Genomic DNA, 72,089 nt, shown 5'->3' with positions numbered 1-72,089 from the left:
CCTGGCATTAGACATGGCACCCACTTGCAAGTGTACAAATAAACGACACTGTTTCAGATTTTTGGTCTCGGACTGAAATTATTGAAGTGAGTGAGCTTTTGTTTCTCACCACACCAACCCTCTGAAGAGTAACCCATCCAGATCAATTCCTCTACGTTTACCCCTGACTAATGTACCTAACACTATGGGTAATTTAGCATGGCCAATTCACCCGACACATCTTTGGATTGTGGGAGGAAACCGGAGCACCTGGAGGAAACCCACGCAGACAGGAGGAGAATGTGCAAACTCCACACAGACAGTTGCCCAAGGCTGGAATGAAACCCAGGTCCCTGGCGCCGTGAGGCAGCAGTGCTAACCACTGAGCCACCGTGCTGCCCAGAAAATAAACATGAAAGAGCAGTCTTTCTATCATTTTTTTCTCCTACCAGGGCTGCTCTGGTAACAGAGGTCCACTCTTCTGTTTGTAAAGTTGCTGACCTGCTCTCCCATGTTATTTGAGAAACTTCACTCCATCTCCTGCTCTTTATGAAGTTACTGTATCTGTTGTCTCCTGTACTGTTTCAAAGATACAGTATCCTCCTCTGTCTTGCTTATTCCACTTCACAATGATCTGAACTGGCTCATACTCCTCCCAGAGAGTTTGAGTACGTTGGGCTTGTACTCATTGGAGTTTAGAAGAATGAGACATGACATTATTGAAGCATGAAAAATCGACAAAGCAGATGCTGAGGAGTTATTTCTCTTTGAGGAGAAAGTGAGGACTGCAGATGCTGGAGATCAGAGCTGAAAATGTGTTGCTGGAAAAGCGCAGCAGGTCAGGCAGCATCCAGGGAACAGGAGAATCGACGTTTCGGGCATAAGCCCTTCTTCAGGAATGAGGAAAGTTTGTCCAGCAGGCTAAGATAAAAGGTAGGGAGGAGGGACTTGGGGGAGGGGCGTCGGAAATGTGATAGGTGGAAAGAGGTCAAGGTGAGGGTGATAGGTCAGACTGGGGTGGGGGCGGAGAGGTCAGGAAGAAGGTTGCAGGTTAGGAAGGCGGTGCTGAATTCGATGGATTTGACTGAGACAAGGTGGGGGGAGGGGAAATGAGGAAACTGGTGAAATCCGAGTTCATCCCTTGTGGTTGGAGGGTTCCTAGGCGGAAGATGAGGCGCTCTTCCTCCAACCGTCGTGTTGTTGTGGTCTGGCGATGGAGGAGTCCAAAGACCTGCATATCCTTGGTGGAGTGGGAGGGGGAGTTGAAGTGTTGAGCCACAGGGTGGTTGGGTTGGTTGGTCCGGGTGTCCCAGAGGTGTTCTCTGAAACGCTCCGCAAGTAGCCGGCCTGTCTCCCCAATATAGAGGAGGCCACATCGGGTGCAGAGGATGCAATAGGTGATGTGTGTGGAGGTGCAGGTGAATCTGTGGCGGATATGGAAGTTTCCTTTAGGGCCTTGGAGGGAGGTGAGGGGGGAGGTGTGGGCACAAGTCTTGCACCTCCTGCGGTTGCAGAGAAAGGTGCCGGGAGTGGCGGTTGGGTTGGTGGGGGGTGTGGATCTGACGAGGGAGTCACGGAGGGAGTGGTCTTTACGGAATGCTGATAGGGGAGGGGAGGGAAATATATCCTTGGTGGTGGGGTCCGTTTGGAGGTGGCGGAAATGACGGCGGATGATGCGCTGTACATGGAGATTGGTGGGGTGGTAGGTGAGGACCAGTGGGGTTCTGTCCTGGTGGCGGTTGGAAGGGCGGGGCTCAAGGGAAAGTGGAAGAGATGCGGTGGAGGGCATCGTCGACCACGTCGCATGTACAGCGCATCATCCGCCGTCATTTCCGCCACCTCCAAACGGACCCCACCTTAAAGGAAACATCCATATCCGCCACAGATTCACCTGCACCTCCACACACATCATCTATTGCATCCTCTGCACCCGATGTGGCCTCCTCTATATTGGGGAGAGAGGCCGGCTACTTGCGGAGCGTTTCAGAGAACACCTCTGGGACACCCGGACCAACCAACCCAACCACCCTGTGGCTCAACACTTCAACTCCCCCCCCCACTCCACCAAGGATATGCAGGTCTTTGGACTCCTCCATCGCCAGACCACAACAACACGACGGTTTGAGGAAGAGCGCCTCATCTTCCACCTAGGAACCCTCCAACCACAAGGGATGAACTCGGATTTCACCAGTTTCCTCATTTCCCCTCCCCCACCTTGTCTCAGTCAAATCCATCGAATTCAGCACCGCCTTCCTAACCTGCAACCTTCTTCCTGACCTCTCCGCCCCCACCCCAGTCTGACCTATCACCCTCACCTTGACCTCTTTCCACCTATCACATTTCCGACGCCCCTCCCCCAAGTCCCTCCTCCCTACCTTTTATCTTAGCCTGCTGGACAAACTTTCCTCATTCCTGAAGAAGGGCTTATGCCCGAAACGTCGATTCTCCTGTTCCCTGGATGCTGCCTGACCTGCTGCGCTTTTCCAGCAACACATTTTCAGTTATTTCTCTTTGTCTAGGATCTTAGTGCAAAATCTCAGAGTAAGACAAATGAGGACAAATGTTTTTCTCTCAGGGGGCAGTTAATGTGGAATTCTTTACCACAGAGTGCAGAATGGACAGGAGTGGACAGAAAGGCTTATTTGTGCTCCTAATCTTTATGGATAGACTATTGGCTAATAAATAGATGAAGAGTTGGGATAAGGTCCAATTGTGCTTCTCCTTATATCATCAGGACCTAACCTTTTACACATGATTTAGATTAAGTTATTTTATAATACAAGCTCAAAAAGCAAAACAAGCACTCAAACTTAGCATCCAAGTCTGAATTTTTAGCCCTTACCTACGGGTGCATTGGTAGGGCCCTTCTCCGAAATCTGATTGTATTGTGATAATTGCTGAATTGGTCCTGTCATCTCTTTAAATCACAGAGAAAATAATATAAAATTGAGGGACTATGGACATAGAGCAAACATTTGCATAGAAACAGGACATTATTTAGGCCACTGTTGGAATATTGCGTGCACTTCTGGTCTCCTTCCTATCGGAAAGATGTTGTGAAACCTGAAAGGGTTCAGAAATGATTTACAAGGATGTTGCCAGAGTTGGAGGATTTGAGCTATAGGGAGAGGCTGAACAGGCTGGGGCTGTTTTCTCCAGAGCGTCGGAGGCTGAGGGGTGACCTTATAGAGGTTTACAAAATTATGAGGGGCAGGATAGGACAAATAAACAAAGTCTTTTCCCTGGGATCGGGGAGTCCAAAACTAGAGGGCATAGGTTTAGGGTGAGAGGGGAAAGATATAAAAGAGACTTAAGGGGCAACTTTTTCACGCAGAGGGTGGTACGTGTATAGAATGAGCTGCCAGATGTGGTGGAAGCTGGTACATTTTAGAGGCATTTGGATGGGTATATGAATAGGAAGGGTTTGGAGGGATATGGGCCGGGTGCTGGCAGGTGGGACTAGATTGGGTTGGGATATCTGATCAGCATGGACAGGTTGGACCGAAGGGTCTGTTTCCATGCTGTACATCTCTATGACTCTATGACTGTTTAATATTTCCAGAATATCGTGAAGTATTTTCCAGCTACCTAATTGAGTTATGTGCTTTTTTTAGTACATCAAAACACGTTTCAACAAATATAAAATTAGTTAATAATTGGTAGCAAGAAGACTGTTGGTTAAGATTGAGAAAATACACTAATATTTTTAGGCTCTGCCATAAGCTCTTATGTCCAAATTAGCAAATAGCCAGGACTTAGTTTAACATCCCATCAGAAGAAGAAAAGCACATCTAGTGTTGCAAGATCAATTATTTTGCTGCAACATCAGTCAAGACTATGCACTCGAGTTCACTGTCCCCCTCTAATTTTCTGATTTGGAGATGGCAATGAAACCGAATAAACCAAGATATTGTCAAAGGTTCACCACAATCTGAAGCAGATAGATGTTGCATTGAACTCATCTAGTGGAAACATTATTTTTCCACAATTTCCTCCTTTCTTCTGTTACAGCTGATGATTCATGCTGAGGCCTGAGTCAGTAACCTTGTGATGATTGACCCTATTATCAGCAAACTGATCAAATACAAAGAAAATTGTAGCCAATCCAACTCTGCTTTCTCAGAATTCTCAATTAACATAACCAATCATGTGGTCATTACAATTGTGGAATTTTGCTGCACAAAAATGGCTACTCACATTACAATGGTGACTATTTTACATCAGTACTCGATTGGTTGCAAATAAGGCAGAAGAGGAAAATTCTTCCCACAAGCTAGTGGTACAAGGACAGGGGAGCACAAATTAAAGATTTTGGACAAGAGATGCAGGGAAAATTGAAGGAACACCTTTTTTTGCGTAGTAAGTAGTATTGACCAGAAGCTCCCAAGCTGGAAGTGGAAACAATCAATGGTTACAAAAGCATGTTGGTTTACAGGAAATAAACTTGCAGGGATGCAGGTATTGAGCAGGGGAGTGTGACTGACTAGAATACTCTGCAGGGAGCCAGACTGGACAAAATGTGCTGAAAGGTCTCCTCATACTGCCTTTGCTGTTTGAATTCATGTATCGTTGGAGATTGGAGTGCGTCTGGGAAAATTAACAAACAGTGAAATTCACAACTGATCTTGGAGGAGCTGTTGGGCAAAGTTCACAGAACAAAATCAGTTAAGTTCATTGTTTTAAGTGGACTACAGAAAGTCTGCAGTAGTGAGTAGAGTGGGTTCTTTCTTGATTATATGTTTTTGGAGATATGTCTCTTGATTAAACTTAAAATATAAGCCATAATTATTAATTTAACCTGGGAAAGTGTTTGTTGAGGAATAAGACGGTGATATTTTCTGGGTCTGTAGATTGAGAAGGAGCAAAAATGGCCTTTAGTTGAGTGATATGTGCTCAATGTCAGATGTCGGAGTTTAAAGAGAGTGTAAGGGTTACTGCGGATTATATCTGCCATAAAAGCTGTTGGTTGTGAATCTTATCAGATTGAGTGGATCGGTTGGAGAGACAGTTAGAAGCAATGAGGAATTCGCAACAGCAACAGTATGTGATGGATGGCAGTTATAGGAAGGGGGGAAAGTCTCAGATACAGTCACATGGATGGGTTAATGCCAAGAAAGGAAAGAGAGGTAGGCAACTAATGCAGGAGTCTTTTGTGGCTATACTCATTTCAAACAGGTATGCTGTTTTGGAAAATGTAGGGGGTGATGGATTCTCAGGGGAGCATAGCACAAACAGCCAGGTTTCTGGTATTGAGACTGGCTCTAATGCAATGAAGGGTACGTCGGGTTCCAAGAGATCAATTGTGTTAGGGGATTCTCTAATCTGAGGTACATACAGACTTCTCTGTGGCCATCAGTGAAAAAACAGAATGGTGTGTTGCTTCCCTAGTGCCAGGATCAAGGATGTTCTCAGAGAGAGTGCAGAATGTTCTCACGGGGGAGAGGGGCCAGCAAGAGGTCATTGTTCACAATGGAACCAACGATATAGGAAGGGAAAAGGTTGAGATTCTGAAGGGAAAATACAGAGAGTTAGGCAGGAATTTAAAAAGGAGGTCCTCGAGAGTAGTAATATCTGGATTACTTTTGGTGCTACGAGCTAGTGAGGGCAGGAATAGGAGGATAGAGCAGATGAATGTATGGCTGAGGAGCTGGTGTATGGGAGAAGGATTCACATTTTTGGATCATTGGAATCTCTTTTGGGATAGAAGTGACCTGTACAAGAAGGATGGATTGCACCTAAATTGGAAGGGGACTAATATACTGGCAGGGAAATTTACTGGAATTGCTCAGGAGGATTTAAACCAGTAAGGTGGGGTGAGTGGGACTCAGTGAGATAGTGAGGAAAGAGATCAATCTGAGACTGGTACAGTTGAGAACAGAAGCGAGTCAAATAGTCAGGCCAGGCAGGGACAAGGTAGGACTAATAAATTAAACTGCATTTATTTCAACGCAAGGGGCCTAACAGGGAAGGCAGATGAACTCAGGGCATGGTTAGGAACATGGGACTGGGATATCATAGCAATCACGGAAACATGGCTCAGGGATGGGCAGGACTGGGTAGCTTAATGTTCCAGGATACAAATGCTACAGGAAGGATAGAAAGGGAGGCAAGAGACGGGGGGGGGGGGCGTTCTTGATATGGGATAGTGTTACAGCTGTGCTGAGGGAGGATACTCCTGGAAATACATCCAGGGAAGTTATTTGGGTGGAACTGAGAAATAAGAAAGGGATGATCACCTTATTGGGATTGTATTATACACCTCCTAATAGTCAGAGGGAAATTGAGAAACAAACTTGTAAGGAGATCTCAGCTATCTGTAAGAATAATAGGGTGGTTATGGTAGGGGATATTAACTTTTCAAACAGACTGGGACTGCGATAGCGTTAAGGGTTTCGATGGAGAGGAATATGTTAAGTGTGTACAAGAAAATTTTCTGATTCAGTATATGGATGTACCTACCAGAAAAGGTGCAAAACTTGACCTACTCTTGGGAAATAAGGCAGGGCAGATGACTGAGGTGTCAGTGGAGGAGCACTTTGGGGCCACTATTAGATTTAAAATAGTGATGGAAAAGGATAGACCAGATCTAAAAGTTGAAGTTCTAAATTGGAGAAAGCCAGTTTTGACAGTATTAGGCAAGAACTTTCGAAAGCTGATTGGAGGCAGATGTTCGCAGGTAAAGGGACGGCTGGAAAATGGGAAGCCTTCAGAGATGAGATAACAAGAATCCAGAGAAACTATATTCCTGTTAGGTATAGGAAATGCTGGATGACTAAAGAAATTGGGGGCTTGGTTAAGAAAAAGAAGGAAGTATATGTCAGGTATAGACAGGATAGATCGAGTGAATCCTTAGAAGAGTATAAAGGCAGTAGGAGTATACTTAAGAGGGAAATCAGGAGGGCAAAAAGGGGACATGAGATAGCTTTGGCAAATAGAATTAAGGAGAATCCAAAGGGTTTTTACAAATATATTAAGGACAAAAGGGTAACTAGGGAGAGAATAGGGCCCCTCAAAAATCAGCTAGGCGGCCTTTGTGTGGAGCCACAGAAAATGGGGGAGATACTAAATGAGTATTTTGCATCAGTATTAACTGTGGAAAAGAATATGGAAGATATAGACTGTCGGGAAATAGATGGTGACATCTTGCAAAATGTCCAGATTACAGAGGACGAAGTGCTGGATGTCTTGAAACAGGTAAAGGTGGATAAATCCCCAGGACCTGATCAGGTGTACCCAAGAACTCTGTGGGAAGCTAGAGAAGTGATTGCTGGGCCTCTTGCTGAGATATTTGTATCATCGATAATCACAGGTGAGGCGCTGGAAGACTGGAGGTTGGCTAACGTGGTGTCACTGTTTAAGAAGGATGGTAAGGACAAGCCAGGGAACTACAGACCAGTGCGCCTGACGTCGTTGGTGGGCAAGTTGTTGGAGGGAATCCTGAGGGACAGGATGTACATGTATTTGGAAAGGCAAGAACTGATTAGGGATACTCAACATGGCTTTGTGCGGGGGAATCATGTCTCACAAACATGATTGAGTTTTTTGAAGAAGTAACAAAGAGGATTGATGAGGGCAGAGCGGTTCGACAAGGTTCCCCATAGGAGACTGGTTAGCAAGGTGAGATCACATGGAATACAGGGAGAACTAGCCATTTGGATACAGAACTGGCTCAAAGGTAGAAGACAGAGGGCGGTGGTGGAGGGTTTTTTTCAGACTGGAAACCTGTGACCAGTGGAGTGCCACAAGGATGGTGGCACAAGGTGCCACCTTGTGCCACCAGTGGAGAACGCACAAGGTGCTGGGTTCTCTACTTTTTGTCATTTACATAAATGATTTGGATGCGAGTATCCAATATCTGAACTAAACTCCATCTGCCACTTCTCAGCCCATTGGCCCATCTGGTCAAGATCTTGTTGTAATCTGAGGTAACCCTCTTCACTGTCCACTACAACTCGTGAAACTTGAAAGTGTTCAGAAAAGATTTACAAGGATGTTGCCCAGGTTGAAGGATTTGAGCTACAGGGAGAGGCTGAACAGGCTGGGGCTGTTTTCCCTGGAGGGTCAGAGGCTGAGGGGTGACCTTATAGAGGTTTACAAAATTATGAGGGGCATGGATAGGCTAAATAGACAAAGTCAACTCCCTGGGGCTGGGGAGTCCAGAACTAGAGGGCATAGGTTTAGGATGAGAGAGGAAAGATATAAAAGAGCCCTAAGGGGAAACTTTTTCACACAGAGGGTGGTATGGGAATGGAATGAGCTGCCAGAGGAAGTGGTGGAGGCTGGTACAATTGCAACATTCAAAGTTTGTGAGAAGATTTGTAGCTCGGGTGCTCGTTGTTGTGGTTCTGTTCGCCGAGCTGGGAATTTGTGTTGCAGACGTTTCGTCCCCTGTCTAGGTGACATCCTCAGTGCTTGGGAGCCTCCTGTGAAGCGCTTCTGTGATGTTTCCTCCAGCATTTATAGTGGTTTGAATCTGTCACTTCCGGTTGTCAGTTCCAGCTGTCCGTTGCAGTGGTCGGTATATTGGGTCCAGGTCGATGTGCTTATTGATTGAATCTGTGGATGAGTGCCATGCCTCTAGGAATTCCCTGGCTGTTCTCTGTTTGGCTTGTCCTATGATAGTAGTGTTGTCCCAGTCGAATTCATGTTGCTTGTCATCTGCGTGTGTGGCTACTAAGGATAGCTGGTCGTGTCGTTTCATGGCTAGTTGGTGTTCATGGATGCGGATTGTTAGCTGTCTTCCTGTTTGTCCTATGTCGTGTTTTGTGCAGTCCTTGCATGGTCCTAATGTACAAAATCCCATGCAAGGACTGCACAAAACACTACATAGAACAAACAGGAAGACAGCTAACGATCCGCATCCATGAACACCAACTAGCCACGAAACGACACAACCAGCTATCCTTAGTAGCCACACGCGCAGATGACAAGCAACATGAATTCGACTGGGACAATGCTACTATTATAGGACAAGCCAAACAGAGAACAGCCAGGGAATTCCTAGAGGCATGGCCCTCATCCACAGATTCAATCAATAAGCACATTGACCTGGACCCAATATACCGACCACTGCAACGGACAGCTGGAACTGACAACCGGAAGCGGCAGATTCAAACCACCATAAATGCCGGAGGAAACATCACAGAAGCGCTTCACAGGAGGCTCCCAAGCACTGAGGATGTCACCTAGACAGGGGACGAAACGTCTGCAACACGAATTCCCAGCTCGGCGAACAGAACCACAACACAATTGCAACATTTAAGAGGAATTTGAATGGCTTTATGAATAGGAAGGGTTTAGAGGGATATGGGCCGAGTGCTGGCAGGTGGGACTAGATTGGGTTGGGATATCTGGTCGGCATGGACGGGTTGGACCGAAGTGTCTGTTTCCGAAGGGTCTGACTCTCTGACTTTACTTAACATAAAAGTGCTGAATGACATCTAATTATTCCGGAAGGTGCTCTATGAACATATCTTTATATTCCACTAGGTGTCATTGGAGAGCAATTTTATTCAATAATTCTGGTTGCACTGTTAATGACTGAGGTTCATCTGAGGTTCTATCTGAATCACTAGAATATGTTTAATTTTCCATACCTCCTTAGCTCTCTATTTTCCACATAAATATTTGTCATAGTGTTCCCATTTACCTTGCAAAGAGTTGAGTTGATTCTATCTACTCTACAAATCAATTTTATTGCACCTCTGCTTTAACTTAGAGTCGTAGAAATGTACAGCACACAAATAAACCTTTCAGTTCAACTCATCCAGATCAACCAGATATCCTAAATTAATCAAGACCTATTTGTCAGCATTTGGCCCATATCTCTCTAAACCCTTCCTATTGATGTACCCATGAAGGTGCTTTTTAAATGTTGTAATTTTACCAGCCTCCACCACACCCTCTGGCAGTTCATTCCATACACGCACCACTCTCTGCATGAAAAAGTTGCCCTTCAGGTCTCTCTTAAAATTTTTCCCTTTTATCTTCAACCTATGTCCTCTAGTTTTGAATTCTCCCACCCAGGGAAAAAGACCTTGTCTGTTCGTACTGTCCATGTCATTTTATAAACCTGTATTAGGGAACCCCTCAGCCTCCAATGCTCCAGAGAAAATAACTCCAGTCTATTCAGCCTCTCTCTGTAGCTCAAACCCTCCAATCCTGGCAATATTCTTTGTGCACCCTTTCAAATTTAACAACATTTTTCCTATAGCAGGGAGACCAGAATTGAGTGTACTATTCCAAAGGTGACCTAACTATTGTCCTGTACAGCCGCAACATGACCTCCCAACTCCTATACTCAAAGCACTGACCAATAAAGGTTTAAGTGTACCGAATGCCTTCTTCACTACCCTGTCTACCTGTGACTCCACCTTCAACTTAATGTCTCTCTTACTGTTCCCCTCCTATTCTCTGTCCACAACCAGCCCCTTATGCTCAAAAATATTGCAAATAGTTCCCTATAATCATGGATTGTTTTCCTCTCATTGAAGACCAAATGTCCTTCTACAAATCCTTTCAAGCTACTACCTTTTCAACCTCTTTACCCTCTCCAATATTCTTGGACCTGTTATTGTCCCCTCTAAAATCCCCTCTAACTTTCTGGCAATTCTATGTTGAAACCTCCAGTCTAATTTCTGCCTTTACCATATTTCTGAAAGGATCCTTATTGAATTTACAAATCAGATCTGTGATCCTCCTGTGTTCTTTTGTCATGCCACTGGTTGACTATGCTATCCTCCTCCAGATCCTCTGTCATTATCTACTCAGTGACGTCATCAGATCAAGCTTCACATGTACACTGAGAATCCTATACCCACCACCTGTGTCCACCTATCGTCACCTCACTGTTCCACCCCTCTTCCTACCCAAAACCCTTCCCCTACTTTATCTGCAGATCCCCCACCCCCACCTCCATTCTTGAAGAAAGGTTATACCCAAAAGGTAGACTTCTCCACCTCCTGATGCTGCCTGGCTTGCTGTGTTCTTCCAGCGGAGGAGAAAGTGAGGTCTGCAGATGCTGGAGATCAGAGCTGGAAATGTGTTGCTGGAAAAGCGCAGCAGGTCAGGCAGCATCTAGGGAACAGGAGAATCGACGTTTCGGGCATAAGCCCTTCTTCAGGAATGGGCTTATGCCCAAAGAAGCCTGAAGAAGGGCTTATGCCCGAAACGTCGATTCTCCTGTTCCCTAGATGCTGCCTGACCTGCTGCGCTTTTCCAGCAACACGTTTCCAGCTGTGTTCTTCCAGCCTCCTGCTCATCTACTTTGGATTCCAGCAGAAGCAGTTTTTGTGTCTCTAGGGCGTTTAAGAAGGCATTTTAGCCTTTTTTGCTCAGACTATTGAGTAGAGGAGTTGGCACGTCATGTTGAGGTGGTGCAGGATGTTGATGAAGACACTTTTGGAGTACTGTGTACAGTTCTGGTCACCTAGCTATAGGAAGGATATCATTAAATTGGAGAGGGTTCAGAAAAGATTTTCCAGGATATTGCAGGGACTAGAGGGTTTGAGTCATAAGGGAGGCTGGATAAGCTGGGACTTCTTTCACTGGAGCTTGGGAGTTTGAGGGGTGACCTTATCGAGGTTTATAAAATCATGAGGGACATGGATAAGGTGAATAGCAAAGGTCTTTTTCCTAGCGTGGGGGGAGTTCAAAACTAGGGAGCGTATTTTTAAAGAAGAGGACAAAGATTTTAAAGGGATCTGTGGGGCAGCTTTTTCACTCAGAGAGTAATTCGTATGTGGAATAAATTGCCAGAGGAAGTGGTAGATGCAGTCCAGTTACAATATTTAAATGACATTTGGATACATGAACAGGAAAAGTTTAGAGGGATATGGGCCAAATGCAGGCAAGTGGGACGGGTTTAGTTTGGGAATCTTGATCAGCATGGACGAATTGGGCTGAAAGATCTGTTTCTACGTAGTATTACTCTATGACCTTTTACAATTTATATAAATGATATGGATGAAGGGATTGAAGGGATGGTAGCTAAATTTGTTGATGACATAAAAATAGGTTGGAAAATCAGTTGCGAAGAGGACATAAGGAACTACAAAGGGAAATAGATGGTTTAAGTGGGTGATCTGGTAAATGTAATATAATATGCAAAATTGTGAAATTGTCATTTTAGTGTATTGAGTAAAAATAATTATCTAAATGGTGCGAGGTTGCAGAGAGATTTGAGTGTCCTCATGCAGGAATTGCAGAAGGTTCGTCTGCAAGTACACCAAGTAATTAGGAAAGCTAACAGAACATTTTGTTTTATTGCAAGAGGAACTAAATGCAAAAATTGGGAGGTTATGCTTCAGTTATACAGACACTGTATCTGGACTACGGTGTACAGTATGGAAGGATGTTATTCCATTGGAACAGTTCAAAGAAGCTTTACTCAACCAATACCTGGAATGAGTGCACTGCACTATGAAGAAAGACTAGCCAGGCTAGGTCTTTATTGCCTGGAGTTTAAAAGAGTCAGAGCTGACTTAATTGAAGCACATAAGATCCTGATGGGACTTGATAGGATGGATGTGGAAAGGAATTTCCTCTTGTTGGAGAATCTAGAGCTAGGAGTCATAGTTTAAAAATAAGGGGTTGCGTAGTTAAGACATGATGAGGATTTTTTTCCCATAGCAGACGGTTGAGCATCTTTGGAATTCCCTTCCTCAAAAAGCATTAGATGTAGAATCTTTAAACAGTTTTAATGCAAAGGTACATAGTTTCTGGATTACCAAGGGGTGAAAGATTAGTAGGGGTATGCAGGAATGTAGAGTTGAGTTTAAAATGATCTCATTAAATGGCAGAACAGCCTGAAACAGCTGATTGGACTGCTCTTGTTCATTATTTGTAACTGTGCCTGACTGACAATCCTTAATTGTTAGTATAAATTCCACACATGCAGCATTATCTAGCAAATGTTATCCAGTTTCAGAATTACATCTAATATCGGATACAGAGGTGTGCATTTTGCAACCACAGGCTGATTGGTACAGTTAGCAACTTGTTTACTGTAAGCAGCAAAAAGGATGTGCAATTCAATACAATCCACCTGTCTTTGGCTTATCTATCTGGTAATTCAATGGCACTGAAATTCATATCACTTACGCAACAGGAAGAACTTCTTTTTGACTTGATGGCAGCATCCTGTTAATGGTGAACATTACTTGGTTGCTGTTGCACAATAGCAGCATGAAACAGCTTTGTAATAATATTCCACAATTCCCTGGATTCTGGAAAGGTTTCAGTGGATTGTAAAAACGCAAATGTAACATCCTTATTCCAAAAGGGAGGGAAGCAGAAAGTAGGAAACTATAAACCAGTTAGTTTGCCATCTGTCATTGGGAAATTGTTGGAATTCATCATTAAAAAAATAGTAATAGGATATTTTGAAAGTCGATGCAATCCATCAAATTCTGCATGAGTTGCAGAAAGCTCATAAGCAGGTACGGCAGGTAATGAGGGCAAATGACCTTTTGGCACTTATTGCAAAAGGAATGAAGCATAAAAGTAAGGAAGTGTTGTTGCAATTGTGAAAGTCATCTGGAGTATTGTCTCCAGTTTTGATCCCTGTACATCAGGAAGGATGTAACTGAATTGGAAGCAGGTCAGAGATGAAAGTCTTGTCTTATGAGGAGAAATTCAACAGTTTAGACCTATACATGTTACACTTTAGAAAGATCAGTAGAGATCTAATTGCGGTATGTAAGATGCTAAACTGGATTGACAAAGCAAACCTTATTTGGACGTTTCCACTTGTGGGCAGTCTGAACTGTGAAGTCATAGTTTTAGGCTATAGAGTGGCTGATTTAAAACAGAAATAAGGAGGAATTTGCTATTCATCGGAGAGTGCAGTGGAAGTAAATTTGAAGTGGAGATAGATTCTTTTATTTCAATAACAGGTTAAACGGCTTGGGGGGCAGACAGGAAATGGAGGTTGAGGGGTGACCTCATAGAGGTTCAAAAATCATTACATAAGGAGAATGGCAGGTGTCTTTTCCCCAGGGTGGGGGATTTCAAGACGAGGGAACATATTTTAAGGTTTAAGATTTTAAAAAGATTTGAGGGGCTTTTTTATTTTACAGAGTGGTTCATATGTGGAATTAACTTTCAGAGGAGTGGTGGATGCGGGTAAAGCCACAACATTCAAAAGACATTTGGATAAGAAATGTTTGGAGGGCTATGGGCTCAGTGCAGGCAGATGGAACGAGTTTAATTTGGGATTATGGTTTGGATGGACCAAAAGGTCTGCTTCCGCGCTGTACGATTCTATGACTGTATAAAACACTTTCTTTTCGGTAATAGATAAGTTAATCAAAAATAACATTACCGAATCAAATTAATATAATTTAGTGATTTATGATAGACAGTGTAATAGCGGTCTTGAAATACTTTAATGGATTACCTTTTCTCGTGTATGTTCCTTGCGAAACCTTTCCTATCCATCCTCCCGCCTTGCAGTTTTTGTAAATACTGCTCAACCAAAAACTGTTGCTCACACCCAATCCATTCGTATATCATTAGCTCTGCCTACTGACATACACTGGTTCAAGTTTGACCTAGGGAGACTTCACTCTGTTGAAGGTGTTCTGCACATAAGTTTGAACTGGTGGTGAAAGCAAAAACACGAAAACAGACCATCTGGACTAACTATGCAGAATGTGTGTTAAATAAATGCAATTCTGTTAAATGTCCTGTGTCTGTCAAACAACCGTTCAAACCGTTTAATTTATCCCAACCCTTAATATGGCCCACTATGATCCGGTTATTCTCTTCCCTCTTAAGCAATTTATTCGTTAACGTAAAATAAAGCAAAAACTGCGGATGTTGGAGATTTGAAACAGAAGGTGGAATTAATGAACAATCACCTAACTCGCCAATGTCAACTCTACTTTTTTTCGACAGTAATTTCAGTTTTTGGCCATTTCAGTGGTTTTTATTTATTCTCCTGCAGCTGCTCTTTAAGAACTAGCCGAGCCCCCGAATTGAAAGGGGTGGGAGAGACGGCCATCTTCTCTTGCGGCCATTGAAATGAGGCTATTTCCGCTCTCTGCTTCCTCTTTGTCTGTTTGTGCGGACTGACTGACTGATCGGCGCCATTCTCCGCTCCTGCACTTTCAGCTTCGAGTGCGCACTAATCCCCTCACCATGTCCGACGACGGAAAGTTGTTCGTCGGCGGCCTGAACTTCGACACAGACGAGCAATCCCTGGAAGAGGTTTTCTCCAAGTACGGCCAGATCGCTGAGGTGAAAGTGATTAAGGACAGAGACACCATGGCTTCCCGCGGCTTCGGCTTCATCACTTTCGAGAACCCGGACGACGCCAGGGACGCGCTGCAGGCCATGAACGGAAAATCCATCGACGGGCGGCAGATCCGAGTGGGTCACGCCGAGAAGAAGTCGGGAGGAGGCCGTGGTTACGGTGGAGGCCGAGGCGGTTACAGTAACCGGAGGAGAGGCGGCGGCGGCGGTTACTGGGATGCTGACAGGAGCTCCGGCTACAGCGGCGGAGGCCGCTACGATCCAGGAGAGCGGGACAACTACTCGGCTGGATACAGGAACCAAGGAGCATACTACTACGGCAGCGGCGGTGGTAGTTATGGAAGTCGCCCTTACAGGGACTATGATTGATCACATCTAGAGAAGCATTTCTGCCAGATTCAGGATCGACTTTCCACCTTGTTCTTAAAATGGCGCTTGGAACCACAGAAAGCAGCATCTGATGATTATGATTTGCCTGTTATGTTAAAATGCTAGAAAACCATTTTCTCTGTTGTCATGATTTAATCTTGTTACCTGTTGTTTAGTCTGGAGTACTGCCCCATGATGGCCTTTCGAACATAATACCATGTCGTTTTCTATATTTTTAAAAAATTAGGACCTTTGGTCGTTTGAACGTTCATTGCCGGTTTAGATCACCATTGAATCTCTTTTCATCAGCTCCCTTTGGAATTTGTTGAAATCGTTTTGCTTTCTAGTGAGATTTTTCCACAATTCCATATGGTGCAAAGAAAGGGCGCGCAAAAAGCACTTTTCCCTGTTTCCCCCATGTGGCCGATCCCCAAACGCCATTTTATCTTTGGAATGCGAACTGCTATTCATATTTTCTTTTAATCGACCAATTTTCATTGAATCAATTCACTTGTGGGCACAATTAACTCATGAGGATGGAGTATTTCTTTAATGTTTTTTGAAGGAATTTAAAATGGCTTCACATGGAAAATTGTCATTGTCTTCTAAGGAAGTGTGTTTTGGGGGGTGGGGAAGACCTAAGTCTGAATGCCAGCAATGTGCCCAGTTTGAACCATTTCCCTGCCAGTGAAAAGTAATAAGTCCCCTCCACAGCAACGTTTTATGTAACATATTACAAGATTTTCTGAAAGCAAACTGATTTTTTGTTTTAAAACTCATTTATTGAAAACTGTATACTGATTTTTAAAAATCAATTGTCATTTGTTGTACTTTCATCAGCTGGCATAGTCCTTTGAACAGAACATTGCCACCTGGGAGACAAATCTTTGCCAGTGGATTTATCTGAATAAAATGCAGCTTCAGGAATACTCGTGACTTGTCTTTGTTCTAAATCATTCAAATTCATTCCAAGGAGATCAATCTGAAGATGATCCTTATCTTCTCTCGTTATTTGATTTGTCTTAATCTGTAAATGCTGTGGATTTTGTGATGCCTTTCAAGACAACTGCAAGGACTAAGGTAAATTGCTGAACACTTATTTCAAATATTATATTTGTGTAAAGCAATCGTGTCAACATAAGTACTATGATTTCTTAATGAGAAATATTATTGTAAGAAAGCTGAATAGTTACCAGAAATTCAACCTTAATTTTATGTCCTAAGTCCTTCCAAAAGATCTTTACTCCTTTATGCTGTATTGGCTTCCGTTACATGATTTGAGAGAGTTTATAGTGTGGGTTAGGTATATGATCATAATGGTGATTTTAGTTGATGTGGGACACTTACACAAGTGGCTAGGTACAGATCAATTGAAAACTGCCCAGCCTTCCATTTTACACCCCCTGTAAACCAACTCATGCAAAATTCCAGTCCTGTATTCAAATGCATCACATTCTGTTTTTCATTACAGTAATCATTATAGAATTTTTTTGTCTTGCAGCCTGATTTTGCTCAAGTGAAATGCTGAACTGAGAATGTTCTACATTATTAACCTGCAAGCTCTGTGATTGATTTTAAAATGTTTTTATATGCTGCAATCCTGTGTTAACAAAACCAGATGTAGGAGCAAATTACTGCAGATGCTGGTATCTGTACTGAAAACAACAAATGCTGGAGATCAGAGCAAGTCAGACAACATCCGTGGAGAAGAGAGCAGGCTAACGCTTAGAGTCTGGATAACACTTCTTCAGAGTTTCACCAGATACAGAACTGGCTCAAAGGTAGAAGATAGAGGGTGGAGGGTTATTTTTCAGACTGGAAGCCTGTGACCAGTGGAGTGCCACAAGGATCGATGCTGGATCCAATACTTTTCGTCATTTATATAAATGACTTGGGTGTGAGCATAAGAGGTATAGTTAGTAAGTTTGCAGATGACACCAAAATTGGAGGTGTATTGGACAGCGAAGAGGGTTACCTCAGATTACAATAGGATCTTAAACAGATGAGAAGTGGCAGATGGAATTTAGTTCAGATGAATGCGAGGTGCTGTATTTTGGGAAAGCAAATCTTAGCAGGACTTATACACTTAATGGTAAGGTCCTAGGGAGTGTTGCTGAACAAAGAGACCTTGGAGTGCAGGTTCATAGCTCCTTGAAGGTGGAGTTGCAGTTAGATAGGATAGTGAAGAAGGCATTTGGTCTGCTTTCTTTTATTGGTCAGAGTATTGAGTACAGGAGTTGGAGGTCATGTTGCGGCTGTACAGGACATTTGTTAGACCACTGTTGGAATATTGCGAGCAATTCTGGTCTCCTTCCTAATGGAAAGATGTTGTGGAAACGTGAAAGGGTTCAGAAAAGATTTACAAGGATGTTGTCAGGGTTGGAGTATTTGAGCTATAGGGAGAAGCTGAACAGGCTGGGGCTGTTTTCCCTGGAGCGTCGGAGGCTGAGGGGTGACCTTGTAGAGGTTTATAAAATCATGAGGGACATGGATAGATCCCATACAGTATAGAACCTTTGATCCAACAAGTCCATACCGACCCTCTGAAGAGTAACCCACCCAGACCCATTTCCCTATAATTTACCTCTGACTAATGCACCTAACACTGGGCAATTTAGAATAGCCAATTCACCTGTCCTGCACCTCTTTGGACTGTGGGAGGAAACCCACGCAGACACAGGGAGAATGTGCAATCTCCACACAGTTGCCCAAGGTGGGGATTGAACCTGGATCCCTGGTGCTACGAGGCTGCAATGCGAGCCACCATGCCGCCAAATAGTCTTTTCCTTGGGGTGAGAGAGTCCAGAACTAGAGGACATCGGTTTAGGGTGAGAGGGGAAAGATATGAAAGAGACCTGCGGGGCAACTTTTTCACATAGCGTGGTAAGTGTATGGAATGAGCTGCCAGAGGAAGTGGTGGAGACTAGTACAATTGCAACATTTAAGAGGAATTTGGATGGGTATATGAATAGGAAGGGTTTGGAGGGATTATGGGGCGGGTGCTGGCAGGTGGGGCTAGATTGGGTTGCGATAGCTAGTCAGGTTGGACTGAAGGGTTTGTTTCCGTGCTGTAGATGTCTATGACTCTGAGTCATCCAGACGTGAAATATTAGCTTGCTATCTGCATGGATACGGTCTGTCTGGCTGTAATGTGTAGCATTTGTTGTTTTCTTAATAAAATCAGAGCTTGGCATTGTATAGAATGTGTGGAACTGAAACCAACCATTTGGCCCATTGATGCTCCACATAAGCCTCCCCTTATCTGACCCTAAAAATATAACTTCCTGTTTCTCTCTTGTGTTACTAATCCAATTTCCTTCTAAGTGTGCTTGTGAATTTAATTGTTCCTTGTGATGGTAAGTTTTGCATTCTCAACACAATTTGTTCCTGAATTCTTAGTAGACTCATCCATAACCATCTTATGACCAATTCTCTCAAACCTTTTACAGTTTATAATTCAAAACCTTTCAATTTGCCTTAAATAATTCTGTAATAATTTGAAGGGCCTCCATTACATCAGCTTTTTCCAGAGAGAAAAGCTCCTTCTGGTTCAGTCTTTGACTAATATTAATGACCTCGATTCTATATTTGTACTTGCAATACTTTATTTGCACTTTGTATTTTGTTAAAAATCTCAACTTCAGGTTACAGTCCCAACAGGTTTATTTGGAGGCACTAGCTTTCGAAGTGCTGATTCTTCTTCAGGACTATAAGACACAGAATTTATAGCAAAAGATTTGTGGGCGGCACGGTGGCACAGTGCCTCACAGCGCCAGAGACCCGGGTTCAATTCCCGCCTTGGGCAACTGACTGTGGAGTTTGCACGTTCTCCCCATGTCTGCATGGGTTTCCTCCGGGTGCTCCGGTTTCCTCCCACAGTCCAAAGATGTGCAGGTCAGGTGAATTGGCCATGCTAAATTGCCCGTAGTGTTAGGTAAGGGGTAAATGTAGGGGTGTGGGTGGGTTGCGCTTCGGCGGGGCGGTGTGGACTTGTTGGGCCGAAGGGCCTGTTTCCACACTGTAAGTAATCTAATCTAAAAATTACAGTGGCAAAAGTGAGGACTGCAGATGCTGGAAATCGGAGTCTAGATTAGAGTGGTGCTGGAAAAGCACAGCAGGTCGGGCAGCATCCGAGGAGCAGGAAAATCGACGTTTCTGACAAAAGCCCTTCATCAGGAGCACCACTCTAATCTAGACAAAAGATTACAGTGTCATGCAGAAGAAATGATAAACCTAGATTAAGTCTTTCATCTTTTTAGAATGGGTTTTTGCTTGTTTCAGTTCCTTGATATGTAAATCCCAGAATTTCATTTAAGTCACATTCTCAAGATAACCAGGTTTTCTAACAAAAGGTGTCAATTCAGCTCAGAATGCATTAAAGGTGTGAGGTTAAAATCTGACTGTCCCAATCTTGAGTCAACTGGTACTATTTGTAAAGTGGGATTTATAGAATATTAGATGGATTGACTGTAGGTTATGCATTTTTGAGCAAAATACAATGCATCTGCAAATATTCTGCAGATACAAATTCACCCCATAAATTTATGTGTGCACATACAGGAGAGACTGAGTGAGTGCTTCCAAATAAACCTATTGGACTATAACCTGGTGTTGTGATTTTTAATTTTGTCCACCCCAGTCCAAGACTAGCTTTTCCATTTGTATTCTGTAATAGGGACATCCAAATTATGTACTAGCCTGATCCATTCAAAACTTTGTATAGGTTTTACCTCCATTTCTGAAATTATGAATATCCTTTAGACATGAATTTGAATGTTCTTGTTTTTTCTGTAACTAATGTACATTGTTATTGCAGTGACTTTTTTGTGTATTTATAGCCTTATAATAACCCTCTTCTATCTTGTATTTCCACCCCAGTTTGGTATTAATTTTCTAAGAAATTCTATGGCCTTGTAAGCAAATTTGTTTATAGTAAGCTGGTATTTCACCAGTCAGGATGTAAATATTGTTCTAAAAATACTTTTAAGAAATTAATATATAAATGGTTAACCAATATAAATGTAACAGATGTGTGTACTTACATTTAATGATATACTTCTTGGCTCTGTCATTTATACTTTTTGTTCTAAACTCACTTGTGAAGCGTGAACATTGCTGGCTGGCCAGCAATTTATTTCCTGTCCTTAGTTGCCCTTGAGAAGATGACGGTGAGCTGCCTTCTTGAACCACTATAGCCCATGTGTTGTAGTTTGACCCACAATGCTTTTCGAGAGGGAATTACAGGATTTTGACTCTGTGACAGTGAAGGAATGAGATATAGTTCCAGGTTAGGTTGGTGAGTGGCTTGGTGTGGATGTTGCAGGTGGAGGTGATCCCATGTACCTGCTGCTCTTGTCCTTCTAAATGGAAGTTGTGGGTTTGGAAAGTGCTGACTATGGATCTGTGGTGAATTTCAGCAGTGTCTCTTGTAGAAATTACATTGCTGCTACTGAGCTTTGGTGGTGGTGTTGGAGTCTCACTCAGCCAGGCAAGTTCAAGAGTGTTTAAACATGATGCTGACTTATGCCTTGTAAATGATGGACAGGCTTTGAAGAGTCAGTAGGTGAGTTAATCACCACAGTATTCCTAGCCTCTGACCTGCTCTTGTAGCCATTGTTAATGTGACAAGTCCAGTTGAGTTTCTGGTCAATGATAACCCCAAGAACGCTGCTGGTGGAGGATTCAGAAGTTCATAAGGTATGGGAGGACAACTAGGCCATTCGGCCTATTGAGTCTGCTCCACTATTCGATCATGGCTAATATGCTCACCCCCATTTTCCTGTCTACTCCCCTTAACCCTTCAACTCTTTACTAATTTAAAATCTTGCCTCCCTCCTCTTTAAATTTATACACTGTCCCAACATCCACCACACTTTGGGGTAGCAAATTCCACAGCTTCACATCCCCTTGATGGTACCCTCATTGATCGTAACACCATTAAATGTAAAAAAACAGGTCGTAGTCTGGGTTTGTGTGACACGAATATTACTTGCCACTTGTCAGCCCACGATATTACCCCTTGATAATATCCAGATGTGGTTGCATTTGAACATGGACTACTTCAGTATTGGAGGATTTGCAAATGGTGCTGAACATTGTGCCATCATTGGCAAACATCCCCACTTCTGAACCTGTGATGAAAAGCAGCTCATTGATGAAGCAGCTGAAGATGGGCTGAGGACAACTTTTTATATTCCCCAAAGATGGTTAGGAACACAGGACTGCAATATCATAGCAATTACAGAAATGTGGCTTAGGGATGGACATGACTGGCAGCATAATGTTCAGGGATACAAATACTGTAGAAAGGGAGGCAAGAGAGGAGAGGGATAACAATGCAGCTGTACTTAGGAAGGATATTCCCAGAAATACATCCAGGGAAGTTATTTGGGCGGAACTGAGAAATAAGAAAGGGATTGAACACCTAATAGTCAGTGGAAATTGAGAAACAAATTTGTAAGGAGATATCAGTTATTTGTAAGAATATTAGGGTGGTTATGGTAGGGGATTTTAACTTGGACTGGGAGAAAGTCAGGTCTACAGATGCTGAAGATCAGAGTCGAGAATGTATTGCTGGAAAAGCACAGCAGGTCAGGCAGCATCCAAGGAGCGGGAGAATCTGCGTTTCGGCTGAAGCCCTTCATCAGGAATGACTGAAGGGCTCTGGCCTGATGCGCCGATTCTCCCACTCCTCAGATGCTGCCTGATCTGTGCTTTTCCAGCAACACACTCATAGACTGGGACTGCCATAGTATAAAGGGGAATGGAGAGGAACTTTATTAAGCGTGTATAAGAAACTTTTCTGAGTCCATATGTGGATGTACCTACTAGACAAGGTGCAAAATTTGACCTACTCTTGGGAAATAAGGCAGGGCAAGTGACCCAGGTGTCAGTGGGGGAGCACTTTGGGGCCAGTGACCATAATTCTATTAGTTTTAAAATAGTGTTGTAAAAGGATAAAGCAGATCTAACAGGTGAAGTTCTAAATTGGAGGAAGGTTAATTTTGATGATATTAGGCAAGAACTTTCAAAAGCTGATTGGGGGCAGATGTGTGCAGGTAAAGGGACTGTTGGAAAATGAGAATCCTTCAGAAATGAGATAACAAGAATTCAGAGACAGTCTATTCCTGTTAGAATGAAAGGAAAGGCTGGTAGGTGCAGGGAATGCTGGATGACTAAAGAAATTGAGGGTTTGGTTAAGAAAAAGAAGGAAGCATATGTCAGGTATAAACAGTAAAGATTGAATCAATCCTTAGAGTATAAAGGCAGTAGGAGTATACTTGAGGAAATCGGGAGGGCAAAAAGGGAACATGAGATAGCTTTGGCAAATAGAATTAAGGAGAATCCAAAGGGTTTTTACAAATACATTAAGGACAAAAGGGTAACTAGGGAGAGGGCCCTTCAAAGATCAGCAAGGCAGCCTTTGTGTGGAGCCACAGGAGATGGAGGAGATACTAAATGAGTATTTTTGCACCAGTGTTTACTGGAGAAGGACATGGAAGATATAGAATGTGGGGAAATAGATGGTGATATCTTGGAAAAATGTCCATATTCCAGAGGAGAAAGTGCTGGATGTCTTGAAACGCATAAAGGTGGATAAATCCCCAGGATCTGATCAGATGTACCCTAGAACTCTGTGGGAAGCTGGGGAAGTGATTGCAGGGCCCCTTGCTGAGATATTTGTATCATTGATTGTCACAGGCGAGGTGCCAGAAGACTGGAGGTTGGCAAACGTGATACCATTATTTAAGAAAGGTGGTAAGGACAAGCCAGGAAACTGTAGACCAGTGAGCCTGACGTCAGTGGTGGGCAAGTTATTGGAGGGAGTCCTGAGGGACAGGATTTACACATAATTGGAAAGGCAAAGACTGATTAGGGATAGTCAACATGGCTTTGCGCATAGGAAATCATGTCTCTCAAATGCGATTGAGCTTTTTGAAAAAGTAACAGGATTGATGAGGGCAGAGCGGTGGACGTGATCTATATGCACTTCAGTAAGGCGTTCCCCATGGGAGACTATTACCAAGGTTAGATTTCATGGAAATTAGGGAGAACTAGCCATTTGGATACAGAACTGGCTCAAAAGTAGAGGATGGAGGGTTGTTTTTCAGCCTGGAGGCCTGTGACCAGTGGAATGCCACAAGGATTGATGTTGGGTCCACTACTTTTCATCATTTACATAAACGATTTGGATGTGAGCATAAGAGGTATTGTTAGTAAGTTTGCAGATGACACCAAAATTGGATGTGTAGTGGACAGTGAAGAAGGTTACCTGAAATTACAATGGGATCTTGATCAGATGGGCCACTGGGCTGAGGAGTGGCAGATGGAGTTTGATTCAGATAAATGCGAGGTGCTGCATTTTAGGAAAGCAAATCTTAGCAGGACTTAATGATAAGGTCCTAGGAAGAGTTGTTGAAGAAAGAAATCTTGGAGTGCAGGTTTATAGCTCCTTGAAAGTAGAGTCGCAGGTAGATAGGATAGTGAAGAAGGCGTTTAGTATACTTTGTTCATCAGAGCATTGAGTATAGGAGTTGGGAGGTCATGTTGCAACTGTACAAGACTTTGGTTAGGCATCTTTTGGAATATTGCATGCAATTTTGGTCTCCTTCCTATTAGAAGGATGTTGTGAAACTTGAAAGGGTTCAGAAAAATTTACAAGGATGTTGCCAGGGTTTGAGGATTTGAGCTATAGGGAGAAGTTGAACAGGCTGGGGCTGTTTTCCCTGGAGTGTCGGAGGGTGATATTATAGAGGTTTACAAAAATATGAGGGATAGGGTAAATAGATAAAGTCTTTTCCCTGGGGTTCAGAGGGATATGGGCCAAGTGCTGGCAAATGGGATTAGATTAGGTTGGATTATCTGGTCGGCATAGATGAGTTGAACCAAAGGGTCTGTTCTATGCTGTACATCTCTATGGCTCCATGAAAAAGAGCAATGAGTAAACTGACAAACTGCTGTCTTATTTTGTCAAGCATCAACAAAGTCACTTTTCTCTGGCATTATTTAAAATGCTCACTAACATATTTAAAGCACAACCAACACTTATCCATTTAACTATTTGTTATTTTACACCCCTAATGAGAAGCATAGCTGATTTGCAGAGGTGCGAGTGGGATTATAATGTATTATAGCTGAGCACAAAAAGCAACAACTGAGAAAATGGCAACTCTTCATTCATCTTCTCCCACAGGTAAATTTTGACTCCTGCACTAGCACCCAGTATCAAGGTGCTGTGTGTCATACTATAACTGGCTGATGTTCACTTTGTGGGTTTATAATAAGCCAAATTTGAGCAAGCATTGTACAATAATTCACATTTATTTGAACAATTATAAACTGCATTTTGATATATTCTGTATGTAAGATATACACCTATATAGATTTGAATACATCCAGAATGATTGAATGTATTTTAAGGTAATGAAATGTAGGTATTGCTGACTCGACCAGTACTGTTCATTATCAATCACACTGGAAAGCGATCACTCATCACCATCTCTAACTGCTGCAGTCTGTAGTAGGTGCTATTTGGAAGGACCTTGGCCTCACTGAAGGACTAGCAAGACAACATGCTTCTAAGTTAAGATTTCTTGGAATCTTTTTCAATGCTCTGTTATCATGTTCCTGCTGCCATGTCTTTCTGGATAATAGGGGTCACAAATGCTGTTTCAGAAGCTTTGAGTTGTTGTTGTGCTACATTGCATGTCATTGATGGTGCATTTTTGTCACAGTGATGGAGGAAGCAAATATTCAAGATGTTGACATGAATATCAATCAAACAGGCTGTTTTGACCTCAATAGTATTCAGTATCTTCAAATCATCCAGCCAGTTGGAGGGTATCATTTTCCTGACTTCTGCTTTGTAGATTGTCAGAAAGTTTCAGGGAATCAGAAGGTGAATTATTGTCAGAATTCTCACCCTGTGATCTGCTCCAGTGTATATACTTATGGAGCTGTTTCAAATCAAGTTTCTGATCCATATTGTCACCCAGCATGATGTTGGAGGAGAATTTAGCATCGGAAATGGTATTGAATGTGAATGGGAAATAATTAGGTTCTCTTGTGCTAGAAATGGTCATTGCCTGGCATTTCTGTGGACCAGATGTTACTTGCCACTTAGCCTAAGCCAGAATATTGATCAGATCTTGCCATGAGCAGGAATGGACCTCTTTTTATTTATGAGGAGTTGTAAATGGAATTGAACACTGCATCCCCACTATTGACCTTGTGTTGGAGAAAAGGTTATTTCTGAAGCAGCTGTTTGGATCTGTGCTAATGTTGTGAAAACTCCTGCAGCAGCAATGTCCTGGAGCTAAGACAATTGCTTACATGAACACAACTGTTTTCCATTTCCCTAGTGGTGATGGTGGAACCTAAACTGAATAGGTTATGGCTGACTTAAGTGTTGTTAATAGTACTGTAAATGATACCTTCTACCAGTTGGCTAATGGACAATGATAATTGACCAGATTGTGTTTGAGGACACATTTACACAATTTTCCAAATCATTAATCCATAGCAATTTCTGGAGCACAGCCTTTAGGTAATTTGGAAATTGCAAAGTCAACTGAATGTAGTATAAAATGTAACAGAGGCAGTAAATGTTCTGGACTATTTTGAGGGTGATCACCTCACATTGCTAGGAATACAACAGCTCTTAATGAAGATCCTCAGGGTAATGAAGGGTATCCTCAGGGTAGGAACCAACAGCCCAGGGGTGTAATGAGGATTATTGGAACTGGATTTAACTGAAAGTCATACCCTTTTAAGATTTCACAGTATGGACAAAATTACTAATATTGATTATTAGGCATTGAGGAGCAAGGGAAGTTATGCGTGACTGATTATTGAGGGGATTCTGTAGTTGGAATAGATGTGATCCAAAGTTTCAAAGTATTTGGCTTGTAGATGTTTTTCAGAATGTCGCTGAGCATAAAATATTCAACAGTGTAACAATGATCGTCCAGAAGTTTTACATGTGAAAACCAGAGGCACAGATGAGAATAGATTCTAGGTTCTGTGAAAAAATTTATGAAGTTTAAAAACTAGGTTAGGGAGAAGATCCTTGAGGGCAGTAATCTCTGGATTGGCCTGCTAGCCACGTGCTACACAAAGCTAAGAATATTAACGTTCTCCCAGTCACTCACTGTTCAAAGAAAACATAGGTTTATGTACTATCTTTGTGACCAGGGCACATTGCAACATTCGTAACAGCCAATGAAGTACTTTCGAAGTATAGTCATTATTGAAACATAAGAGACCTGGTTGCCGATTTGCAAAGTGCATGCTGTCCGAACATTCTATGTACAATTAACCAATGTCATTTGTCTGATCATGGTTGAGGAACAAATACTGGCCAGTATGTTTGACATAACTTCCCCTGCTGTTTGCAAATAGCAGCTTCAGATCTTTTACATCCCTCTAAAAGGCTGTCTGAGGAAAGACATCTCTAGTACAACATACCCTTGATAGTAATTTTTGTATTCACATCCTGGATTTGCACCCACAAGTTTCTGACTCAGGCAGAAGTAGTACCAATTGAGTTTCTGATTTCTCTGATACTAGAGATGGCTATACAGGCAGGATTGCCTGCCTTCACTGAAACTACAAAAGCACACCTTGCTCTGTTAAAACAACAGTAAGGAAAGATTTAAACTAATTATGGTGGTGGAAGGGGAAAAGGCATGGAATTTTTAAAAACTGATTAAGAATTGGTCAGGCAAATGAGCAAGATAAGACAGTTCCATGAAGAGCTGTGTCCACACAAACCTAGCACTGTGAACTAAATAAATAAAAAGCACAATTTTTCTTAAAAATATGTTCCAGTCAGGTGCCTGTAATGTTGATAAAGACCAAGTACCATACAAGAAAGAATGGATAACAGACCGGTAAAGCAGTAGAAAAGAACAAGGAGTCTTGCTTTGTTTTTATATGGAGATAGCCAGGTTGTATAGAGTGTGTTTGAGGATATGCAGAACAACACAACAATTATGACAAAGGTTCATGGTTCATTAATATTATTATTTTGAAACTTTGTTTCTAATTTGGGCAGGACCATGTATAGCTTTAAGTTGGATTGGTGTGTGTTGAGGAGATAAAGCTTTAGTTTCATTTTGTGTTTTATGGAAGTTTATTTACATGTATTTAATTGAGGCTTTTTAAAACAAAATGCAAGTTGAAAAGATTCTTGCTCTAGAAAATAAGTGTAAAAGGGCATTAAAACAAAGGGCTATTATCTTGCATCAAGGGCTCCTATGACACAGAGACAGAAACTTTTAGAAAGAGAACATCCAGAAGATTAGTGGTGTGCAGGTCTCTTTCTGAGCGAAACGTTCTGCAATGTTTTAAGTGCAATCCTGTCTCCAAAACACATAGGACAGAAGAAAAGAGGGCTGGAGTGGCTTGTAAGAGAGGAGCTTTAGAAACCGAAAACTTTAAGGTTTCAGAGAAGATATCCAATAAGGCTGTTGAATGCTTGAACTTAAGGATGATTTGAAGGAGCTGGTGTTGGATTGGGGTGGAGAAAGTTAAAAATCTCTCCACACCAGGTTATAGTCCAACAGGTTTATTTGGAAGCACTAGCTTTTGAAGCACTGCTCCTTCAGGTGGTTTTGAAAGCTAGTGCTTTAAGGAAATGAGCCGTGTTAGCAGCTTGCTTAAAGTTTTTCTGAAGGGATATTAACTAAGTAAATTGCGTAAATTGAATGCAAAGTTTTGCCAGAAAGAAACCAAGTATTGTTGTGCCCTCTGAACAAGGAACGTTCAGAGGGCACAACATGGTGGCTCTGGTTAGCACTGCTGTTTCATAGCACCAGGGACCCGGATTCGATTCCAGTCTCAGGTGACTGTGTGGAGTTTGCATATTCTCCCCGTGTCTGCATAGTATTCCTCTGGGTGCTCCAGTTTCCTCCCATAATCCAAAGATGTGCAGGTTAGGTGAATTGACCATGCTAAACTGCCAATAGTGTTCAGGGATGTGTAGGTTAGATGCACTATTCAGGGGTAAATGTGGAGTAATAGTTTAGGGGAATGGGTTTGAATGGGCTGCTCTTGGAGGGTTGATGTAGGCTTGTTGGGCCAAATGGCCTATTTCCACACTGTAGGGATTCTAAGAGAATTTCTATGATAAGATCTCACTGACATTCGAATATCTGTAATGTTATGTTGGGGGTTAATTCTCGACATTTCTAATATTACCATTTTAAATGATTCTTTATAAAGTGTAATATTGTTAATTTGATTTACCTTTTACGTGTGATAAATTTTGTTCTTTTGTTAAGAATGCATTAGCAGCCTCTTTTGAATATGTTAGTGACTGATCACAGTCAACAAATTGCGAAAGAACTTGTGGTTTATCGGGCATGGTTTCACTCTGGGATCCAACTTGTTCAGTATTACCATCAACTGGGATCACTGCATAATAAAGAATAACAAAATAGCATAATAATAGAATTCCCCACAAAATGATTACTAGAATTTTTTTCAGAACCTACATGGGCACAAATCAAACTAGATCAAACCATCTTAATCTTATGGTAAGGGAACATTTTGCCAATAATGACCATAATATGAATGAGTTTGAGGGGAAATAAGACAGTCTAAATAAAACAAAGGCGAGAGGTGAGGAGAGTTGACCACAGTAAATTGTGTTGAATTGTTAATGGATAAACTGAAAGGCAAAGAGTAAGTATTAAAATACATACTCCGTAAAATGTCAGAAGAAAAGTAAAAGCTTTTTGTGTTGTTAACCAATCATGATTGACAAATGAGGCAAGGCACAGTATCTTGTTGAAAGAAAAGGTTTAATCAAATGCCAGGATAAGTGGAAATTCAGTAGACTGAGAGAGACACTAAAGGATGCAAAGAAAGTAATAAGATTCAAAAAGGAAATGTGATACTGAAAAATATTCAGAAATATCAAAGTTGACAGCATTTTTAATAAACATTGTTCAATTATTAAATGGAACTGGGCAAAATGGGCCTAAAGAAGTGGAAGACTTGCTCAATGAGAACACTATCTGTTTTCACAGTGGAAGAAGAGAATGAACTACCAGTGTTGTAAGGATCTGAGGTACTCTGGAATGGAAACTAAGAAATAGTTGAGAAAATTGCTAATCCATTATTTAGAAGTATCCAGAACTCGTTCCAGACATGCCTTTGGATTTGAAACTTATAAATATTATTCATCATCTTGACTAGGGATGACTTTATCAAGAACGTGTCCAACTTTACAGTCTTGTTAAGTGCTCCATCTTGCAACATGGGCCTGGTGGCCAGGTAAGAGTCCTTTGCCGCTACCTTTGGAGCAAAGGTCACCAGTCTTTGGCGCATCTCGCCTCCACTTACACCCTCACCACTGAATCTCACTGGACCTCACCCATGCAGATGCCACTGATGCTGCTGGGAACCCAAACTTGCCTCCGGAAGCATCAGCCATGAGTCAGCACTAGGACAGCCTCAAAAATGCAGTATCTGTCAGAAACCCAAAGTCGTCTCCGTTCTGCTGGACCCTCTTGCTAACGCCGATGTCATTGCATCCAAGCTCTTCACCATGAGGTAAGAAAATAGAGGAAAAAAAAGAAAAGTGGACAGGTTGCATGAGCTCCACCAATAATACACATCAATGAAGACAATATCCTAGTAAACCTCGTTTGCACCCTCTCAAAAGCCTCCACATTCTTCCTAACATTCTTCCTATAGTGTGGTGACCAGAACTGCAAACAGTATTCCAAATACGGTCTAACTAAATTTTTATTCAGCTGCAACATGACTTGACAACTTTTATACTCCATGTCCTGACTGACTGTATGCCACCTTTACCACCATATCCATTTGTGATGCCACTTCTATAGAGCTATGGACTTGCACCCCAAGATTCCTCTTTATATCAACACTGCTATGGGTCCTGCCATTGACTGTACATTTTCCTCTTGCATTTGACCTCTCAAAATGCATCACCCGACACTTGTCCAAATTAAACTATCTGCTGTTGTTCCGCCCAACTTTCCGCTTATCTACATTATGCCATATCCTTCAGTAACCTTACACACTATTCACAATTCCATCAATTTTCTTCTCGTCTGCAAACTTACTAATCAGACCACCAACATTTTCATCCAAATAATTTATATAAATTACAGACAAGCAGTCTCAGCACTGATGCTTGCGGAACACCACTGGTCACAGACCTCCAATCAGAAAATATTCCTCCATAACTACCTTCTGTCTTCTATGACCAAACCAGTTTTGAATTCAATTAGTCAATGGATCCCAGTTGACTAGTCTGCACCAGTTTACAAAAGGTACCTTGTCAAATTCTATAATAAAGTCCATTTAGACAACATCTACTTCCCTACCCTAAATCACTTTTGTCACTTCCTCAAAAAACTCAATCAAATTTGTGACACAAGACCTCCCCACCCAAAGTGATGCTGGCTATCTCTATTAAGTCATGATTTGGAGATGCTGGTGTTGGACTGGGGTGTACAAAGTTAAAAATCACACAACACCAGGTTATAGTCCAACAGGTTTAATTGGAAGCACACTAGCTTTCGGAGCGACGCTCCTTCATCAGGTGATTGTGGAGGGCTCGATCGTAACACAGAATTTATAGCAAAAATTTGCAGTGTGATGTAACTGAAGTTATACATTGCAAAATTGATTGTCTGTTAAGCCTTTCATCTGTTAGAATACAGTGATAGTTTCACTTCTTTCATGTGTAAATCACAAAACCCTTTTTTTTAAAGTTGCATTCTCTGGTTAGCTGTTAACAATGGTGATAGCTAGACAATATGTTCACATTGTCTAGCTATCACCATTGTTAACAGCTAACCCGAGAATGCAACTTTAAATCACAAAACCCTTTTTTTACACATGAAAGAAGTAAAACTATCACTGTATTCTAACAGATGAAAGGCTTAACAGACAATCAATTTTTCAATGTATAATTTCAGTTACATCACACTGCAAATTTTTGCTATAAATTCTGTTACGATCGAGCCCTCCACAATCACCTGATGAAGGAGCGTCGCTCCGAAAACTAGTGTGCTTCCAATTAAACCTGTTGGACTATAGCCTGGTGTTGTGTGATTTTGTTTTAACTATCTCTATTAAGTACACTTGTGCCTAAGAATCTTCAGTGATTTCCCTACTACTGTAAAAGGCTCCCCAGCCTACAATTTCCTGGATTATCTCTATTTTCTTCTGAAACAAAGGAATAGTATTGGCTTCTGGGACCTCACCTGTGGCTAAAGGAGATACAAAGATTTCTGTCAAGACCTCAGCAATCTTGTCTCTTGCCTTCTTTTGTCTTATGGGTAGACCCCTTCAAGCCCTGGAGACTTACCTACCTTAATTTTTTTCGAGGTACCCAACAGTCCATCCTCTTAATATCAACAAGTCCTAGAATATCAATATATTCCTTGCTAATTTTACTATCTACCTACTACTAAGGGGGTCGTGGTATTTTGGGGATTTCAACATTCCTAACATTAATTGGGATAGCCGTAGTGAGAAAGGTTAAAAGATCAAGTGGAATTTTTGAAATGCTTCCAGGACATCTATTTAATTCATTACATAGAAGATTGTACAAGGAGGGCGGGGGGGGGGGGGGGGGGGGGGGTGTGGTTTGGACTTACTTCATCTACTTACCCAGCTGCATTAGTTAAAATTATCAGTGGGGCAGCATTTTGCAGACAGTGATCATAACTCAGATTCAAGATTGCTGTGGAAAAGGACATGGATGGGCCTGAAATCAAATGTTCACAACTGGAGGAAGGCTGATTTTAATAAGATCAGATATGATTTGTCCAGAGTGGACTGGGAGCAGATGCTTTCAAGTAAGTCTGCCTCAGAACAGGATGCATTCAAGAAGAAACTATGGAGAGTACACATGTTCCAATAAAGAGAAAGGGTGAGACCATCAAATTCTTTGAATGCTGAATATTGAGGGATATACACTCAGTGGATTCAGGGGAAAAAAGGAGGCATATGGCAGATACCAAGGGGTCAAAACAGAAACTCGAGAGAAGATAGAAGGTATATGAGGGAACTTTAAAAAGATCAGGAGAACTAAAGGTTCATGAAAAAGTACTGGCAGATTAAAAAAAGGAAAATTCCAAGTTGTTTTACAGGTACAGTAAGGATAATGAGGGAAAGAGTTATGCCCATTAAACCACAGTGGTAACTTGTGTATGCAGCTGGAAGACATCGGTAGGGTTCGAAATGAATACTGTGTGTCTATATTCGCTCATGAGGGGACGATATGGATACTGTATAGAGAACAGGGAGGAGGATTTGTGAAGGGTAGGTCTTGCCTTACAAGTCTTATTGAATTCTTCGAGGAGGTGACCAAGCATGTGGATGAGGGAAAAGCAGTGGATGTAGTGTACATGGATTTTAGTAAGGCATTTGATAAGGTTCCCCATGGTAGGCTTATGCGGAAAGTCAGGAGGCATGGGATAGAGGGAAATTTGGCCAATTGGATAGAAAACTGGCTAACCGATCGAAGGCAGAGAGTGGTGGTAGATGGTAAATATTCAGCCTGGAGCCCAGTTACAAGTGGAGTTCCGCAGGGATCAGTTCTGGGTCCTCTGCTGTTTGTAATTTTTATTAATGACTTAGATGAGGGAGTCGAAGGGTGGGTCAGTAAATTTGCAGATGATACGAAGATAGGTGGAGTTGTGGACAGTGAGGAGGGCTGTTGTCGGCTGCAGAGGGACTTAGATATGATGCAGAGCTGGGCTGAGGAGTGGCAGATGGAGTTCAACCCTGCCAAGTGTGAGGTTGTCCATTTTGGAAGAACTAATAAGAATGCGGAATACAGGGTTAATGGTAGGGTTCTTAGTCAGGTGGAGGAACAGAGGGATCTTGGGGTCTATGTACATAGATCTTTGAAGGTTGCCACTCAGGTGGATAGAGTTTGTAAGAAGGCCTATGGAGTATTATCGTTCATTAGCAGAGGGATTGAATTCAAGAGTCGTGAAGTGATGTTGCAGCTGTACAGGACTTTGGTTAGGCCACAGTTGGAGTACTGTGTGCAGTTCTGGTCGCCTCACTATAGGAAAGATGTGGAAGCTTTGGAGAGGGTGCAGAGAAGATTTACCAGGATGTTGCCTGGAATGGAGAGGAAGTCGTACGAGGATAGGTTGAGAGTTCTCGGCCTTTTCTCGTTGGAACGGCGAAGGATGAGGGGTGACTTGATAGAGGTTTATAAGATGATCAGAGGAATAGATAGAGTAGACAGTCAGAAACTTTTTCCCCGGGTACAACAGAGTGTTACAAGGGGACATAAATTTAAGGTGAAGGGTGGAAGATATAGGGGAGATGTCAGGGGTGGGTTCTTTACCCAGAGAGTGGTGGGGGCATGGAATGCGCTGCCCGTGGGAGTGGTGGAGTCGGAATCATTGGCGACCTTTAAGCGGCATTTGGATAGGTACATGGATGGGTACTTAATCTAGGTTAGAAGTTCGGCACAACATCGTGGGCCGAAGGGCCTGTTCTGTGCTGTATTGTTCTATGTTCTATAGGACTGTGATACAATTGAAGAAATTAGCATAGACAGAGACAAGGTTTTGTGGGGATATAAGAAAACAGTGTGATTGAGCCAATATCATATAATAGTTAAAAATACTAGAAAACAGCTTACCTGTTTTGAGGTAACATTATATAACAGTTAAGCCTATTCGCAGCAGAAGCAAATTTAAGTGGCAGAGTGTTGAACAGTTTACCTAAACACTACACAAGCTACCACAAACTGAACCTCACTGATGTTACAAGGGTTCAAGTCAAGTGACTTACTAACAGAATGTCATGTTGTGATTGGATTATTAAAGCTATCCGCATCTTTATAGAGTCATAGAGATGTACAGCATGGAAACAGACCCTTTGGTCCAACCCGTCCATTCCGACCAGATATCCCAACCCAATCTAGTCCGACCTACCAGCACCCGCCCCATATCTCTCCAAACCCTTCCTATTCATATACCCATCCAAATGCCTCAAATGGTGCAATTGTACCAGCCTCCACCACTTCCTCTGGCAGCTCATTCCATACCCGTACCACCCTCTGTGTGAAACAGTTGCCCCTTAGGTCTCTTTTATATCTTTCTTCTCTCACCCTAAACCTATGCTGTCCAGTTCTGGACTCCCCGACCCCAGGGAAAATACTTTGCCTATTTACCCTATCCATGCCCCTCATAATTTTGTAAACCTCTATAAGGTCACCCCGCAGCCTCCGACGCTCCAGGGAAAACAGCCACAGCCTGTTCAGCCTCTCCCTATAGCTCAAATCCTCCAACCTTGGCAACATCCTTGTAAATCTTTTCTGAACCCTTTCAAGTTTCACAACATCTTTCCGATAGGAAGACGACCAGAATTGCATGCAATATTCCAACAGTGGCCTGACCAATGTCCTGTACAGTCGCAACATGACATCCCAACTCCCGTACTCCATACTCTGACCAATAAAAGAAAGTATACCAAACGCCTTCTTCACTATCCTACCTACCTGCGACTCCACTTTCAAGGAGCTATGAACCTGCACTCCAAGGTCTCTTTGTTCAGCAACACTCCCTAGGACCTTACCATTAAGTGTATAAGTCCAGCTAAGATTTGCTTTCCCAAAATGCAGCACCTCGCATTTATCTGAATTAAACTCCATCTGCCACTTCTCAGCCCATTAGCCCATCTGTTTAAGATCCTGTTGTAATCTGAGGTAACCCTCTTTGCTGTCCAATACACCTCCAATTTTGGTGTCATCTGCAAACTTACTAACTGTACCTCTTATGCCTGCATCCAAATCATTTATGTAAATGACAAAATGTAGAGGACCCAGCACCGATCCTTGTGGCACTCCACTGGTCACAGGCCTCCAGTCTGAAAAACAACCCTCCACCACCACCCTCTGTTTTCTACCTTTGAGCCAGTTCTGTATCCAAATGGCTAGTTCTCCCTGTATTCCGTGAGATCTAACCCTGCTAATCAGTCTCCCATGGGGAACCTTGTCGAACGCCTTACTGAAGTCCATATAGATCACACCTACCGCTCTGCCCTCATCAATCCTCTTTTGTTACTTCTTCAAAAAACTCGATCAAGTTTGTGAGACATGATTTCCCATGCACAAAGCCATGTTGACTATCCCAAATCAGTCTTTGCCTTTCCGAATACATGTACATCCTGTCCTTCCGGATTCCCTCCAACAACTTGCCCACCACCGAGGTCAGGCTCACTGGTCTATTGTTCCCTGGCTTGACCTTACCACCCTTCCTAAACAGTAGCACCATGTTAGCCAACCTCATGTCTTCCGGCACCTCACCTGTGACTATCAATGATACAAATATCTCAGTAAGAGGCCCAGCAATCACTTCTCTATGTTTAAAAAGTAAGCCAAACTTAGAATCAATGGAGTTATATGCTTATTCTCGGCAACTAGAATGTAACTGTCACTGCTTCGTAATAAAAATTCTCAATTTTTTAACCTATTGGCAACTGATTATTCGAAGAAGAAAAAGAGCATATCCCTCACATTTGAACAGTCAAACAGGTGTAAATGTAGAAAAGTCTCCAGGACAGCATGAAATTTAAACCAGGTTGTTAATATGGAGTAATGATGTGGAGATGCCGGTGCTGGAGTCCAACAGGTTTATTTGAGGGTACAAGCTTTCACAGCACTGCTCTTTCACTACCTAACGAAGGAACAGCACTCCAAAAGCTTTTATGTTCAAATAAACCTGATTTGGATGTGCCAGTGTTGGACTGGGGTGGACAAAATTAAAAATCACACAACACCAGGTTATAGTCCAACAGGTTTATTTGGAAACACTAGCGCTGTTCCTTCATCATAAGATCTTATACTCCACAACCACCTGATGAAGGAGCAGCGCTAGTGCTTCCAAATAAACCTGTTGGACTATAACCTGGTGTTGTGATTTTTAACTTTTGCCCATAGTAATGATTATGGAGGTAGGGTTGGGGGTTCATTTAGCTAAAATCACTCTCACAATTTCTTGCAAATGCTGTTTTTAGTTCACTGCTCAAAATAACTTCGAGCTTTACAAAAACGCAACTCAGATATTCATGAACCAAAAGTTAAAAATCAACCTTTCCTGTGTGTTAGGACCTTAATTTTTTATTATTATTATGTAAGAAAGATCATAAAAAATATGAACAGGACTAGGCCATTTAGCACTTCAATTCTGCTCCACTGTTCAATAGGATCATGGCTAATGTGATATTCCTCACTTTCCTACATTTACCGTAATCCTTAATTTCCCGACTGATAAATGTCGTCATCATCCTCAAAAAAAGTCCTAAAAATGTACCTATGGCATACAGAAATGTTGGAACAACAGTAGGCAATTCAGCCCATTGAGCCTGCTCCATCACTTAACATGATTTTGACTGATCAAACATTTCATTGCCTTTTGTGATTGAATCTTATCTCCACTCCTCCAGCCTGCATCCCCTTTCTTTCATCTCCACTCCTCCTCCATCCTGGATCCCCTTTCTTTCATCTCCACTCCTCCTCCAGTCTGGATCCCCTTCCTTCCGTCTCCTCGCCTCCTGCAGCTGGGATCCCCCTTACATCTCATTGTTTCCTCCAGCCTGGTGCTCCCTTCCTTCCATCTCCATTTTTCTTTCTGCTTGGATAAGTTATGGACACCAGTAGCTGACCAAGGCAGTCATTCACAGAAAACCTCCGGAGGTTTACCATTAACAATCATTAGAGCAATAATGTTAACTCTGGACTTGTGACACAGCAACAAAAATATTCCAGACACGATTGTATTATTGCTTGATTCTTGACATTTTTTTACCTCTAGTCTTGCAACTTTAAACTGAATTAATATATTTGGGGAGATAATTCCAGATTTCACTACCCTGTGTATGAAAGTCCTTCCCTATTTCACTCCAAAATAATCTAGCCATTAATATTATTTTCCCTTATTCAACACTCCCTTTTCAGAGGAAATAGTTTATCTGTGTTCATGGAAAACATTTATCATTTCTTGATTCAATTACCCCTCAAGCTTCTAAACTTGAGGGAATTGTTGCATAAATGACGTGTTTTCATAAATAATCTTTTAAATCCTCTATCATTCAGATGAATTAGAGTCCAAATTTGAATGCCTAACTCCACTCAAGACTCTGCACAATGAAGATATTGTCACTCCCCTTGTATTTTTGCCTCTGTTAAAAGGCCAACATGCCATTTACATTTTGACTCCTTTTTTACTAGATTATCATTAAATCATACTTCTCAAAGGCAATTGAGAATGGACAATAAATGTCAGCATGTCTAGCACTGTCCTGTGAATAAATAAACTAAAACACTGATCTTTAAAGTTAAAAATCACACAACACCAGGTTATAGTCCAACAGGTTTATCTGGAAGTACAAGCTTTTGGAGCGTTGCTCCTTTATCAGGTAGCTAGTGATAAGCTACTTGACAAAGGAGCAGCACTCCAAAAGTTTGTACTTCCAAATACACCTGTTGGACTACAACCTGGTGTTATGTGATTTTTAACTTGGTCCACGCCAGTACATCACCAACACCTCCACAACATAGCTACTGATCTTTATGACATTAACCAAGATACACTCTGCTGACCTGAAAATAACCTGTTCATTCCTATGCTACTTTCTGTCTGTTAAACAATCCTCAATCTATGTTCATATATTACTGCAAATCCCTTGAGGTCTCGACGTGAGGAACAATCTCTTGTGTGGCATCTTATCAAATTTCTTCAGAAAATCTAAATGCATTATAAACTTTGGCTTCCACATATCTAGCCTACTAGGTGTGTTTTAAAAAGGCTCTTAAGAAAGAGTTAATAAATAACTAATATAGCACCATTTCCCTTTCATGTAAATGTGTTGACTCCCTAAATGTTTTCAGCCTTTATCTCTCTTGCCTCCTTTAAGACACTGCTTAAAACTTGCTTGATCACACATTTAATTGTTAAGTTTTAGTGAATGTCTTATAGGACAGTGAGGCACAGATATTTAGAAAGCAGAATTTCAGACCTTAGTGTAGTCACAGCCACCCATAGTGGAGAAATTCAAATCGGAGATGTTTAGTCTTCCCAATATTTAGAGAAAGTTTAAATTCACTATTAGTGGATGTCAGGCAAACGCTCTGAAAATGTAGGTAGTGAACGGAATCTGAGGTGAAGCTGCATGTCATGGGGAGAAAGAGACAGTCATCTACGGTGGTACAATGCACATCAGGTCAGAAATGGAAGAGCACAGAGATCTTGGAAGGTTATTGTGCTGGAGAATATGATTGAGATTGAAAAAGTAATTTGAAAATAAGAATAGGACATCATGTTGAGGTTGTACATGACATTGGTGAGGCCTCTTCTGGAGTCTATGTGTGCAGTTCCTGACGCCATGTTATAGGAAGGATATTATTAAACTGGTGAAGGTTCAGAAAGATTTACCAGAATTTTGCTGGGAATGAAAGGTTTGAGTTATAAAAATAGGCTGGAACTTTTTTCACTGGAGCTTGAGAGGTTGAGGGGTGATCATTTAGAGGTTTATAAAATCATGAGGGGCGTAGATAAGATGACTAGCAAAGATCTTTTCTTTAAGGTGGTGGAGCCTGAAACTAGGGGTGAATTTGTTAAGGTGAGAGGAGAAAAATTTTAAAATGATATGAAGGGCAACCTGTTCACACAGAAAGTGGTTAGTGTGTGGAATGAACTGCCAGAGGAAGTGATGGATGTAGGTACAGTCACAAAGTTTAAAAGATGTTTGGATAAGTATGTAAATAGGAAAGGTTGAAGGGAAATGGGCCAAACACAGGCAGGTGGAACTAGTTTAGTTTGGGAACATGGTCGGTGTGGACTAGTTGGACGGAAGGATCAGTTTCTGTGCTGTTTGACTCTAACTCTAATGATGCTTAGTAAAGGGAAATCACATTTGACTGTTGTTTCTCTGTCAAAAAGTGTGGCACTGGAAAAAGCACAGCAGGTCGGGCAGCATTTGAGCAGGAAGAATGATGAAGGGATTTATGCCCAAATGTCAACTCTCCCACTCCTCGGATGCTGCTTGACCAGCTGTGCTTTTCCAGCGCCAGTCTTTTAGACTCTGACTCTTGAGCATCTGCAATCCTCTCTTTCTCCTAATTACTGTTTCTATGTTCTGAATTTGCCTTTTGATTGATGGAGAATCTGTGATGGTGGCTATTTTTCATCTGAAAGCTGATTCTGAATTTCCACATTAATTCTACCGTAGACAACAAGTTCTGTCAGGAAATGTTTTGACTTTTGGAGTTCTGGGCACCATATTCAAAGCAACAGATCCATAGCATGGTTAATCCATTATTTGAGATTATGTTGTAATCAAATCATTCAACATAATAGGACATTGTTAATGGGTACTATAGATTAAAATGTTCTAGTCTGATTGTATTTATCAAGTTTACTTATGTTAAAGTAGAACTTGGGGAGAATGATACGACTGAAAAAGAATGATTTTAGGGTGCTTTCTATATATTAAGTTAAATACAGTGGATGTTCAAAGAGATTTGGAGGTTCAAGTGCGTAGATCTTCAAAATGTCATGAATAGGTACAGAAAATAAACAAGAAGGCTAATGGAATGCTTGCCTTTATATCTAGAGGGTAAAAACAATGACTGTAGATGCTGGAAACCAGATTCTGGATTAGTGGTGCTGGAAGAGCACAGCAGTTCAGGCAGCATCCGAGGAGCAGTAAAATCAACGTTTCGGGCAAAAGCCCTTCATCAGGAATAAAGGCAGAGAGCCTGAAGGGTGGAGAGATAAGCTAGAGGAGGGTGGGGATGGGGAGAAAGTAGCATAGAGTACAATAGGTGGGGGAGGGGATGAAGGTGATAGGTCAGGGAGGAGGGTGGAGTGGATAGGTGGAAAAAAAATTAGGCAGGTAGGACAAGTCATGGGGACAGTGCTGAGCTGGAAGTTTGGAACTAGGGGGAGGTGGGGGAAGGGGAAATGAGGAAACTGTTGATGTCCACATTGATGCCCTGGGGTTGAAGTGTTCCGAGGCGGAAGATGAGGCGTTCTTCCTCCAGGCGTCTGGTGGTGAGGGAGCGGCGGTGATGGAGGCCCAGGACCTCCATGTCCTCGGCAGAGTGGGAGGGGGAGTTGAAATGTTGGGCCACGGGTCGGTGTGGTTGATTGGTGTGGGTGTCTCGGAGATGTTCCCTAAAGCGCTCTGTTAGGAGGCGTCCAGTCTCCCCAATGTAGAGGAGACTGCATCGGGAGCAACGGATACAATAAATGATATTGGTGGGTGTGCAGGTAAAACTTTGATGGATGTGGAAGGCATCTTTAGGGCCTTGGATGGAGGTGAGGGAGGAGGTGTGGGCGCAGGTTTTACAGTTCCTGCGGTGGCAGGGGAAGGTCAGGAAGGAAGGGTGGGTTGTAGGGGGGGCGTGGACCTGACCAGGTAGTCACGGAGGGAATGGTTATATCTAGAGATTTGGAGTGTAAGGACGCAGAGGTTATGCTCCAGCTGTACAAACCTCTGGTTAGAACCCACTTGGAGTACTGTGAACAGATCTGGTCACCACCCTTTAGGTGTGGTGAAGGGCTTTTGCCCGAAACGTCGATTTTCCTGCTACTTGGATGCCGCTGTCCTGCTGTGCTTTTCCAGCACCACTCTAATCTAGAACTCTGGTTTCCAGCATCTGCAGTCCTTGTTTTGCCTTAGGAAAGATGTATATTAGCCTTGGAGGGAGTATAATGTTCATATATAAGAATTAGGAGCAAGAGTTGGCCATCTGGCCCTTCACGCCTGCTCCGCCATTCAATAAGGCTGATCTTTTCGTGGCCTCAGCTCCACTTACCCGCTCTGTTAGCATAACCCTTCATTGTTCAAACAAAATCTATGTTAGCTTTAAAAGCACTGTATCTCGTCATACAGTTTGACGATTGCTTCTGCGAAGCGCCTTATAAGGAAATGTGATTAAAGTGTTCTACACATAATTTTTTGCTGAGGGTGATATTGAAGCCATGTGGAAAAGATTTGAAACGTGGGACAGAGCGTAAAAAGGAGCACGTTTGTGCTTTGAGTGCTTGATATGATGTCCTGATCGCTTAATCCTGTTCTTAATTTACTGGGATCTCAAATTAGGCTAATTTCCCTCCATTGGTCAGTGGTTTTTATTTATTCTCCTGCAGCTGCTCTTTAAGAACTAGCCGAGCCCCCGAATTGAAAGGGGTGGGAGAGACGGCCATCTTCTCTTGCGGCCATTGAAATGAGGCTATTTCCGCTCTCTGCTTCCTCTTTGTCTGTTTGTGCGGACTGACTGACTGATCGGCGCCATTCTCCGCTCCTGCACTTTCAGCTTCGAGTGCGCACTAATCCCCTCACCATGTCCGACGACGGAAAGTTGTTCGTCGGCGGCCTGAACTTCGACACAGACGAGCAATCCCTGGAAGAGGTTTTCTCCAAGTACGGCCAGATCGCTGAGGTGAAAGTGATTAAGGACAGAGACACCATGGCTTCCCGCGGCTTCGGCTTCATCACTTTCGAGAACCCGGACGACGCCAGGGACGCGCTGCAGGCCATGAACGGAAAATCCATCGACGGGCGGCAGATCCGAGTGGGTCACGCCGAGAAGAAGTCGGGAGGAGGCCGTGGTTACGGTGGAGGCCGAGGCGGTTACAGTAACCGGAGGAGAGGCGGCGGCGGCGGTTACTGGGATGCTGACAGGAGCTCCGGCTACAGCGGCGGAGGCCGCTACGATCCAGGAGAGCGGGACAACTACTCGGCTGGATACAGGAACCAAGGAGCATACTACTACGGCAGCGGCGGTGGTAGTTATGGAAGTCGCCCTTACAGGGACTATGATTGATCACATCTAGAGAAGCATTTCTGCCAGATTCAGGATCGACTTTCCACCTTGTTCTTAAAATGGCGCTTGGAACCACAGAAAGCAGCATCTGATGATTATGATTTGCCTGTTATGTTAAAATGCTAGAAAACCATTTTCTCTGTTGTCATGATTTAATCTTGTTACCTGTTGTTTAGTCTGGAGTACTGCCCCATGATGGCCTTTCGAACATAATACCATGTCGTTTTCTATATTTTTTAAAAATTAGGACCTTTGGTCGTTTGAACGTTCATTGCCGGTTTAGATCACCATTGAATCTCTTTTCATCAGCTCCCTTTGGAATTTGTTGAAATCGTTTTGCTTTCTGGTGAGATTTTTTCCACAATTCCATATGGTGCAAAGAAAGGGCGCGCAAAAAGCACTTTTCCCTGTTTCCCCCATGTGGCCGATCCCCAAACGCCATTTTATCTTTGGAATCTCCGGTTGTTATTTTTAAATTGACTGATCGCTGGAACAGTGATCGTACGATGTTCATTGAATGCTTCAACTTGGCTCCAATGACTCGTTATGAGGATTGAACTTTTTTTTTAAATCGTTCTTTGTTTTTTTTTAATATTTAAATGTCTTTGCTTGGAGAAGTGATCAACTCCTAGAAACTGCTATTTTGGGGAGAAAAACTTTTTGAATGCTGCCACAAGTAAGTTCGTGTGGTTTGATCCATTTGCTTTCTCACCTTTATTGTAGTGAGAGATCCATCGCACGACAGCAATTTCTGCTAGCTTGTTTCAAGAGACTCTTGAACAATCTGATCGTGGTGTTTTGTTTCAAAATTTGTTGAACTGTAGTTTAAAAGTCAAGTGCCGTTTGTACTTCCATCAGCTGGCACAAGCTTTGGAGAGAACCATATTGTTTGGGAGACAAATCTTTATCAGTGGATAAAATACAGCTTCAGAAACACAGTGGCTTGTCTTTGTATACATCACTCAAATTCTTTTCAAGGAGATGAATTCTGATAATTAATCCCAAACGCTTCTTTTCATAATCTGATTTTAATCATGTAAGTATATTTGACGGTGTTGCTTTTGAGGAAATTCCCTATGCACTGTGAAGTTCTATGATTCTAAAGCATTGGGCATTTAGTTTGAGACTATCTTATTAAACTTTTTTTTTCTCCTAGATTACTGAAAGATATTGTCTCCTTTGCCAAGATATGTCATAAATGATTGTGGTTAATGTGTACCTGGGTAGTGTGTCTGAAAGCTCTTTTCCTGGAATGGTTACCTAGGATCAGACATTGCCATAAAAGCATTTATAGCTAGTAATAAAACCCCATCTTGTTGTACACCTACCAGCAAGAAGAGATGGGAAGTAAATTTGGTAGTAAACAGAAATGCACATTTTTAATCTTTTTTTTTTCCTATGTGGAAATCAAATTGGATTGTTGCATATAACTTTGATTCATTTTTTTGTTGGTTCAAAGGTATGTGGGAATGAAACTTAGAAACAGGAGTGGGCTATTTAGTCCTTGGAGCTTGTTTTGCCATTTGTTGAGATTATAACTAGCCTTTGATCTAACTCCATATCTATTACACCTTTGAATCATAAAATCATCAATTTCTGAATACAGGTAGTTCTTCTACAACACTGAGTGTGCTCTTGTGCCACCCCATGTGTAGAAAAATCATGCTTTGTAAACGGCGCTTAGTGTTGGTGATATAATCACATTACACCCAATACACACTTTAAAAGTTCGCACTTTAGAAACAGTGTGTCAATTTGTCAATCACGTTATAGCAAATTCACATTAACGAAACACGTGTTACAACAGAACAATCTGCACATTTTAACTGACAATGATGTGATATGGACCAGAGGATTTTTTTTATCTATGACTTTGCTTTGCTGGGTCACCAGGATTAACTCTCTATAAAATCATACGTGGGCTCTTTTACTTCCAGCAAAGGAGGCAAATGGGAGCGTCAGTTTTAACATCTGAACTGTAAGACAGATCTGACAGTAACTAAAGATAAGTTATACCTATAGTTAAGAAGTCATGAGACAGGAGTGTGAAAAATAGCTTTCCATGTTTGTTAATGGGTGCATCTTCCACCTACACTTGAGCTATACACCATCCAGCAAAAGCAGCCTATTTGATTGGAGGTTGGTCTACACCCACACCTTAAACATTCTCTCGATCGACCAGTTACGCCAGTGTCTACCATCTACAAGCCAGCGATGGAACAATATAATTCCAAGTCAGGATGGTAAATGCAGCTGGTGCTGTTGCCATGGATTTGCTATACTGTCCTGCGACGTGGTAAAGACTGTGGGTATGGAAATCTAAACCCTTCCTATTCATATACCCACCAAATGCCTTTTACATATTAGTATACCAGCCTCCGCCACTTCCTCTGGCAGATCATTTCATCCACAAGATGCACTGCAGCAAACTACCCAGGCTTCTGCAATAATGCTTTCCATACCCACAGCCTTTACCTAAGACAGGGTAGCAGATACATAGAAACAGCACCAGCTGCATATACTATCCTGTCTTGGAATTATTTCTCTGTCGCTGGCTTAGAATCCTGGAAATCATGCTGTTCATGTACACCTACATCTAATAGACTACAGTGGATGAAGATGGCTTATCCTCAATCAAAAGTATACAGAATCCTAGGTTGTATTAATGGGAACGCAGAATACAAAATAAAATTAGGATAAGCCTGTATAAAACACTGGTACATTATAGAGTACAGTACTCCATCCGGATTTGGGAGGAAATGTGAAGACATGGAGCAGAAATAGCTGTGGCATTACATCATGTCTTCTGTTGCAACTTAAATAAAAGTCAGGAGGTCTGGCACCAGGGCTGCAGTCCAGTTCCAGGCAGACATAAGTTAACATCAAGGATGAAGCTATGAGGAACAGAAGAACATCAGAAATCGAGTACAAGCAGCATTATCAGGTAAGCTATGGGACAGAACAATTCATTAAAAAGAGGATAATCCTGACCAGGGTGGAGGGGGCATTGATTTAATGTAAGGGCACAGGTTTAGAGGATATATGAGGGAAAATGTTTTCACCTGGAGGATGGTGGGAATCTGGAACTCACTGCTGTTAAGGAGTTTAAAATCACACAACACCAGGTTATAGTCCCAACAGGTTTATTTGGAAGCACTAGCTTTCGGAGCGCAGCTCCTTCATTGGGTGGTTGTGGAGTATAAGATCGTAGGACACAGAATTTACAGCAAAAGTTTAATGTGATGTAACTGAAATTATATATTGAAAAAGACCTGGATTGTTAAGTCTCTTATCCTTTAGAATGGGCATGTTGGCTTCAATTCTTCCATATGTAAATTCTAGAACTTCCTTAAAGTGGCATTCTCAAGTGAACTTTAATAGGTCCTATGTTGGCCCAGATAATGCATTGAACATGTGTGAGGCTGTCTGTGCCCTAATGTTCAGACTGATTCTAATCTAAAAAGGATTTACAGAACCTTAGCTGGATTCATATAGTTTTTGAGCAAAATAGAATGTAATTCTGCAACTACAAGTAAACACCACAAACTTATATGCATGTGTGTGGGGTGGGGGAAGTGTATCTGTGAGCGTATGAGAGGGCCAGCGTCTGTAGGAATGTGCGCATGTAGTGCAGTGGGATCACCTGTAGTGTGACATGAACCCAAGGTCCAAATTAAGGCCATTCCCCATGGGTGCCAAACTTGACTATCAGCCTCTGCGTTATAGCTTATCCCAAAGTCTGCCTTGGAGAATGGTCACCCAAAGGTCCAAGGTCGAAAGTCCCGGACCACTGAACTGCTCGCCGACTGGGAGGGGACACTCCTATCCGTTGATTGTTGTGCGGTGTCCATTCATCTGTTGCTGTAGCCTCTGCTCGGTCTCAGCAATGTACCATCCCTGTCACGGAATTATACCCCATTACCCTCACACACACTGTCTGATACTCCTACCGCCCTGCATATGCACACCCACATATAAGTTTGTGGGGTGAATTTGTGTTTGCAGAATTACACTTTATTTTGCTCAAAAACTGCATGAATCCAGGTAAGATTCTGTAAATCCCCTTTTTTTAGATTAGAATCACTCTGAACATTGGGGCACAGATAGCCTAACACCTTCAATGCATTATCTGGGCCAACATGGCACTTACTGTTAAAGTTCACTTGAGAGTGTAACTTTAAGGGAGTTCTGGGATTTAAATATGAAAGAACTGGAACTAAAAGATGAGAGACTAAACAAGCAATCCAGGTCTTTTTCAATATATAATTTCAGTAACATCACACTGTAAACTTTTGCTTTCAATTCTGTGTCCTGTGCTCTTATACTCCACAACCACCTGATGAAGGAGCAGCACTGTGAAAGCTAGTGCTTCAAATAAACCTGTTGGACTATAACCTAGTGTTGTGATTTTCAACTGAAGATGAGGACTGCACCTGCTCCTTCATGTTGCCATTTTGCATTCAGCTTTAGCTTCAACATGTGCAGTATGAAGGTGCCATGCTGATTGAGTAAACAACATAGTATATTATAAAGGCAGAGCCTGCAGTCTTTCAACCCCCTTTCCATCCCAGACCCAGAGCCATTCGATTAGATTAGATTACATTACAGTGTGGAAACAGGCCCTTCGGCCCACCAAGTCCACACCGACCCGCCGAAGCGAAACCCACCCATACCCCTACATTTACCCCTTACCTAACACTACGGGCAATTTAGCATAGCCAATTCACCTGACCCTGCACATCTTTTGGACTGTGGGAGGAAACCGGAGCACCTGGAGGAAACCCACGCAGACACGGGGAGAACGTGCAAACTCCACACAGTCAGTCGCCTGAGGCGGGAATTGAACCCGGGTCTCAGGCGCTGTGAGGCAGTAGTGCTAACCACCGTGCCGCCCACATTCGATCTTTCATCACATTCAGTGTTTATACTTACATGTGATGGTCTCTGTCTCCTATAACACCCTTGCATGTTTCACAAGTTAATGGATTACTTTTGGCAAGCATTCCCTTTTTTTGGGGGTCACTGACATCTCAATAGTGCAGAGGCTAGTGGCAGTGTTCAATTTGCAAGCACCAATGGCATGGTACAAATCTCCTTTTGACCAGCATTTAAACCCTAACAATGCTGCACTGTGCATACATTGCATCTTGAACCACTGCAGTCAGAGATGTACGGCACAGAAACGGACATGCTGACTAGATATCCTAAATTAATCTATAACCACTTGCCAGCATTTTGGCCCACATCCTTTATGCCTTTTAAATCAGCCTCCACCACTTCCTTTGGCAACTCATTCAATATATGCACCGCCTTTTGTGTGAAAAGGTTGCACCTTAAGTCCCTTTTAAATCTTCACCCTCTCTCCCTAAACCTGTGCCCTCTTGTTCTAGACTCTCCCAACCCAGGGAAAAGACCTTACCCTACCCATGCCCGTCATGATTTTGTAAGCCTCTTAAGGGTTACCTCTCAGCCTCCAACGCTCCAGGGAAAACAGCCCCAGCCTCTCCCTATAGCTCAAATCCTCCGACCCCTAGCAACATCCTTGTAAATCTTTTCTGAACCCTTTCAAGTTTCCCAACATCTTCCTATAGGAGAAATACCAGAATTGCACACAATATTCCAAAAGTGGCCTCACCAATGCCCTGTACAGCTGCAACATGATCTCCCAACTCCTATAGTCAATGCTCTGACAATCAAGGAAAGCATACTAAATGCCTCCATCGCTATCCTATCTACCTGAGACTCCACTTTCAAGGAACTGTGAACCTGCACCCCAAGGTGTAAGTGTATAAGTCCTGTCCTGATTTGCCTTTCCAAGATGTGGGTAGAGTTATAATGTTTAAAAGACATTTGGATACGTACATGAATAAGAAAGGTTTGGGCTAAGTGCAGGCAGGTGGAACCAGTTTAGTTTGGGATGATGGTGAATTGGACTGGTTGGACCAAAGGGTCTGTTTTTGTGCTATATGACTAAGTCATTATATCCTCCTGGACACACTGTTCAGTATAGTTACAACACTGACATCAACCCAGCAATGTGGAAAATTGCTCAAGTATATCCAGTGCATAAAGTAAGGTCAAATCCAACCCAGCCAATTACCACTACGCTAATCTATTCAGAATATCAGTAAAGTAATGGAAAACATCATTGATGGTGCTATCCAGTTGCACTTAATAATAATGTTCTCACTGGCAATTCTCTTAAATTATCCTATAAGGAGAAACTGGTTTTGATGACTGAAGGGTCAACAATAAGAGGACTCCGATTTAAGGTGGCTTGTATAATTTTTGCTTTTGTTGAAAACATTGGGTTAATCCTGGTGCCTCCTTGTGAAGAGATCATTTATGACCCAGTAGCCAGTTCACTGTACAGATGGTATTTAGCTCTTGGACCATAATCCACCTGTTGTTGGCTTAGCAGTGAGAGTATAGTGATGGAATTAGCATTCTCCAAGACCCTTGAGTTGAAAACCTTAACCTTGAAAGAGATGCTCAGGCTACATCTGAGACAGCAAAGATGCAGTAAGATTACAAAGTGTTGTCTTTTCTCATACCTAGGCCTAGGTGGTACAGATCTCAATATGTAGAGGAGCACATTGAGGATGCAGCACCATTAATCATTGAGCACTGTCAGGAAGGCAGTGATGCAGTATTCATGTCCACAGATTAGTAATATAGACCCCCTCAGGGCTAATATTCTAGTAACTTGGGTTCAAATCCCCTCTATGGTAAATGGCAAAATATGAGTTTGACAAAAATTTGGAATAAAAAGCTAGTCTGATGGTGACTATGTAATCACTCTTGATTGTTTTTTTAGAAAACAACAATCTTGATGTCCTTTTAATGAGGAAAATCTGCTGACTTCACCTGGTTTGACTTACACGTAACTTCAGACCCACTGAAATGTGGTTGACTCTTAACTGCCCTAAGGGCAATAAATGCTAGTCCTTGGCCTCCTCTATTATCAAACCCTTACCACGTGCCACCTGGAGAAAGAGCACCTAATCTTCTGCTCTGGGATCCTCTAGCCACATGGATCAATGTGAATTTCACCAGTTTTTATATTTCCCTTCCTCCCCACCTTATCCCAGATCCAACTTTCCAACTCGACACCAACCTCTTGACCTGTCCATCTTTCTTCCTGCCTATCTGCTTCACCCTCCTCTCCAACCTACCACCATCACCCCCACCTTCATCTATATATCACACTCTCAGTTACCTTCTCTTCTCCCCACCCCCTTCCATTTATCGCTCAGTCCCCTTGGCCCACAAGCTTCATTCATGATGAAGGGCATATTTGATCTTTTGAGCATACTCTGCTATTCAATAAGATAATGACTGATCTATATGCATTTGAATTGCACATTCCCATCTCCAGATTGGTCTGCTATAGTGCATGTTTCATTAACGTCAATTTGCTGTAACGTGATTGACGAATTGGGGACAATATTTCTGAAGTGCAAACCTTTAAAACGTGTGTTGGCTGTAATGTGATTACCTCGCCAAAACTTTAAGCGCTGTTGCTAAAGCACAATTTTTCTATCATGCAGAGTTGCACAAGAACATATCCACCATGTTGTGGAAGAACTATCTGTATTCCCACAACATGTGATTCCTATGTTCATTGCCTCACAGAAGTCTTAGCTACCATTGCCTTAAAAATATTTAATCCCACCCCTCTGTCCCCTTCTGAGGCAAAGTTGCACAACCTGCTGAGAGAAGCCAAAATCTTCTCATCTCTGTTTTAAAAGGAGAATCCTTATTGTAAAACATGCCCCTTTGTTCTGGATTCACAAAGAAAAGGAAACATTTTCTCATCCATCTTGTCAAGACCATGCAGGATCTTTATACTTCAGTCAAGTCATGCCTCACTCTTCTAAATTCCTGTGAAAACAAGCCCAGCCTGTCCAACCTTTCGTTATAAAACAACCACTTACTCCTGGTCTCAAACTTGTAAGCTTGCTCTGAACTTACCTAACTTAAATAAGGAGGCCAAAACTGGACATAGTATTAAGATGCCCTGTATAATGGAAGCGTAACATCCATACTTATATATTTAATTTCTCTCATCATAAAGGATATGTTGTGATTCATGCACTAGAATCTCTATGCACCTCGGAACTTCACATTTTCTGCACTTTGTTCTTAATCTATCAGATTTTTGCCCACTCATTCAACCTACCTATATCAATCTGCAATTTACTTACGTCACTAGGGACATAAAAAAAATACACTAAGAGGGAGGTCAACAGATAAAACACAGCGTGAGACACATTGCACACCAAATAAAAATTGAGAGAGTAGACACCAGATAAAGAACGAGAGCATAGATATCAAATAAACATTGGGGAGGCAATGACTAGTGGTATTATCGTTGATCTATTAATCCAGAGACCCAGGTAATGTTTGAAGGACCTGTGTTTGAATCCTGCTACTGCAGATGGTGGAACTTGAATTCAGTAAAACAAAATTTGGCATTAAGAGTCTGATGGTGATCATGAAACCATTGCTGATTGTCAGGAGAAGAAAACCCATCTGGTTCACTAATAAAGAACTAAGCCCTTTAGGGAACGAATCTGCCATCCTTACCTGATCTAGCCAACAGTCAAGATTAGAGTAGTGCTGCAAAAGCACAGCAGGTCAGGCAACTTCCAAGGAGCAGGAAAATCGACGTTTCGGGCAAAAGCCCTTCATCAGGAGTGAGGCTGCGAGCTTCAGGGATGGAGAGATAAATGGGGGGGGTGGGGCTGGGGAGAAGGTAGCTGAGAGTGTAATAGGTGGATGGAGGTGGGGCTAGAGGTGATAGGTTGGAGAGGAGGGTAGAGTGGATAGATGAGAAGGAAGATTGACACGTGGGACTATGCTGAGCTGGAAGGTTGGAACTGGGGGTAAGATGGGGGAGGGGAAATGAGGAAACTGGTGAAGTCTACATTGATGCCATGGAGGTTGACAAATCCTGAGGCAGAAGAGGAGGCGTTCTTCCTTCAGGCATCGGATGGTGAGAAAGTGGCGATGGAGGAGGCCCAGGACCTGCATGTCCTTGGGAGAGTGGGAGAGGGAGTTGAAATGTTCGGCCACGGGGTGGTGAGGTTGATTGGTGCAGGTGTCCTGGAGATGTTCTCTGAAGCGCTCCACGAGAAGGCATCCGGTCTCCCCAGTGTAGAGGAAACTGAAGGTAGCAACGGATACAATAAATGACGTGTGCAAGTGCAGGTGAAACTTTGATGGATGTGGAAGGCTCCTTTGGGGCCTTGGACAGAGGTCGGGGGGGCAGGTTTTGCAATTCCTGCAGTGGCAGCAGACGGAAATGGTCTTTGCGGAAAGCGGATAGGGGTGGGGAGGGAAATATATCCCTGGTAGTGGGGTCCATTTGAAGATGGTGGAAATGTCGGCGGATGATGCGATTTATGCGGAGGTTGGCAAGGTGGAAGGTAAGGACTGGGGGGCCCTGTCCTTGCTGCGGTTGGAGGAGTGGGGTTCGAGGGCGGAGGCGCTGGACATGGATGAGATGCATTGGAGGGAATCTTCAACCATGTGGAAGGGGAAATTGTGGTCTTTAAAGAAGGAGGCCATCTGGTGTGTTCTATGGTGGAACCGGTCCTCCTGGGAGCAGATGCAGCGGAGGCGGTGGAATTAGGAATACAGGATAGCATTTTTGCAGGAGGTAGGGTGGGAGGAGGTGTAATCCAGGTAGCTGCGGGAGACAGTGGGCTTGTAAAAAATGTCAGTGTTGTGTCGGTCATCGTTTATAGAGATGGTGAGGTCCAGGAAGGGAGGGAGGTGTCAGAGATGGTCCAGGTGAATTTAAGGTCTGGGTGGAATGTGTTGAAGTTGATGAATTGCGCTCAACCTCCTCAGAGCACGAAGTGGCGCCGATGCAATCATCAATGTAGCAAAGGAAAGGGTATGGTTGGGTTTGGTCGGGTGTTGGGGGGGGGGGGGGGGGGGGGGGAGGAGTAGTGCCGGTGTAACTCTGGATGAGTGACTGTTCCATGTAGCCAACAAGGAGACAGACATAGCTGGGGCCCATGGCTACCTCTTTTGTCTGGAGGAAGTGGGAGGATTCGAAGGAGAAATTGTTGAGGATGAAGGCCAGTTCAGCCAAACGAATAAAGAGTGTCAGTGGAAGGGTACTGGTGGGAACGTCAGGAGTGGAAGAAACAAGAGGGCTTAGAGGCCCTGGTCATGGCGGATGGAGGTGTACAGGTACTGGATGTCCATGGTGAAGATGAAATGTTGGAGGCTGGGGAAACGGAAGTCTTGGAGGAGGTGGAGAGTGTGGGTGGTGTCCCGAACATATGTGGAGAGTTCCTGGACCAGGGGGATAGGACAGTGTCGAGGTAGATGGAGATGAATTCAGTGGGGCAGGAGCAGGCTGAGACGATGGATCGGCCAGGGTAGTCGGGCTTGTGAATCTTGGGTAGGAGGTAGAATCAGGCGGTACGGGATTCCCAAACTATGAGGTTGGAAGCTGTGGGTGGGAGATCCCCTTAGGTGATGAGATTGTGTGTGATCTGGGAGATGATGGTTTGTGACTCCAGACCTACAGTAATGTGGTTGACTCTTAAGTGCCTTCTGGGCAATTAGAAATGGGCAATAAACCACAAGAGATAGAAGACAGCAAGTTAAACACTGCAAGACAGCATACACAGGATAAAACACTGTAAGAGACAGAGAATGCAGACACTATATAAGTGAGACAGTGCTCACACCAGATAAAACACTGCAAACAACTAAAGAGAGTGCAAACCCCAAACAAAGCAATGTGAGAGAGTGGGCACTAGATAAAACTGGAAGGAAGAAATTCTAGAGGCTCTGACCCAAATTTTTAAACCGTCTCTGGCCACAGGGAGGTGCCAGCAGACTGCAGGACAGGTAATGTGCTTCCATTTTATAAGAAGGGTGGCAGAGGTAAACCGGGGAACTCTAGACCATTAAGTCTCACATCTGTGGTAGGGAAGCTATTGGCGAAAATTCTGAAGACAGTTATTCTCCATTTAGAGAGGCAAGGTTTGATCATATTTAGTCAGCATGGCTTTGTCAGACAGTTGTCATGTCCAAAAGATCAGGCTGAATTTTTTAAGAGATGACAAAATGTGCAGATGTGGATAGGGCAGTTGATGTTTTTATGAATTTCATCAAGGTTTTTGACAAGGTCTCACATAGGAAACTGGTAAAGAAGGTAAAAGCCCTTGGGACCCAGGATAACTTGGCAAATTCAATCCAAAAATTGGCAGTGTGGTAGGAGACAAGGGTGGTGTTTGAAGGTTGCTTGTGTGATTGGAAGCCATTGTCCAGTGACATATCATAGGGATCTGTGCTGGGTCCCTTATTGTTCGTGATATATAAATGATACAGATGAGAGTGTAGAGGGATGATAAGTAAGCTTGTGAATAACACAGATCAGCCGGAGGGTTGACAGTGAAGAAGAAGGTCTTAGGTTGTTAAGTTCTTTTCATTGAGATTCTTAAGCCCTTGATGCAACTGCAACATGCCAACCTCTGTGAACAATCAAAATTTCATTAAGCTTTCTTGAAAAACTCTTAACATAATTCACACGGCTCCGTAAGCCATGTCAAAGATCTCTCTGAACAAAAAGACCAGTCCTTCCTTTATGCAGTTCAAAAGTTTCACATTACAGTCAGTAACGTCCACAGGATGACCCACAGCTATTCCCCCACAGTCACATGCCACTCAAGATACAATGTAGTGATCACATCATTTCCAGAAACAATGTAATGTAAGTCATTCCTAGGTGGCCAGACCTGTTGGGAATCGTTTTTTAACTGCAGGGAGTAGTCAGAATTTTGATTGCAATGTTCTTATTGATTTAGAGTCATAGAGATGTACAGCATGGAAACAGACCCTTCAGTCCAACCCATCCATGCCGATCAAATATCCCAACCCAATCTAGTCCCACCTGCCAGCACCTGGCCCAGATCCCTTCCTATTCATATACCCATCCAACTGCATCTTAAATGTTGCAATTGTATCAGCCTCCACCACTTCCTCTGGCAGCTCATTCCAAACACGTACCACCCTCTGTGTGAAAAAGTTGCCCCGTAGATCTCTTTTATATCTTTCCCCTCTCACCCTATACCTATGCCCTCTGGTTCTGTACTCCACGACCCCAGGGAAAAGACTTGGCCTATTTATCCTATCCATGCCCCTCATAATTTTGTAAGCCCCTATAAGGTCAACCCTCAGCCTCAGACGCTCCGGGAAAACAGCCCCAGCCTGTTCAGCCTCTCCCTATAGCTCAGATCCTCTAAGCTGGAAATGTGTTGCTGGAAAAGCGCAGCAGGTCAGGCAGCATCCAGGGAACAGGAGAATCGACGTTTCGGGCTTATGCCCGAAACGTCGATTCTCCTATTCCCTGGATGCTGCCTGACCTGCTGCGCTTTTCCAGCAACACATTTCCAGCTCTGATCTCCAGCATCTGCAGACCTCACTTTCTCCTCAGATCCTCTAACCCTGGCAACATCCTTGTAAGTCTTTTCTGAACTCTTTCAAGTTTCACAACATCTTTCCGATAGGAAGGAGACCAGAATTGCATGCAATATTCCAACAGTGGCCTAACCAATGTCCTGTACAGCCGCAACATGACCTCCCAATTCCTGTATTCAATACTCTGACCAATAAAGGAAAGCATACCAAATGCCGCCTTCACTATCCCATCTACCTGTGACTCCACTTTCAAGGAGACATGAACCTGCACTCCAAGGTCTCTTTGTTCAGCAACACTCCCTAGGACCTTACCATTAAGTGTATAAGTTCTGCTAAGATTTGCTTTCCCAAAACGCAGCACCTCGCATTTATCTGAATTAAACTCCATCTGCCACTTCTCAGCCCACTGGCCCATCTGATCAAGATCCTCTTGTAATCTGAGGTAATCCTCTGCACTGTCCACTACACCTCCAATTTTGGTGTCATCTGCAAACTTACTAACTGTACCTCTTATGCTCGCATCCAAATCATTTATGTAAATGACAAAAAGTAGAGGGCCCAGCACCGATCCTTGTGGCACTCTACTGGTCACAGGTCTCCAGTCTGAAAAACAACCCTCCATCACCACCCTCTGTCTTCTACCTTTGAGCCAGTTCTGTATCCAAATGGCGAGTTCTCCCTGTATTCCATGAGATCTAACCTTGCTAATCAGTCTCCCATGGGGAACCTTGTCGAACGCCTTACTGAAGTCCATATAGATCACACATACCGCTCTGCCCTCATCAACCCTCTTTGTTACTTCCTCAAAAAACTCAATCAAGTTTGTGAGACATGATTTCCCACGCACAAAGCCATGTTGACTATCCCTAATCAGTCCTTGCCTTTCCAAATACATGTACATCCTGTCCCTCAAGATTCCCTCCAACAACTTGCCCACCACCGAGGTCAGGCATACTGGTCTATAGTTCCCTGGCTTGTCCTTATTATCCTTCGTTAGCCAACCTCACATCTTCTTTTTTGCCCTCCTGATTTCCCTCTTAAGTATACTCCTACTTTCTTTTTACTCTTCTCAGGATTCACTCGATCTATCCTGTCTATACTTTACATAAGCTTCCTTCTTTTTCTGAACCAAACCCCCGATTTCTTTAGTCATCCAGCATTCCCTATACCTACCAGGCTTTCCTTTCACCCTGACAGGAATATACATTTTCTGGATTCTTGTTATCTCATTTCTGAAGGCTTCCCATTTTCCAGCCGTCCCTTTACCTGCGAACATCTGCCCCCAATCAGCTTTCGAAAGTTCTTGCCTAATACCGTCAAAATTGGCTCTTCTCCAATTTAGAACTTCATCTTTTAGATCTGGTCTATCTTTTTCCATCATTATTTTAAATCTAATAGAATTATGGTCGCTGGACCCAAAGTGCTCCCCCACTGACACCTCAGTCACCTGCCCTGCCTTATTTCCCAAGAGTAGGTCATGTTTTGCACCTTCTCTTGTAGGTACATGCACATAGTGAATCAGAAAATTGTCTAGTACAAACTTAACAAATTCCTCTCCATCTAAACTCTTAACACTATGGCTGTCCCAGTCTATGTTTGGAAAGTTAAAATCTCCTTCCATAACCATTCTATTAATCTTACAGATGGCTGAGATCTCCGTACAAGTTTGTTTCTCAATTTCCCTCTGATCATTAGAGGGTCTAATGATCAGAGGGATCCCAATAAGGTTATCATCCCTTTTTTATTTCTCAGTTCTACCCAAATAACTTCCCTGGATTGATTTCCAGGAATATCCTCCCTCAGCACAGCAGTAACATTATCCCTTATCAAAAATGCCACCCCCCCTCTCTCTTGCCTCCCTTTCTATCCTTCCTGTAGCATTTGTATCACGGAACATTAAGCTGCCAGTCCTGCCCATCGCTGAGCCATGTTTCTGTAATTGCTATGATATCCCAGTCCCTTGTTCCTAACCATGCCCTCGGTTCATCTGCCAGTATATTAGTCCCCTTCCAATTTCGGTGCAATCCGTCATTCTTGTACAGGTCACTTCTACCCCAAAAGAGATTCAATGATCCAAAAATGTGAATCCTTCTCCCATACACAGCTCCTCATGCATTCATCTGCTCTATCCTCCTATTCCTGCTCTCACTAGCCCGTAGCACCAGGAGTAATCCAGATATTACTACTCTTGAGGACCTCCTTTTTAAATTTCTGCCTAACTCCCTATAATCTCCCTTCAGAATCTCAACCTTTTCTCTTCCTATGTCGTTGGTTCCAATATGGACAATTGCTGGCCCCTCTCTCCCGTGAGAACATTCTGCACCGTCTCTGAGTCATCCTTGATCCTGGCACCATGGAAGCAACACACCATTCTGATTTTTCGCTGCTGGCCACAGAAACATCTGTTTGTACCTCAGATTAGAGAATCCCCTAACACAATTGATCTCTTGGAACCCGACGTACCCCTCAATACCAGAAACTTGGCTGTTTGTGCTACGTTCCCCGAAGAATCCATCACCCCCTACATTTTCCAAAACAGCATACTATTTGAAATGGGTATATCCACAAATGACTCCTGCCCTAGGTGCCTACCTCTTACCTTTCCTGGAGTTAACCCATCTATGTGAATGTATCCGAGACTTTCCCCCCTTCCTATAACTGCCATCCATCACATACTGTTGCTGTTGCAAATTCCTCATTGCTTCTAACTGTCTCTCCAACCGATCCATTCGATCTGATAAGATTTGCAGCCAACAGCATTTATGGCAGATATAATCCGCAGTAACCCTTAAACTCTTTTTAAACTCCCACATCTGACAAGAAGTATATACCACTCTATTAAAGGCCATTTTTGCTCCTTCCCAATCTACAGACCCAGAAATTAACACCGTCATATTCCTCTACAAACACTGCCCCAGGTTAAATTAATAGTTAAGGCTTATATTTTAAGTATAATCAAGAAAGAATCCACTTTACTCACTAGTGTAGACTCTCTGTAGGCCACACTTAAAACAACAATTAATTTATCTGATTCTGTGCTGTGAATAGGGGATGATAATGAATCGGAGATGATAATATAATTCCTTTTACTCTGAATAACTAGGAAATGGCCTTGCAAATGGCTCTGAATGGCAAGAGATAGCAATGTAAATTCCTTATATTCTTCTTGTAAGGCAGAGACATCCCACCCTAAGACAGAGGCATACCACCCTACCCTTAGGACATCCAATTTCCTGCAGGTCAGCAGAGCAAATTAACCCCTTTAATATCTCATTCCCTCCTTTTATCATTCCATGATCAGTACCTAGATGGGGGATGAGAAAGGTGCTATCATCTTATTCATAAGAATCTTATGGCCAGTACTTAAGCAAGATATTGACACACAAAATACAACTATTATAACAAAAATTACTAGTCCACGTGGTAGGTAGGATTTGCAGGATCCTCTACATGGGAAAATTAGTGTTTGCTGGTAAAGTTCTTAAATCCACAGTCCTTAGTGACCACTCCATCCCTAAATGTTGAGAGGAAATGAGCCAGTTATCCAAAATCTCCTTCAGTAAACTCCAACCTGAAAACAAAATCCAATTTCTCCTTGCACTCCATGGAGAAATCTGAATTCTTGGATAAAGGCAGTTGAATACTTAACAAAACTGATGAGACTTCCATCATTGCGGAGATGCTTCAGATGGAGGATACCAGCGCTTCTGAGCATGCAGTGCAGCAGCAGAGTAGGTGAACGCAGCATTCTTTGCTGCTTCTGCTCCTGCTCTGCTGTCAAATGTAACAAAGCCAACTGTTTGTTGTGATTTAGCTTGATCAGTGAGCCTTCATATCCCTTAAATGATCAAAAGAGAAGGTAAAGCTCACGTAGGAAGGCCACTGACAAAAAGCATATGGACCTCCTCTTCGTTGTTGTTATCTTCTTCGCTTTTCATGCTCATGACTGAGGAGCTGATTGAATCCATTGGATCAGGTTGTGGAGGGGTGGGCGGTGGTCCAAAGGCGTGCTTTGCCTGTGAATGGAGAAAAAGGACCTAATGTTGTATAATATTAATGGAAAAACAAATCTGCCCTGTTACATAGCCCACAAAACACAATGAATTGGGATCCTAATTCAAATAAGGCAAAACAGTTACTTAAAAGGATTTTGGGTTTCACCTCCAAACTCCCTGCGAAATCAAAACAGTTCCCTACACCTGTAATTACAAATATTCTGCCAATTCATGCCTCATTCCCAGAATAAAGACAGTGCTGTTGTATCAGGTCATCATTCTTCTTGTGTTTTAAAAATTGCTGGAAGTCTTTAGCATGGCTTACCCTTACATTTTTCGACAGTTTCAACCCTTGCAAGTTTGACTGGTGTTATAAGCATCTTCAAATTTTGACCATACACAGTGAACATAGACAACTAAAACTTAAACCAGCAAAGAGGTATCACTTAGTACTTCAGTAACAAATCTGGGTCTTCATTGACCCATTATGTCACAATCATCAACCTTTTCCATGTGAATTCCGTATCTACTGTCAGATATCCATAGTTTATTGTTTAAGCTACAATAACATAGCTTATCAAGTGTTCTGATGAAACTTATGCAAATAAAAGATTTGCATTTAAAACCTGTACTGGAATGCTTGTCCTACTTTTAAAGTCTCAACTTCCTAACTTATCTCAATAAACTAGTCCAATGTCCTCAGTCTCCACACCCACTTCAGGGTCCTGACCTTTTAATAGCCGGGGAAGGCAGGGTGTTTGAGACAGGCACAGTAGTTATTTTTTATTTTTTTATCTGAAGCACTATGCTCCGGAGCCTCAAATCTCACCACTAGAGGACTCCAACCTCCTTTTCCCAGGGGGATTCCAACCGCTTTTTCCTAGGGGGACTCTAACTTCCGAATTCCCACGGGGACCTCCCATCCAAGTAACTTATGATTCTGAAAGCGAACTCGTTGGCGTGCAAGTGTGTAAGTTATCTGAGAGATTCCGTCACCACAGAGTCCTAGGGGACGAGGGGTCGACTGATTGGTAGGCTAAGGAGAGAGATCAAGGTAAATCTTCCCTCGTGGGCTGATCCGTCTCATGCAACCGGCACTCAGACAATCACTTATTCAGTCCACCTAGAGGTTCTGTCTATGTTGGAGTCCCACCGCTACCACCAAATGTTAGGTTCTTTTTCTTGAGATTCTTACACCCTTGATGCAACTGCAATATGCTAACTTCTGTGAACATTTTATTAAGCAAGTATAAGCTTTCTGAAGGAACCCTTACCACACTTTGCAATGCTTGCAGAGCCGTGTCAAAGCTCTCTCTGAACAAGAGGACTAGTCCTTCCTTCATACATTACAAGAGTTTCACATTACGGTCAGTAACAGCCACAAGATGATCCACAGTGAATAATTTCTTTAACTGCAGGGAGTAGTCAGAATTTTAATTGCAATGTTCTTATTGATTTCTGAATAGGGGATACAGTTGGATTGGTCAGATGAGCAGATCAATAGCAGATGGAATTTAACCCTAAAAATTGAGAGATGATGCACTGTGGAAGAAGTAACAATACAAGGGATTACTCAATGAATGACAAAACACAAGGAAGCTCAGCAGGATCTTGGGTCCTTGTCCACAGGTCGCTGAAGATTAATAGGATGGTTAAGAAGGTATATAGGCCACTTGCTTTATCAGTCATGGCATAGATTAGAAGATCAGGGAGGTCCCGTTGGAATTGTTATGTTCATTGTTCAGCAATCCCAGAGAAATACTGGGAACAACACTACGTGGCCTTCACCAATCTGATGAGGGCTTTGAAGTCATTTGGGAAATGCTATGGAAGAACATGTCAAAGGCCAGCTGTCTGGAGAAATTAATCAACATCCTCTATCTCTTCTACCGCAAGGTATCGGCAATGGTCCTCACCAATGGTAATACAACAGAATCTTTTAATGTCAAGATAGGAATCAAGCAGGAGTGTGTCAGTGCCTTTTCTCCATCATCACTGCCACCATTCTTCATCTTGTCAAGAACAAGTTTCCCAGTGGTGTGTACATTGTCCACAGGACAGATAAAAAAACTTTTCAACCTCAACCAGTTGAAATCCAAGCAAAAAAATGACATCAACCTCACTCATGGAGCTTCAGATTATGGATGTCAATGTCATCGCTGCTGTCTCAGAAGTGAATCTTCAAGCTTTGCTAAATGCCTTTCTGGAAGCATATTGCAGAATTGGTCTCAGCTTCAACCTCAAGAAGAGTTAAGTCCTTTACTAATCTGTCACAAGGCAAGTTCAGTCTATACCTTCATTAAGATTAACAAAGAAATCATCCCAAACATTGAATATTTCCCTATCTAGGAAGGCACCTCTCATCTCAGGCTGACATTGATATGCAATCCAATCTGTGAGCAATGCCTTTGGACACCCAAGAGTCTTCACCAACAGTGATATCCTTACTGATACCAAGATACCTGTGAATAAGGCAGCTATCTTTCCAATTCTGCTCAATAGCTTAGAAACTTGGACTGCATATACATGCTACTGAAGGCCCTTGAGAAGTAAAATCAACAGTGTTTGAGACAAAGTCTCTACATCAGCTGCGAAGGCAGGCATAGTAAAATCAGTATCCTTGAAGCAGCTAGCAGCATCAGCACCAAGGCCATCAACATCCACAACAAATTAAATTTTGTCAGAATCCCTGAGTTCTGACTGACAAAGCAAGTAATTTTCACTTAGCGAAAGGGGACAAAGGAAGCATTTCAAAGATTCCCTGAAGACTTCCCTCAAGAAGTGCATGATGGGAGATCTGTATATGGGAGATCCTTGTTTAGAAGAAACTGACTCAGAACAAACCCCAATAAGAATTAGATTACTTACAGTGTGGAAACAGGCCCTTCGGCCCAACAAGTCCACACCGACCCGCCGAAGCGCAACCCACCCATACCCCTACATCCACCCCTTTAACCTAACACTACGGGCAATTTAGCATGGCCAATTCACCTGACCCGCACATCTTTTGGACTGTGGGAGGAAACCGGAGCACCCGGAGGAAACCCACGCAGACACGGGGAGAATGTGCAAACTCCACACAGTCAGTCGCCTGAGTCGGGAATTGAACCCGGGTCTACAGGCGCTGTGAGGCAGCAGTGCTAACCACTGGGCCACCGTGCCGCCCACAAGAAGGGACACAATTCTTTGAGAACACCCATAGGCAAGAGGAAGTACAAAAAAGGAACTGGAGAGAGGAATGCCAGTGACCTCAAGGCCATGGATCAGTTCCAACTTCCAGAAACATCTACCAAATGTGTGGAGGAGATGTGACACGAGGATTGGGCTCATCTGCCATACAAGGACCCACAGCACCCTTGACTAGTGACATGGGATTTGCTAGGTGGACAACCATGCTTGTTAGCAAGTGATTGCTGACAATGAGATTATAAGAGCAGGGAGCTAATGTCTAATGTAGGAACTGAACAAAACTTTGGTTAGGCCAAATCTGGAGCACTATGTGCAAAACTGGTCACCTCACTATAGGAAGAATGTGATTGCACTGGATAGGGTACAGAGGAGATGCATCAGGGGATTGCCTGAGTTGGAGCATTTTATCTAAGAGAAATTGAGTAGGCTTGGGTGGTGTTCTGTGGAGCATAGAAGGCTGAAAGTGAACCTGATTGAGAGACAGGAACACATTGGATTTGTTAGAGCTGCTTGACAGGATTTAAACTAGTAAGGTGGGACCCAGAGAGATAGTGAGGAAAGATTTCAATGTGAGACTGGTACAGTTGAGAACTAAAGCAAGTCAAACAGTCAGGGCAGGCAGGGACAAAGCAGAGAACAAGGGAGGATTTATAAATTAACCTGCATTTATTTCAATGCAAGAGGCCTAACAGGGAAGGCAGATGAACTCAGGGCATGGTTAGGAACATGGGACTGGGATATCATAGCAATTACAGAAATATGACTCAGGGATGGACAGGACTGGCAGCTTAATGTTCCAGGATACAAATGCTACAGGAAGGTCAGAATGGGAGGCAAGAGAGGAGGGGGAGTGGTGTTTTTGGTAAGGGATAATGTTACTGCTTTGCTGAGGGAGGATATTCCCGGAAATACATCTGGGGAAGTTATTTGGGTGGAATTGAGAAATTAGAAAGAGATGATCACCTTATTGGGATTGTATTATAGACCCCCTAATAGTCAGCGGGAAATTGCAAAACAAATTTATAAGGAGATTTCAGTTATCTGTAAGAATAATAGGGTGGTTATGGTCGGGGATTTTAACTTCCATATTATAGACTGACCATAGTGTTAAAGGTTTAGATGGAGAGGAATTGAAGTGTGGACAAGAAAATTTTCTGATTCAGCATGTGGATGTACCTACTGGAGAAGGTGCAAAACTTAACCTACTCTTGGGAAATAAGCCAAGGCAGGTGACTGAGGTGTCAGTGGGGGAGCACTTTGGGACCAGTAAACATAATTCTATTAGTTTTAAAGTAGTGATGAAAAAGGATAGACCAGATCTAAAAGTTGAAGTTCTAAATTGGTGCAGGCCAACATGATACTATTAGGCAAGAGTGATAGGGGTCAGATGTTCGCAGGTAAAGGGATGGCTGGAAAATGGGAAGCCTTCAAAAATGAGAGTCCAGAGACAGTATATTCCTGTTAGAGTGAAAGGAAAGGCTGGTAGTTGTAGGGAATGCTGGATGTCGAGAAAAATTGAGGTTTTAGTTAAGAAAAAGAAGGAAGCATTTGTTAAGTATAGACAATAGGGATCGAGTGAATCCTTGGAAGATTATAAAGGCAGTAGGAGTATACTTAAGAGGGAAATCAGGAGGGCAAAAAGGAGACATGAGACAGTTTTGGCAAATAGGGTGAAGGAGAATCTAAGGAATTTTATAAATATATAAAGGGCAAAAGGGTAACTAGGGAGAGATTAGGCCCCCTCAAAGGTCAGCTATGCAGTCAATATGTGGAGCCACAGGAGATGGGGAGATGCTAAACAAGTATTTTGCATCAGTGTTTACTGTGGAAAAGGACATGGAAGACATGGAATTTGGGGAAATAGATGGTGACATCTTGAAAATTGTCCATATTACAGAGGAGGAAGTGTTGGATGTCTTGAAACACATAAAAATGAATAAATCCCCAGGATCTGATCAGGTGTATCCTAGAACTCTGTGGGAAGCTTGGGAAGTGATTGTTGAGCCCCTTGCTGAGGTATTTGTGTCATTGATAGTCACAGGTGATGCGCGAGAAGACTAGAGGTTGGCTAATCTGGTGCCACTATTTAAGAGAGATGGTAAGGAATAGCCAGGGAAATATAGACTGGTGAGCCTGATATCAGTGGTGGGCATATTGTTGGAGGGAATCCTGAGGGACAGGATTTACACGTATTTGGAAAGGCAAGGACTGACTAGGGATAGTCAGCATGGCTTTGTGCGTGGGAAATCATGTCTCACATACTTGACTGAGTTTTTTGAAGAAGTAACAAAGAGGATTGATGAGGGCAGAGCAGAGGATGTGATCTACATGGGCTTTAGTAAGGCGTTTGTCAAGATTCCTCATGGGAAACTGGTTAGCAAGGTTAGATCTCGTGGAATACAAGGTGAACTAACCATTTTGTTACAAAACTGGATCCAAGGTATAAGACAAAGTGGGGTAGTGGAGGGCTGCCTTTCAGACTGGAGGCCTGTGTCCATAAGCGCGCCAGAAGGCTCGGTGCTGGGTCCACTGCTTTTCATCGTTTAAATAAATGATTTGGATGTGAACGTAGGAGGATTAGTTAGTAAGTTTGCAGATGACACCAAAATTGGAGGGGTTGTGGATAGCAAAGAAGATTACCTCAGAGTACAATGGGGTCAGATGGGCCATTGGGCTGAGGAGTGGCAGATGAAGTTTAGTTTAGATAAATGTGAGGTGCTGCATTTTGGAACAGCAAATCAGAGCAGTACATATACATTTAATGGTAAGGTCCTGTTGAGTGTTGCGGAACAAAGAGATCTTGGAGTGCAGTTTCTTAGTTCCTTGAAAATGTTGTCTCAGGTAGTTATGATGGTGATGATGCTGTTTGGTATGCTTTCCTTTATTGGTCAGAACATTGAATATAGGAGTTGGGAGGTCATGTTGCGGCTCTACATGACATTGGTTCGGCCAGGAGAAAGTGAGAACTGTAGATGCTGGAGATAAGAGTCAATAAGTGTGGTGCTGGAAAAGCACAGCCAGTCAGGCAGCATCCGAGGAGCAGGAGAGCTGAAGAGGTTATGTTTGAAATGTTGACTTTCCTGCTCCTCGGATGCTTTCTGACCAGCTCTGCTTTTTCAGCACCACACTTTTTGATTGGTTCGGCCACTTTTGGAATATTATATGCAATTCTGGTCTCCCTCCTATTGGAAGGATGTTGTGAAACTTGAAGTTCAGAAAAGATTTACAAGGATGTTGCCTGGCTTGGAGGGGTTGTACTATAGGAAGAGCTGAATAGGCTGTGGCTGTTTTCCCTGGAACATCAAAGGCTGAAGGGTGACTTTATTGAGATTTATAAGATCATGAGGGGCATGGAAGGTGTTAAATAGACAGGATCTTTTCCCTCAGGTGGGCAGGTCCAGAACTAGAGGGCATACGTTTTCAGTGAGAGGAAAAAGATTTAAAAAGGACCTACGGGGCAACATTTTCACACAGAGGGTGATGCATGTGTGGAATGAGTTGCCAGAGGAAGTGGTGGAGGCTGGTACTTAAAAGGCGTCTGGATGTGTACATGAATAGGAAAGGTTTAGAAGGATATGGGCCAAGTGCTGGCAAATGGGACTAGATTAATTTCGGATATCTGATCAGCAAGGGACAAGTTGGATTGATGGGTCTGTTTCCATGCTGTACAGCTCTATTATTCTGGGTAATCCAAGATGGAGGATGGGAAAAACCTCTGGCTGTAAGAGCTGCTACTTTTTTGAGGTATTTTAGGTGTTGGAGATGATTTCCTCGAATTCCAGAAGCAGCGATTACTGTTTTATATGTTGTTGCATTGTTTTGGAACTTTGGAGAAAAAAGGTCTAAACAACAGCAGTTTTAAAAGGGAGAAAGACAGACAACAGGCAGCACATGGTCAGTGAAGAAGAGAGAGAGAAAAAGAAACCCACACCGCTAACTGACACAGCAGTCAATCTGCACAGTTACTGCCTTGTTGTTTGAACTCATGTATCTCTGGATATCAGTGTGCGTCTAGGAAAACTTAACAAACAGTGAAATTCACAACTGATCTTGGAGAAATCTATGTGGGAAACCTCACAGCACAGAAACAAATAAGTGAATAGCTTTGAAGTGTAGCCTTGCTGTAAATCTACAATAGTGAGTAGAATGAATTCTTGCCGAGAGGAAGTCATGGAGGCTGGTACTATTTCAGCATTTAAAAGGCATCCAGATGGGTATATGAATAGGAAAGGTTTCTAGGGATATGGCAAAAGTGAGGACTGCAGATGCTAGAGATCAGAGTCTAGAGCGTGGCATTGGAAAAGCACAGCAGGTCATGCAGCATCCAAGGAGCAGGAGAATCAATGCTTCAGGCATAAGCCCTTCATCAGGAATGAGGCTACAGGCCAAGTGCTGGCAAATGGGACTAGATTAGGTTAGGATATTTAATAATGAGTATTTTGCATCAGTATTTACTGTGGAAAAGGATATGGAAGATATAGACTGTAGGGAAATAGATGGTGACATCTTGCAAAATGTCCAGATTACAGAGGAGGGAGTACTGGATGTCTTGAAACGGGTAAAGGTGGATAAATTCCCAGGACCTGATCAGGTGTACCCGAGAACTCTGTGGGAAGCTAGAGAAGTGATTGCTGGGCCTCTTGTTGAGATATTTGTATCATCGATAGTCACAGGTTAGGTGCCGGAAGACAAACATGGTGCCACTGTTTAAGAAGGGCGGTAAGGACAAGCCAGGGAACTATAGACCAGTGAGCCCGACTTCGGTGGTAGGCAAGTTGTTGGAGGGAATCTTGAGGGACAGGATGTACATGTATTTGGAAAGGCAAGGACAGATTAGGGATAGTCAACATGGCTTTGTGTGTGGGAAATCATGTCTCACAAATTTGATTGAGTTTTTTGAAGAAGTAACAAAGAAGATTGATGAGGGCAGAGCGGTAGGTGTGATCTATATGGACTTCAGTAAGGCGTTCGACAAGGTTCCCCATGGGAACCTGATTAGCAAGGTTAGATCTCATGAATACAGGGAGAACTCGCCATTTGGATACAGAACTGGCTCAAAGGTAGAAGACAGAGGGTGGTGATGGAGGCTTGTTTTTCAGACTGGAGGCCTGTGACCAGTGGAGTGCCACAATGATCAGTGCTGGGTTCTCTACATTTTGTCATTTACATAAATGATTTGGATGCAAGCATAAGAGGGACAGTTAATAAGTTTGCAGATGACACCAAAATTGGAGGTGTAGTGTACAGTGAAGAGGATTACCTCAGATTACAAGAGGATCTTGACCAGATGGGCCAATGGGCTGAGACGTGGCAGATGGAGTTTAATTCAGATAAATGCGAGGTGCTGCATTTTGGGAAAGCAAATCTTAGCTGGACTTATACACTTAATGGTAAGGTCCTAGGGAGTGTTGCTGAACAAAGAGACCTTGGAGTGCAGGTTCATGTCTCCTTGAAAGTGGAGTCACAGGTAGATAGGATAGTGAAGGCGGCATTTGGTATGCTTTCCTTTATTGGTCAGAGTACTGAGTACAGGTGTTGGGAGGTCATGTTGTGGTTGTACAGAACATTGGTCAGGCCACTGTTGGAATACTGCATGCAATTCTGGTCTCCTTCCTATCGGAAAGATGTTGTAAAACTTGAAAGGGTTCAGAAAAGATTTACAATGATGTTGCCAGGGTTGGAGGACTTGAGCTATAGGGAGAGGCTGAACAGGCTGGAGCTGTTTTCCCTGGAGCGTCAGAAGCTGAGGGGTGACCTTATAGAGGTTTACAAAATTATGAGGGGCATGGATAGGATAAATAGACAAAATCTTTTCCCTGGGGTCAGGGAGTCCAGAACTAGAGGGCATAGGTTTAGGGTGAAAGGGGAAAGATATAGAAGAGATCGAAGGAGCAACTTTTTCACGCGGGGGTGGTACAAATATGGAATGAGCTGCCAGAGGAAGTGGTGCAGGCTGGTACAAATGCAACATTTGAGAGGCATTTGGATGGGTATATGAATAGGAAGGGTTTGGAGGGATATGGGTCGGGTGCTGGCAGGTGGGACTAGATTGGGTTGGGATAGCTGGTCGGCATGGACGGGTTGGACCAAAGAGTTTGATTCCATGCTGTACATCTCTATGACTATATGTAAATCACAAAACGTTTTTAAAAAGTTACATTCTCAGGTTAACTGTAACATTTGGTATCAGGCCAGATAAGATGTTGAAGGTGTTAACCCCCTGTGTTCTATTGTCTGTGCCATAATGTTTCGACTGATTCTAATCTTAAAAATTAGTTAGCAGAGTCTTACATGGCTTCATGTAATTTTTGAGCAAAGTACAGTGTAACTCTACAAGTACAAATTCACCCCACAAACATACGTGTGTACATGTGCATGTGGGTTTTTGTGTGTGTGTGTCTGGGGTGGGGGTTGTGAGTGAGTGTAAAGGGACCCAAGAGTGTGAGAGGGTGCTGTTGGGGGGGGGGGGGGGGGGGAGAGAGAGTGTGTGAGTGTGAGTGTGTGTGTGTGTCTGGGGTGTTGCAAAGGACTTTGTTGAGCATGGGTATTTTAAGTGGCAATACTAAATTAAAACAGGTTTTAACAAACTCAATACTGTAAATTACAAGAGTCCGAGACGGGACTCATGTCAGAATGAGAGCTAAACCATTTAGGAGTAAAATCTGGAAGGACAATAGTAGAAATGTAACATACTTTGCCTGTGCAGGTTCTAGCCAACAGATATTTCATAACCCGCCTTCAGAGCCCGAGCAGAAAGAGGCTCCAAACATGGCGGCGCAGGCTCAAGCATGGCCGCCCCTGCCTTCACGCTATTGGCCACACTGAAACGGTACTGTCCAATGGTACACCTTGTTGAGAGAGGGTGGCTGCAGTGCGGCTACTTAAAGAGGCAGCAGGCGGGCAATTCTCAGAGACAGCGTGCGCAGAGACAATTGTAGCAATATGTCCGACGAAGGAAAGTTGTTCGTCGGCGGCCTGAACTTCGACACAGACGAGCAATCCCTGGAAGAGGTTTTCTCCAAGTACGGCCAGATCGCTGAGGTGAAAGTGATTAAGGACAGAGACACCATGGCTTCCCGCGGCTTCGGCTTCATCACTTTCGAGAACCCGGACGACGCCAGGGACGCGCTGCAGGCCATGAACGGAAAATCCATCGACGGGCGGCAGATCCGGGTGGACCACGCCGAGAAGAAGTCGGGAGGAGGTGGCTACGGCGGTGGCCGAGGCGGTTACGGACGTGGACGAGGAGGCGGTGGCTACGGCTCTCGGCAGTACGATTCGCGGGCGGACGGCTACTACCGGGGAGACAGCTATTCCCGGGGCCGGGGAGGAGGCTACGGAGGGCGCAGCTCCTACCAGTGACACTGGTCATGGTCTAAATCCGAGGTCTGACCTCCTCCCTCTCGGTTTTGCTATTTTTTTTTTGTTTAGGGAAGAGATGGAGATCCGTTAATTTCCCAGCCTCGTGTTTTCCCTACTAGAATATAATTGTTGGCCATTTTTTTTGCCCCCGCCATGTACCGGTTTGAGAGGCTGGCGGCTGCTGATCGATCTCTGCTTGTCCCTGCTCCCGTTATATCGGGCGGCTGTAGCCCCATCGCTATTGTTCGGCCGAGAGTTTTCATCTGTTGTGACTTTTTTTAAGTAATAAAAACCAAACCACCTAGGTTGTATTCTTTGCATAATCCGAAAGGACATTTCTAAGAATGTGTCTTTGCTTGGCGGTCGATCAAGAGATCGCGAATTCTAATAATCACCGTTGGTTTTTTTTTTCAAAGTCATTTTATGTGATAAAAGAAATTTAAATCCCGCCTCAGGCGTGGTGAATTCATTTATTTTCGAAAAGCAATATTGATGGGATGTTGATAACATTTTTTTGTACGAAACTTGTTTCTTGGAGAATGGCAAAAAAAAAAATTAAACATTATAAATTGAATTGTTTGTGGCGTTTATTTTTTTTTGTTTGTGACAGCTGAGCGAGGGAGTTGGCGCTGCCTGGGGTTTTTTTTTCCCTCCTGTGAAGAGAGCTGGAACATGGCGGCAATGCGGTGTGTGTAATTCACGTCCCTTTCTCTCTGAAGGTGCAGAGCTCACACAAAGCTGGGTCTAGCGCCGGCTGGGGGTGGGGGATTCTGCTTTCAGACTCTGCCTCATGGCCACGTGGAGGAGAGCCCCGGCTATTACCCACCCACTTTTTTTTTTCTCTCTCTCTACAGCAGAGGCCATGCTGTATGCAGCCCGGAGTTATCATATTCATACCCATTTTCATTCCAAGCGCCTCTCTTCCACATGGCACCGTCTGTGGATAATGTGCGTCACCCCTCTTTTTTTTTTCCTCTTCTTTCCCCTCCCCCAGTCACTACATTACGGAGATAGGGAAATTGCACTTTGTTCACCTAAATTTTTTTCAGCTAGTTTAAAATAGACACCTTTTTAAAAGGGACATGGCAACGTATTAAGTGCGCCTCACGTTTCTGCATCGAGCAGGAGCGTGAGGAGGCGGAAATGCTTTGGAAGTTTGCAGCAAACCATGTGGCGCGTCAAGTCTGCCGCTTTTGGAGCTTTGTCATGCAGGCGTGGTTCTCAGCTGCTTTTCACCGGGTATTGCAGCATCGCGCTCCCTTTGCAAATACTCGCTCAGCGACAAATGTATCCGAACTTGCTCATCGGCTAATTTAAAATACGCATTTCGGCATTTAGACTAGCTATTCAAATTCTACGCGTGTTTTGCTAAAATGCCCAGAATAACGACGACTGGAAGAATAGGTAGTACTCCCTGGATGCCTAACAAGATTGGATGCTTGTCAGTTATATCGAAGAACAGTAGCATTTGTTGCAATCGTTATCACGACGTGATTGAATATACGGATTTTTATTTGAAACAATTTATTTGATGTTTTAGATTGAGGACCAATTTACGTTAGTAAAGTTCAATCTCTTCATGCTGTCCAACCCTTATTACTATGGTTTCTGGTGGAGGCCAAACTAATTCTTTTGCTTAAAAGTGAACCAGCTGAGAGTTTACCATTGATCACCAACAACGGTGACCATGAAACAAATTCTTAGTTACAGATTTGTTGCTGGAATTCAAAGGCCATGGTGGGAATTAGCACATGTATAAGATGGGTGTTTAGATTGCTACTCCAATGACGCTATCACTGTCATTAGGAGATTTGAAGACAATGTGTATTCTTGGTCAAGAACACAATTGAGCAGTTTTTCCAAGATTAGTTCAATCCCCAAATATAAATACAGCTGTCTTCAGGTAAATAGGACAAAGAATTACCAACTCCTCACATCTTTGGACTGTGGGAGGAAACCAGAGCACCCGGCGGAAACCAGAAGATACGGGGAGAATGTGCAAACTCCCACACAGACAGTTGCCCAAGACAGGAATTGAACCTGGGTCCCTGGTGCTGTGAGGCAGCAGTGCTAACCACTGAGCCAGATGTTGGGTAAAGTTGGAACTGAACATGGCTGAGACACCCTTCCAGGAATAATGCCTACTAGAAGTGAATAGCAGCGTCATGGGTGTGGTCTGGGAAAATGAACAACTCAAATTGTAACCCTGTGCAGAATGGGGGGGAGGTGCAAATGGACTACAATAATCATCTTCAATCTTGCATATTGTCTGCATACCTATTAATGAAAACATTTTAGGAAATGAGAGAGAAAATTGAGATAATGCATAATTAATAAGATGCATTTGTTAAAATATATCATGGATTGGTAAGTGCTGGGGGGAAAAGGTTACTTCCCTTTTAACTCTGCAACCTTCTATAAAGGGAACTTGCATCTCACTATAGTCCATGACAGAATCCTAGTTATTGGCCCACAAGCAATCAGCTATACGTTAGCCTTTCCTGGTAAATTTCAGCTTGTGCAGTGGCAAAAGGATCTGAGGAACACATTACAAGTATCCTTTTGACTGAACATAAGATTACCTTAATTCTAGGGTTGGGCATCAGTTAGATGAGGGTGGGGCAGTGTGGTGATAGGTCAGAGCAGAGGGT

General features: G+C 43.0%; 1 protein-coding gene and 2 pseudogenes across 1 annotated transcript; all 3 read left to right on the top strand.

Annotated features, from left to right (window-relative positions):
- Positions 1–15,020: 15,020 nt before the first annotated feature.
- Positions 15,021–16,534, top strand: LOC148151786 (cold-inducible RNA-binding protein B pseudogene; annotated as a pseudogene).
- A 25,327-nt stretch (positions 16,535–41,861) lies between these two features.
- On the top strand, positions 41,862–43,600 carry LOC122540171 (cold-inducible RNA-binding protein B pseudogene; annotated as a pseudogene).
- Positions 43,601–68,990: 25,390 nt separating this feature from the next.
- LOC122548549 (RNA-binding protein 3-like) lies at positions 68,991–70,012 on the top strand. Its single transcript, XM_043687344.2, has one exon. It carries the CDS (start codon positions 69,019–69,021, stop codon positions 69,436–69,438), a length of 420 nt encoding a protein of 139 aa, XP_043543279.1. The 5' UTR covers positions 68,991–69,018; the 3' UTR covers positions 69,439–70,012.
- Positions 70,013–72,089: the final 2,077 nt, after the last annotated feature.

The sequence above is a fragment of the Chiloscyllium plagiosum genome, unplaced genomic scaffold, assembly GCF_037043375.1.
Source record: "Chiloscyllium plagiosum isolate Xiang-an unplaced genomic scaffold, Cpla_swu_hap1 HiC_scaffold_3, whole genome shotgun sequence".
NCBI lineage: Eukaryota > Metazoa > Chordata > Chondrichthyes > Orectolobiformes > Hemiscylliidae > Chiloscyllium > Chiloscyllium plagiosum.
The sequence above is the reverse complement of the archived record's forward strand: the minus strand, read 5'-3'. Positions and strand labels throughout refer to the sequence as shown.

Excerpts from the sequence above, each read along its gene's own strand:
- LOC122548549 (XM_043687344.2), top strand. The coding sequence starts at position 69,019 with ATGTCCGACGAAGGAAAGTTGTTCGTCGGCGGCCTGAACTTCGACACA.